Here is a 71511-nt window from a genome sequence, read left to right on the forward strand (position 1 = left end):
GTTTCAATGTTTTTTAGCATATACTCAAGTAAATCATAATTTAAATGTTTTCAAAAGTATTTAATTCATGCAATAGCTGCAAGGGTATATGAACTTCGGCTTGCCGAAGTTTGCTTTCTTTCTTGTTCATATATCTTTTCGAATATTCCGATTGTTTCATAGGAGCTGAGCTATATGAAATAGTCGGCCCATTTTTTTTTTATCAATTTTAAGCCCTTATTCTAAAAAACAAATACATATATATGTATATCGATAAACTACAAAATATATACTACAAAAATATAAAAAAAAACAGCAAAGTTATGATTTGAATTTTTTTCCGATTGTTCCTATGGGAACTATATGTTATAGTCTTCCGATCCGGCTCGTTCCGACTTATTTACTACCTGCAATGGGAAGACAACTTCTGGAAAAGTTGCATGCAGATGATTAAAAACTGAGACACAAGTTTGCGTAGAAACGGACGGACGGACAGACAGACATGGCTAGATCGACTCTCCTGGTGATGCTGATCAAGAATATATATACTGATGTGCACATTATATTATACTTAATTCACTAATATCAGAACATGAAACAAACAACTAAACAACTCTTTTTAATCTGGATATGGAAACTGTGGCGAAGAAGATGAATTAATTAATAAACCCCATTTATAATTTTCAAACAAATATTAAACAATTATTTATAATTAAAGCCCATCTTAGGCAAAATTAATAAACTAGATAAGAAACTGGACTTGATTACAAAATAGCTCGTTTGCAACACTGTGGAAATAGTTGCTCTTCGAACCGAGTTTTCATATATAAGGGCAAAAGTTTGTGGAGAGACTAGCAAGCGGAAAAAAGCGATGCCTCTTTGAGCCTTTTAACTCGAAGAACTGATGAGCTTCGAGGAAAGTTTGAAGGAGGAGAGTTTCTTTAAAAACGTGGCAAGTATTTTAAATGCAGCTCACGAGATAATAATGATGTCAGTTAAACCCAGGAACGCGCTTTTGCTCCGGAAAGATCAAAACTGCTGATGGAAATCTGTGTCATGTAGTGGGTCATGGGTTCACTTAACCCATCAAATTCTTTCTCATACCAGCATTAAAGCAGGGTGCATATTTAGGAATGGATTTTTGGACAAGTTTTGGTCAAGGCGATCAGATTTTGAGTTCAAATGTATCGGAATTAGACGTAGGGGACTCAGACAATGAATCGGACTCGCCTATAATGCCCAAACTTTCGTCGGGACAACAGCAACGGTCTTTCCGTCTTGTAAAGATGAAGGTTTGGGAAGGACTAGTGTTATTTCGCATTCAATAGATGAAGATTACGAAGAATTGGCCAGTGTCACCAGCTCGAGAGAAATTAATGTTTAAATAGATAGATAATATGTTAGCTTAGGGGTTATCAAACCTTACAACTGTCCTTGGAATAGCAATTGTGTTTTGGTAGAATAGGAAGGTAAAGTTCGATTATGTTTAGACTGGAGAGAGCTTAATAAACACACTTGCACGGACGCGTACCCTTTACCTCATATAGAAGGTATATTGAGTAGGTTGCCTCCGATTCGGTTTATAAGCAGATTGGAACTAAAACAAACATTCTGGCAAATTCCTCTAGAGGAAAAATTACGCCAGTATACTGCCTTTACTATCCCTAACAGGCCATTTTACCAGTATGTGGTGATGCCTTTCGGTTTAACTAATGCGCCCCAGACGATGTGCAGACTTATGGATCAGGTCAATCCACCAGAATTGCGTAACCGAGTTTTCATGTATCTAGAAGATTTACTCGTGATGTCAGATGATTTCGATTCCCATTTGCTCTCGTTACAAGAAATCGCTCTTTGCCTTGGAATGGCAAAAATATCGATTAATGTGAAGAAGTCTAGTTTTTGCATGAGGGAAATTAAGTATTTAGGTTTTATAATTCGCGACGGTCAGATCAAGACATCTTCTCAGATCATTTAAGCTATAAATAACTTTCCTGTCCCAGTCATTGTAAAGCTGTTAAGGCGCTTTCTCGGCTCAACTGGATGGTACCGCCGTTCTGTAGAAAATTAATCCTAATTAAGCATTCCCTTGACAGAGTTGTTAAAAAAGCAGAAATCCTCGTTTGTACGGACGGAGGATGCCCTTATCGCTTTCAAAAAATGGAAAAAGCGATTAACCTCCGCTCCAATCTTGTCCACTCCGAATTTCGACCAATGATTTATCTTACTGTGTGACGCAAGTTCGTACGGACTTGGTTGTGTCCTTTCACAAGAAAATGATTAAAGTATAGAAATGTCCATAGCATTTATGTCCTCAAAGTTAACCAAAGCACAATGAAACTATTCCGTTACGGAATTAGAATGTTTGGCAGTTTTGAAAGGCATAGAGAAATTTCGTCCTTACATCGGTCAGAAATTTTTAGTTTTCACAGATAATGCCTCGGTGCAGTGGCTTATGCGTCAGAAAGGTCTCTCTGAACGATTAGCTCGCTGGTCTATTCAATTGCAAGGGTTTGTTTTTCAAATTGAACATAGGATCACCGAATGTTGTACCTGATACCCTCTGCAGGCAGGACGAGCCATCAGTGGACGAATTTGTGGATCATAGATCTATCTTCCAATCATTGATCTATCTTCTGAAGGTTTTCGTAGTGCTGAGTATATGGACATAATCGACCGAATTCAAAAGAATAAGGCTATTTTACCGGATTTTAAAGTAATTGAATTTAAAAATTACACATTACAATCAGAAAGTTAAACAAAGAAGCTCTGAACCTATATGAAAGCCATGTTAAAGAACCAAAAGAAATTCAAACGTTTTCTAACGTCATTGAATTTTTGGAGCAGCGGTTATGTACAATTAGCTCAATTCAGCATGAAAAGCCTGGAAAAAATATATTTAGTTGCAATGTAAGAACATTTTTTACTAACAATTATCCTATTAGCAAAGACATGGAACAAAACATTTTCCCATGCACAATTGTTTTTTAAATGCTTAAAGCTTTTCGGTTTGAAAAAAAAATCATCGTTACATGCTATACATGATTTATAAAAAAATAATAAAAAAGAAAAAGTCAACGCTGGCATGACAACGATTCGCAAAACACAACTACTTCGAAAAAATTTGCAAAGATTTTAAAATTACCGAAAATTTGATCTTAATCGGAGATCAGTGGAGTGTCTTCCACAGGAAAGTGCATATTGAGGCACAAGGTAACGCTTTCAATAAAAAGCAATAATTGCCAGAAGGATTTAACAATGGAAGCACTAGTACTTTCAAAGTTAGCGGGAATCTTATCAAGTAAAATTTCCAATTTTGTCTGTCCAATTTGTCTGAGAATTTAGTTCTGCAAGGATAAAGAATAGGTACAGACTTTAAGTGTTGGCAATTGTAATTATAATCATTTTAACTGTATATTTTATAGGAATAATAAATGTACGAAGGCAATTACAAGCCATAGCCAAACCTAGCGGTATGCTCGATATTAGAACATATAAATACTATTGTAATACATAAACTAATATGAAATTGTAATTAAAGTCAAGCAAGATTTGTTACTCAAACAAGATATGGGTGGAGTTCTTAGTCATTTAGTACAGTACTTGAACTAACAAATGTTATCGCCTAAGATGTGTCTCACACACACACAGTAAATCTGCAGCTCAGGCAAATTGATGCGGCCTCTGCGTTGGTCATAGATAAGTGTTGAATACGAAGCTTGGAAACAATATTTGGAAAAAAAAAACAGTTTCAATTCAGAACTCAAAGTAAAAGGTTGTTTCATTTATTTGGCATCCCTAACAGCAGACATTTCGGTTAACATTTGATTTTATAATTTTCGTCTTGGAACTTTCAAAACATTTTCGCAATAGTAAGGGTGTACGACGTTGTCCTTGCTCAAAGAGGAGAAACAATATATTTCAAAATGCCATTTTAACGCAAGAGCAGGAAATATATATGCGAATCGAAGCATAATAACAAAAGTACATTCACTACTAAAAATCTTGAATAGACTGGAGCAGACTTTTGTGCTCCAGAGCAATGTTGTGATGATGTTCCTAATAGTTTCAATGATTTAGTGAGAGAGAGTGAGAATTCCAAATAAAAAAGTTTCAAATCTCGCCTAGCGCAGTGTATTTCTGAATATAATATTAGCAAAAGACTATATAATGATTTGCTTCTGTTGTTGTCCGAAAAATTCAGGATTGGCAAGAGATGTTCGAAATTTAAAATGCACAGGAAGCAAGGTTTACTACAATGTAACAGAGGCGCTGATTTTCTTAACAATATTGGTTATTAATCTGATAGCCTGAGCCTGAACAATGATGTGGACGGAGTTCCGTCCAAAAACATGTCATTGACACAAAGACATTTCTTGTAGCTGGGATTTAAGTTGGTAATTCCAAGCCTAGCGATCCCAATTTTTATTTAGCATAATTCGTAGGCGAGCTTTTAGAATTAAATAGGGATGGAATAATATTTCAAGGTGGAGATCTTGACTTTAGCATTAGGTCTATCGATGCAGCAGCACGTTTATATATTTTGGGTGTTAAGCATCACTCTGAATTTTATGCTTTCAACAATTGCAATTAAAAGGGAGAAAGTTTTCAAAGGCGAATGTTTTTTTAAATTTCAGAGAACGTCTTTCGAACAGATTACAGTTTTCGAAACCGCTTTTAGAAAACTGGGTAATTGACTTGAATAACAATGTTTCCCTTTGGCTACTACTAGTGGCTTTTGGGTAAAGGTCATCAATTATCTTTAAATCTGCGGACAATCAGTTCAATAAGTTACAAATTGATTTCGTTTCGAACATTTATTCCTAGAGAATACAATAAATGCCGAGATCTCATGATGATCTTGAAAGATTTAAGGCAACTGAATTGAACATTGAATTGTGTGTACTGGACCCTAAAGAAATCCAAGCACAACCAGATAAAACCCCTTTTTTTATCACTTATCCTTTGCATGCGACTGCTTCTTCACACAGAATAGTATTATATATATATATTATATTATCTCCTCAAAAGCACAATTCTTCCCGTTTTCTTAATGATTTCGTAGAACAACTTACCTCATTATATACTGTCTAACACATATTACCTTGCCTTCGGCTCTTTAGAGACGATAACCTCTTTTCCGTTTGAAAATTTTCTTGGACAATTGAAAATAACGGTACACAAGAAAGGAAGCAAAAATTTGTATTTTTTCATATATCTTTTCGACTATTCCGATTGTTTCATAGGAGCAGAGCTATATGAAATAGTTGGCCCATTTTTTTTTATCCATTTTAAGCCCTAATTCTAAAATAACAAATACCTATATATGTATATCGATAAACTACAAAATATGATTTGAATTTTTTTCCGATTGTTCCTATGGGAGCTATATGTTATAGTCTTCCGATCCGGCTCGTTCCGACTTATTTACTACCTGCAATGGGAAGACAACTTCTGGAAAAAAAACTGAGACACAAGTTTGCGTAGAAACCGACGGACGGACAGACGGACATGGCTAGATCAACTCTCCTGGTGATGCTGATCAAGAATATATATACTGATGTGCACATTATATTATACTTAATTCACTAATATCAGAACATGAAACAAACAACTAAACAACACTTTTTAATCTGGATATGGAAATTGTGGCGAAGAAGATGAATTATTCAATAAACCCCATTTATAATTTTCAAACAAATATTAAACAATTATTTATAATTAAAGCCCATCTTAAACAAAATGAATAAACTAGATAAGAAACTGGACTTGATTACAAAATAGCTCGTTTGCAACACTGTGGAAATAGTTGCTCTTTGAACCGAGTTTTCATATATAAGGGAAAAAGTTTGTGGAGAGATTAGCAAGCGAAAATAAGCGATGCCTCTTTGAGCCTTTTAACTCGAAGAACTGATGAGCTTCGAGGAAAGTTTGAAGGAGGAGAGTTTCTTTAAAAACGTGGCAAGTATTTTTAATGCAGCTCACGAGATAATAATGATGTCAAACGAGAAACCGTACGACAAATGGATAAGGAGCTCCTGGCCCTCAATAGTGTACGACGAGATCGCATGACAGGTTCCTCGCGTGGAATATACGACAAAACATGTGTTAGGGGCTTACGGGTTACCGTAGCAACCCGTAGCATGTTTTTTGTATATGAATACTTATATAAACAATAGTTAGTTATAAAATAAATATAGCGGGATTAAATTATCTTTAGGTAACGCCAATTTCGACAGGGTAACAGAAAAGCTCATCCAAATTTTTTAAAATTTTATTTTTAATTAATTTTGAACAAAATTTTATTAGTTTGTAATTTGTATCCTTATCCAGTGTTATTTATATCCATTAAATTCATGAAAAAAATCTCGTTACATTACAAAATAATCAAAAAATATAAAAACAAATACAAATTTAAACATATTTTTAGTACAGGGATAAAATAAAATGGAACTCCTGAAGGTATCGCAGAAGATATTTTTGCGAGCATTTGATGATATTATGGCAAGCGGGTTTCAATATCAATAACAAGACCAAATACATATTGTTTTTTAATTTTTTTGTAATATTAATCAATTATTTGTTGAGTTTTATATTCAGCTCTACAAATAATGATATTTCTGTGAGTTTTATTTTCATTATTTTATTTTATTTTTAATCGAAAAACGACACTCGTTACACATTTAAGTCTTGCTTATTATACCTTCTTTCACCGTCCGTTGAATGGATAGTCCAGAAGGTTTAGCCGTTTCAAAAATTTTTCAGTAAGTCCGCCGTTAAAACTCTACGGACTTTGACGTACTTATTTATTCGATAGCTAGCCTTTTTTTAGAAATCTCTTCCCAATCCCTCTTTCCACTCAGTTCATCCGTTGAACACGGCAGAAATTTTTCGAAAAAAAAAGTGAAACTCAGATTTCCACAGAGCACATCCACCACATCCACAATAACAGCTGATTTGAACAGCTGTGACTCATTCAAACATAAAAAATATGGTTAACATTGGATTGGATTTGGATTTGGATTTCTTTATGTCATGGGAGCAACAGCTGTTCAAATAGGAGGGTGAATGTGCTCTGTGGCAATCGGAGTTTCACATTTGTCAAAAATTCCAGCAGTTTCAACCGTATGGACTGTGTTGAATGAGGACATAACTATCATTTATAGTCCACCATCACACAGACTGGTGTTTCCACAGAGCCACCATCCACCAGTCATCAAAAGTCACAATGGCGTATGCAGAATTTTTGAGGGGGCCTTAAACTGTTTCAAACTCTGTAAGAAGTACCTTTTCCTGCTTTTATTTTATTTAAACGCTATAGATTAGTGGTTAAATAGATATAGCCCAGTCCCACAGAGCACATCCAAGTGTAACGGTAGATTTTTGATGGATGGTGGACAGGTGTTCCCACAGAGCATCCACACACCATCCGCCATTTATAAAAAGTCACAGCGGCGTCTTTAACTCTATAAACTCTTTTCGAAGTACTGCTTTCATTTTATTTTACTGCTTTGGATTAGTGGTGAAATGGTTATCTGAACTTAAGTAGTGACCTAATCTCTGAATTCAACTTGCTGCCTGGAGGAGCGTTGACCTCCCAGGCCCCTCTTCCCTATCAACTACGCCTCCGGTTAACAGAAACAAAGATGGTCGCCATGTCAATTCAAATTCAATTGTGCCAAGACTTAAGCGTTGCACCGAAAAAACAGAAACAAAGATGGCCAAGACTTAAGATTTGCACCGAAAAAACAGCGTCTAAATATTGGTCAGAAACGTTCGGTTAGGAACGTAAATTCCACCGACAAGGAAAGACCGGGAAATTAACGGACCATCTTTGAAAGAGATGATGGATGGAAGGACTAGGCCATTACGACTTTGTTTACCAATTGTTGGTCCACTGGGTTGCGCCAATGGAATCAGGCTATTACGTTTTGTAATTATAACAGATTTACGTTTTGTAATTATAACAGGCCAAACAACATAACAAATTCTATTGTTCCTCAATCACCTCAAATATTCTCTTCCCACACACTCCATTCGTGGGAAACAGTTGGGATTTTTGAGAAGTTGGTAGAAATCTGTCCAAAGGGCCAACTCAAATTCGAAAGTCCGATTTTCATGGACCTTTTTGGCTGGGTTCGCAAGAAAATGACATTTGAACGGTTTTAAGAAAAAGTTTTACGGAAGTACACAGGCCTTTAAAAAGCTCATTTAGTTCCCTTTTTTCAAAAAGTAACACTTTTTAAATGACTCCTGAGTGCTGAGAGGTATTTTTTTGACCTTTTCAGCTATTTATGCTTAAATATAATTCCTTTTTACAAAAAGATGTTAAATACAGATTTCTTGCCGATCTTAAAATTAACATTAGCTAATTTTAAATATAATGCAATATCATAAAGATATTTATATAAAAATACGCGGTAATTTTGTAAAATAAAAAGTGACCTTAATTTACCTGTTGAGTTCCTGTAACATGCGTAAAACTTGGAATATCTCAAAACCGTCCAAATTGTATTATTTTTTTTAACCTAGTTTTATGAAAATCTGACCATTGAATTTGAGTTGAACCAACTAGCAGATTATTACCAAGATGTGAAACTCCGAGTCCCACAGATCACAACCACCATCAGCCTTCCGATAACAGTTGATCAAAACAGACTAATATTAATAATTTATCAACCGACTTAGCTGTTATACAACAGCAAAAGCTCAGGTTGTAGCAGATTTTATTAGCAGTAAATTTAAAGGAGTTGAATGATGATTATAAATATATTAATTAATTAAGATGTTTACCGTGTTGCGTCGGCGCCTCCGTTTTGATCATATTTACGTAGTGTGTGCTCAAATTTGCATTGTCAAGATGAAAATTTTTTTGTTGCACCGAAAAAACATAGTTTATAGCCAATTTACATTACTGTATTTTTGATTGGAACGAAGAGGAGACGGTGACAAAGCGAAACTCCAATTCACACTGCCACAAGACGTGGCAGACGGTGGCAGTTTGAATTGAAAAAGTGAAACTTCAATTCACACTGCCACCAGACGTTGCGGTAGACGGTGGCAGTGTGAATTGAAGTTTCACTTTTTCACCATTCTCTCATTGTTACCCCAAAATATGCTGTAATTATTAAATTAAAATTTTCTCGTTATTTAGGCCCGTCATTTAAAAATTGTATATGCAACATATTGAGAAATTAAATATCTATTGAAATATGTTTGATCTAAGAATATTAGACGCCTGAAAGTTTTTAAAATATGCATTTGAAAAATGCATAATATCGACGCAGTCCTACTCGACGCGGTTTGGTCTTTTGCGTTCGCGTTTTTTTGAGCGCTCCACATAGCCCCTCGCGACCACTTCGTCAACAACCTCCTCCCTGCCTCGTGTTCCTTATTCATAAAAACAATTTATTTCTGAGACATCTGTCTACTTAATGGACTTTTAATAATGTATAAATAAGGCTCCTTTTAATAAGAAATAAGAAAGCCATATTAATTAAAATAAAAGTAAGCGTCGAAAATTGTGCGTTTTTATAAGGATATTGTGGTGAGCAGTTGGCAAAATTGGGGAGACCCGATTTTTCAAATGCATATTTTAAAAACTTTGAGACGTCTAATTTTTTTAGATCACATATATGTCGTTAGATATTTTATTTCTTAATACTTTCGCATTTACAATTTTTAAATTACTTGCTATATAACGATAAATTTAAAAACGAAAACAGCCCCCTTGTTCCAAGTTCCATTGTTTCCCGATCGCCGCTAACTCACCGACGCTAATTTGACGCACGTTATTACTATTGCATACATAATTCCGTCAAATGTGAATGGCGGACCAAATGGGAAATTTTCGGAACGGCAATATTTTATGAACCATCCGTTTAACGAATGAATCTCTGTGGGAAGTGGGTATAAGTCACCAAAGTCAATTTGACTAAAATCTTTTAATGGTATGCTCACGGCATCCTAAAATTAATTAAAATTATATAGATGGTGAATTTTTTATAAGCACACATCTTTTTTTATTTTCCACACGGTCACACTGCTTCAAAGAAATAATAATGAGGCGTTATAATAATTTAGTAACTCTTTTCACGGCCATAACTGCCTTTTTTTTTGGAAGTTTTATCACGAAAATACTTAGTTCGGTAGACAAAAGTCCATCACACTGGAGCGAAGTATCAGACTTAAAATCGCATCCGAATCTGTTTCTCATGGTACTGGTGTTAAGTACACCACGCAGTGCTGAGCAGAGGAATGCCATGCGGAAAACCTGGCTCCAAACTGCAAAGAAGTCCATTCAGCAGCCTTATTACCCCGAAGAGCTTATCTATCTTCCAACCTACGGCCCCAATGGCCTCCTGCAGTTGGAGTTAGTTGATCAGCAGGCGAATCGCCTGAAACAGTATATGGACTGGCAGAAAAGTCTCCTGACTAGAATCCCTCTATTGGCGCACAGGCAGATTAAAGTTAAGCACCTGTTTGCCATTGGCACTATCAAGATAAGCAGCTCCCTGGAGGCGGAGCTCCTAAGAGAGCAGAATCAACATAACGACCTTCTGCTGCTGCAACGCCACCATGACACATACGGCAGTCTTACAGAGAAGCTGCTGCAGGCCCTTAAAACTTTAATACACAACTATGAATTCTCATATATCATCAAAGTGGATGACGATACCTACGTTAAGCTGGACAGCTTACTCAATGAGCTTGTTTCTTATGATCGAAAGTTACTTCGTAAAATATCCGAATATGGCCGTAATCCCATACCCCAGCTTTATTGGGGCTACTTTAATGGTCGAGCAAAAATAAAAGGGAAAGGCCATTGGAAAGAGACTAATTATTACCTAAGCAAAAACTATCTGCCCTATGCTCTTGGCGGAGGATACGTATTATCTCGAAAAATATGCGAATATATTGTCAATAGTTCGCAACTGCTAACGCCTTATGTGTCCGAGGATGTCTCTATAGGCACTTGGCTAGCTCCACTTCGTCACGTATATCGCTGGCACGACCCTAGATTTGACACAGCCTACATGCCTCGAAAATGTAAGCCATATCATATTGTTTTGCACAAACGAAGTCTAGAAATGATGACTGACATCTACCATGGCAAACTCTGCAGTGGCACCGTTTCGAGCTCATTACCCGAATACTATTACGATTGGACGAGAACAGCAGACAAATGTTGCGATAGTTTAGTAGTGTAGCCATGTCATGGAATTGTTAATAACCATAGAATAGAAATTATTATATTGGCTTACCTGTGCTTAATTAACCATTCTATCCGGTCGTCAGTTTCAATAAGACTAGCTACTACAATGTCCTTAGGGGCCACAATATAAAAACGATTCTCCTCGATTATACAACCCAAGCTATAATCGTTTACGGTGTACTCCTCATATCCACGCAACGTCAAACTGTCTGTGCAGATCTCCTCACTGCTGTTCATTTTGTACTCAATAACGCAAAGCACGGGACGTAAAGCTTTAAAATATGCGCTTCTTTCTTTGCGATAGCCAAGCACTACTAATTGGCTGGCGGTCAGAGGGGCAAGTCCACAGATGTAAAAAGTAGTTTGTAATGTCGAGACTGCAATTAAATAATAAATATTGAAGTTTAATAAGCAATTGTCAAAATTCATATCTCTCACCTGGATCAACAATGTAACCCGGAAGATTGCTACAAGAAGCTTCAGCTAAATTTCTTTTCCGAATAACACAAATTCGTATAGTGTCTACCCAGCCGATTAACAGAGTATGCTTGTTTGACCATCGCATGTGGCAGCGAAAGTGTTCTAGCCGCTCTTGGGAAGGTACCTCCCATTTCATTAATCCAAGCGAACATTTTTGATTTAAATCATACACACGGACTCCTAGGTGACTAGCCCAGGCAACAAAGATTCCATGCCAGCAAATGGTTAAAACATTGCCTTCGACTGAGCTAAGCTCAATTGGTTTAAGCTTCTTTAGAAGATTTCGTTCGTACAATATGAGTTTATTTTCACCTAAGGAAAACCCTTTTAAATATTAACGAACAGGAAATGCTGCATGTGTTTACCTACCTACAATGAATCGTCTAGTGTGAGTTGTAAAATCGGGGTCCATGGCCACAGCTTTTATAAATTTTCCGAAACTTAGATTCTGATTGTTCTCACAGCTGAACAAACCCGTTATGTTTACCTGTGGTATAAGAAGTTAGCCCGACTCAGCAGCACTAAGGCCAGAGACTCACTTTTCCGTCGTCTGAGCATGTGGCCACAAACTCGCCCTTGGTATCCACATCAATCTGGTTAACTGCTACTTGATGGTTGTGATGTTCTGTGTTGCTCAGATTCGAGTTGACAGAGTTTCCTTGGTGATCCAACAAGTGGACGCGTCCTCGAAAAGTGCCAAGTATAAGAAACTAGTTACATATAAGTAAAGTTGCAAAATTAAAGCTATTTAACCCCACCTTATAATGCACAGCTGCGCAAGTGACAACATCAGTGTTAAGTATATTTTTTAAATCGTTAGCAAGGCGTTGGTACTTAAATTTTGGCTCCACTTCCTCATCTTTGTTCTCGGTTCCAGAGCCCTTCAGAGTAAAAATATTGAATTATCATGCCTTTTCTGGCGCAAATTAAACTTACACAGCTTGTTTGTACATTTTCAGCCATTTTAAAGGTGTTACAGAATATTTAATTTTTTAATTAAAGAAACTTTAGACTATTTCATATATTCACATATTTATATATTTAATAAAATCTTCGTGGGCTATAGCTTCCTTACACTGATTCATTATTAGGTAATACCCTCTTTCCACACAGTCGATCCGTTGGAAACGGTTGGAATTGTCAACAAATGTGAAACTCCGACTTCCACAGAGCGCATCCACCTTCCGATTTCAGCTGATCTGAACAGCTGTGACTCGTCAAAACGTATGCAATGTCAACAGGTCAACCATTTTAATTTATGTTTTGATGAGCTACAGTTGTTAAGATCAATTGAAATCGGAAGTTGGAAGGATGATGTGCTATGTGGAGTTTCACTTTTTTCAAAAATAAAAACGTTTTTTAAGGATGGACTGCGATTGCCACCATCTACCGTCATCCGAGTGTTCAAAACAAAGTGAAATTTAACCAAAAATGGACAAATTTATTGAATTAGGCAAATATTTTGTCCAAAATAAAAAAAATAAAACACCAAAGTAATTGTCTACATTATACTACTTTTTGGTTGAATTGCCTATGTTTTGAGCACTCGGAAGAAGAAGACGTTTATGGTAGACGGTGTCCGTGTGAATTGGAGTTTCACTGTTTTATTGTCTCTCATAGTTCCCCCACAAAAATACACGAGATAACATATAGTTCAATGTTGACAGTGTATTTGTTTTGTTTGTTTTTTAAAAGGTTTCTGCAAATCAAAGTCTTTCACCTTCTTCACACAGCCCCTTGAAAGAATTGTAGCTCACACGCAATAGCAGCTGATTGGCTTTCGAGATGTAAACACCCATAAAAAGAAGCAGAAAATAACACAAAATCAATAAAATGGTTATCAACAACAGCTAAATACAATTTAGATATTTGCAAATGGAAAGTTTTTCGTATCTAAGAGAAGTAAGCCAATAAAAACCATCTACATAATAACCCGTTTCCACAAAGATCCATCACTTTTCCAACATCCGTTCCAACATACAAAAATTTGCCAGTTAGTCCGCCGTAAAAATTTAACGGAGTTTGACCGAATAATTTATGCGGTAGTTAGCCGATGTTTGTTCGGTGTGTTCCACACAGCCTTTCTAGAGAAAATTGAAGCTCTGGTTTCCACAGAGTACATCAACCATCCACCACGGATGGACTGTGTGGAAAGAGGGCATAAGTACCTCAAAAAAACTGATTTACAACAGAATTGCATCAACGAGTTGTACCATATTTACCACGTATCTTTCCAGCACATTTGTTTCTTGTGGATGAATAAGACGGTCTTGCGAAATTTTAGCGCTTTTGACGCCTCTGTGTATAGGCTTCTAAATCCGCTTCTTTATAGGTGGAATTGTCGTGAAGTGGTTAGTGTACATGTCTATGAGGCAAAAAAAAACTCCAGACAAGTTGTATAAGAATTATTGTATTTTATATACCATAACTTTTTTACTTATTAACTTGTTTACTTTTTTTTGTCTTCTTTGTTTCAATTTTGTTTGCCCTTGGGATTTATTTGTCATAAGCTTCCGAAAAGCCCCAACACCCGACCATTTTTAATTTTCAGGACCCATGCATTTTGGGGTCCTGATTACCGAATAAGTAGGTAAATGTTTGCGAAATGACCGATTTTTTAGAATCTAACGGTAAAATTATTATTATTTTATTTTTTGTTTATAAATCTTAAAGCATTAACTTTATCGAACGCTTGGGATATATCTATAAATAGGGAGCAGCAATATTCCCTGTGCTTGAAGGCCGCGTGTATTTTAGATGTTATGCGGATTGAACTGCTCGATCGTTCCATGCTTCTCTCTAAAACCAAACTGGTGGAGGGTGAACGAATAAGTGTTTTTAAGATGTGTTCGTTTATGTGATAAGATAAGTGTTTCGAACAGATTTGGCAGGCAAGGGAGGATGATTGGTCTATCAGGAAGACAGTTGAGTTTTACCTTTGCCTGGTTTGGGGATCTTTGTTTCCTATAACTGCATATTTAGGTAACTCGATTAAGATTTTGGGCGAAATAAAATCATAGACAGGAGCTTTTTTTAGTATCAGCTGTTCTTTAATGGTATTTTAAATTGTGAATTTTTGAACAGTAATTGGGAACGAAGGACCTACGATTAGGAAATTCGGAAAAATTGGTTCGTTGGCGGATGGGACTTAAAGACATTTTGTAAAAGAGAGGCAAAGATTGTAGCCATTCACCTGCTTGGGAATTTAATGGCAAGTCGGGTTCCATTGGTGGCTGTATGTCTGAGTGTGCTCTTTAGAGTTCTGGTCGCAGGTGGCAAAAAGCTGTTCTACATAGGCACGTTAAGCTTTGTTTAATTTTTTATATGTGCAGTCTTATGCTCAGCAACTCTTGCAAGGCCATCAGTTCCGAAGATTAGCTTGGTCACTTTAGCTAAAGGCCATCTAAGTGGGATGAGGTCTATATCAGCGAAGCAAGTCCAGGTTGATTAGACCTCTATTTTGACTTCTCCTGTAAAAGGGTGGGGTACTCTTCCTTTCAGCGGGACCAAAACAACTGTTGAAGATAAGAAACCCTTTGCTAACGATCAAGTCTATTGAATTAAAATGCAGTGACGTCTGGAACGGCCAAAGAATTGGGTGGAGTTGGAGCGGGGGTCAGCACATCCAAGTCGTCTGGATGCTCTGTAATTGAAATTAATGGTCATGATTACGATTGCAGTAATATGGCAAACTAATGTACATAAATCCTCAAAACTGATCACAGAACTGGAACTGGTTTATACCGCAGTCTCCCAAAGCCCACCAAAGTGCGGAAAGCAACGGAAAAATTCCACAAAAGTCTTGTACTGCCTTCTGATACTTATCGTTCATAAATAACTCCTTTAAGCGCCTAAGCTCGTTGCTGGCGTCCACAAAGTTTTTCGCGTTGTTCGACCATATTTCTCTGGGTCGACATCTTGTAGAAATAAGCCGCTGAAGAGCACTGAGGAAGGCAGAAGTATATAAATACTGCACCAGCTTCAGTTGTATGGCCTTCGTTGCAAAGCAAATAATCACACAAATGTAGCATTGGTAGGTGGCCTGATAAGAACTTCGCTTTGTAATAAAAAAGGGCCAAAGAAGTCTTCTCCAGTGATCTTAAGAGTGTACAATGAGTCATCCAATCTTTCCTTGGGGAGGTCTGCCATTATGTGGTGCAGTTGCTGCAGCTGATGCACTTGCTTACCACGCTCGCGACATTTCCGGCCGCCGATAGGCCAATACTGCTGATGAATTATTGCAAGCAAAGGTACGCTGTAATTTGTGGAAAGAGCTTGCGAGTTTAGGCCCTTCCGATAGATCCGAAGATGAACATATTGCGAGAAAGACTCGTTTACGAAACTCTGATAGTGGTTTCTTTGAAATTACAGATTCTTGCCAAGACGTTTGATCTTTAGCTAAGAAAGCTGGCCCTTGGAACCATAATTCTGAGTATATGAGCTCTGAAAGTAGAGCTTCAATCGACAATATGTCTGCCGTATTTATATTAGTTGGTATGTAACGCTGACCAACAGTGAAAATTACCGGCAAATATTTGCATGCCTGTTTTTCGTTAATTAGCTGAATTGTGATACCCTTAAGAGGTGACATACGAGACCTTGAGCACAGTAGATGCGATTGAGTTTTTCGTTACGCCCGGATTAACCTATCCCAAATGGTCATAGAAGCGAACAATTGTGGACAGAATAGAACGTTTCGTTGGCCTAGAAGACGTCGTCTTGGGCGAGACAGAGAAAAGAAATTGATCTGAACCGGGGTCCTAGGATAGGCCAGGGGTCTTTGTGAAGTCTTCTTCATCGTGAAACTCTAGTGGCTTCTCCTTATCCTGTTTAGAAATTTCACTTAAGAGTTCCGATGCGTTGAAGCACAACTATGTGAATTGAAAATGTTCTTTTTTCAACATGGCCATGATTTCTGCCACTTCTTCTGTAGATTCGCCTCCTGTCATTAAATTATCGTCGTAAAAATCACTATTTAAAACGTAAGAGCCGATTGGAAATGCATCTTGCACGTCCTGAGCCAACTTTAGCATGCAACGTATTGCAAGAATGGCATCTGGTTCCGTAGGTGACTGTATCGAATCTGTAAATTTGTATTTTCTCTAGTGAAGAATCTCTCCGTACACTGCTATACTGATATCTTACAAATGTCCACAGTTAATGCCACTCGAATGTTCGAAGCCGCAACAGTGTATGCAATAATTTAGCTTGAAGGGTGGTAGAAGTTGCTGCAGAACCGTCGAATACGATTCTGAGCTTTATGGTCGAACTGTCTTCTTTAAGAACGCAATGATGCGACTTGTAGTATTGACATCGTACTTTTGATTCGGGACTCACCAACGCCATGTGAGCCAAATCTCTATATCCTTTGATGAATGCTGCGTACTTTTCCTTTAGCTGAGGATGCCGATCCAGTCTTCTTTCTAAACAAGAACATCCAAGTTAAGTTTTAGAGGCAACTTTACTGAGAACTCTCCAGTTGAGAGGCAAGCAAAATTTGATTTGAAATGAGTCTTACAATCTACATGTTCTTGTTTGACTTCCAAGTTTACGCCACAAGATTCAATATCCCAAAAGCGCTTTAGCAGTATATCAATTTTTTCAACTGCCTCTTGTTCACCCTCTCTAATTGTCTGCTACCTCCTGAAACCACCCAACCGAAACGAACCAACCCAAAGTACTGGTAGCTCTGGCGCCAACTTTATTTGGCCGTCTGAGAAAAGTTTGCTCCTATGTGAAGGTCTATGCGCTGAGGCCTGAAGAATTCTGGATCCGATAATCGTATATTTTTTGGAATATTCCAACCCGCAATATCTAAAGAGAAGCTTGGCTGGTGATCTGTCATTTTAGGTGCAACTAGAGCGACAATATTTGCCTGATGCTCTAAGGCTCGAGAATGCAGGCTTAGATTTATAGTGTAGCCATCGACAGCCAGAACGACATCCTGATTTAGATTTTGGGGTCTTCTATTTGGGAAAGCGGCTCGGCATGTTGCAGCACGCTTATCGAAGATAGTACTGTGGTGGCATCTGGTGTGTTGAAATGAAGTAATGTGTGATGCCATAGAAGCGGCACTGTTGGACTTGCATGCTGTAACCTGGTAGGGGGGCCAGTTTATACACAAATAAGTTTTCTTCACCTCTCTTAGTCGAGCAGACGGCAAAAGGTTGCCGAAGGATGCGCAAGAATATGTAGAGGATTTCAACAAAACCCATAACGCAGGCATTAGAATTAGTCGCTTCGAATACATTTCTACTGTTGTTAAATTTGTTGTTCTTTACAACTAGCTTGCTAGGCGCATATGTGGCCATGGCATGTTCCATAGTTTACAGACGCTGGCATCGTGACTCTAAAAACGAAGTGATACCTACGATCTTGGGTATTTCCCTCATCGTCGCATGCTCTTCCCATTAAGATAGCGTAGCTCTGTCCATTTTTGAAAAAAACGTACAAACAAAGTTCCTCCAAACTGCCCATTCCCAGCAAAGCCCTCAAGAGTGCGATTAGCTTGTCCGATAATTTACGTAAGTTTATTGCAAACGCCACCTCCACCTTATCAAGCCCAAATATCTCACTGATGAGTGCCTGTATTACAAGACGTTTTTTACTACAACGTTTATTTAATAGTTCCAGCGCTACGAAATAGTTTGCGCCAAAAATTTAAAACGCTCTGATTATAATTCAGGCGCTACCAAAATCTGCGAACTTCTTATAGCCCCAGAAAAGGTTTGCAATTTTACTTCCGGGACGCGCTATGGATTGGCCATAACCAATGTTGGCCGATCCGATGAGAGCAAGGCGGCTGCTCAGGCATACGAATCTGCAGCTGGCTGCGAGCACGAACTATAATTGTCATTACGCACTTGTCAAAAATTTCACGATATCGATTTCATTGTATTAAATCTTGTAGCTATTTGAGGTTGCTATAGATTCTTGCGAAAGTTCATTACTTATACTTTGCACTCGCTGAACAAGGGCATTAACCTTGCGCTTATTAAAGGACATCCCTGTTTTGTATCGGTCTATAACTTTCCACTTTTTCATCCGACAAAGTTCACCGTCATGTTCTGTTGGCACTCAAAAGTTGCCGCGTGCGAAAAGGTGGAATTGGAGGGCAGCTGATAAGAGCATCTGAAGGGAAACCAGTATGCGTGTATTTGAAATCGTTCACTGTATGTGGGTATGTATATGAACGAGAACCGTTCACTGTGCGTATGGGCGAAAATACGGAAATTAAGCCCACACTAAAGTTTGTTAGTTAATTGTTAATTGTACAAACTCTATTAAACTCTTTTAGAAGTAATTGTTCCTGCTTTTATTTTATTTAAATGCAATGGATTAGTGGTTAAATGGATATTTTTCTGAACTTGGTGCCTGGGGGAGCGCTAACCTCCCATGCCCTTCTTCTCTTTTGACTACGCCTGGAGAACGGTGGGCCTACCATGCTCTGCGTAGTCGACGCTTTTTCAGTAGGAGCGAGATCATATGTCTATTTGGGCGTGTGTTTCTTGTGATGATGTTTGAGTGTTTTTCAGCGGTAGACATAACTTCTATGAATTCTTCCAGTGAGTTTTTAATATCAGCCTCGCAGGATGTTTTGGGTTCGAGCTCAATATTGGAGCTTACTTACACCTGGGTGTTTTTTTTTTTTGGTTCTGTGGGCCAGTAAGTGGATCTACCCGGTAAAACAAACATTAGCTTATTGGCTGGAGTGGTGATAGCTTTGTATAATTGACGACCTTTAGGGTTAGCGAGACGAGAGCCCCAGTATTGATGCTTTTCATTATAGTCACCTGCTGCTATAAAGCTGTAACCTAGAGAGTTATAGAACTCAATGAACTTTGCTTATCTATTAAAGCATGGGGAATTTTGCGAGTGGCCCGCTAGTTATTCGCAAGGAGGTGGCCTGTAGGTAATTAGTAGCAAACCGTTCCATAGGATGATGACTGATACGCTGCTTTATTAGGATGCCAGTGCCGTCAGACTGGTTGATTTCGTAAAAAATGTAACCGGTGAGATCGAAGTAATTTTTGTTAATTAGGTTTCCGAGAGATGCATGATATCAATGTTATGAATATTAAGAAACTGAAGAAATTATTAGAACACTTGAAAATGGGATCTGCTTTAACTTATTTAGCGCTCCAGAGCGGAGCGGAGACTTATGTGAGAGTTGGAGTGGGAAAGCGTAGGAACACCGAATGGAGACCATTGGAGGAATACAAACGCCGACGACAAAGGAGTCTTTTCTCAGCACTAAGCAACGGAGGCATTTTTATAGAGGATGGATCTTTTAGGAAACTCGGTTTTGGTCCCCAATAATAAGAATAACCTAAATTGCGCGAAATAGTACGAAATTCAATTTTGGAATGAGAGGATTACGGACCTTAAAGGATTGGATAGAGTCGGAGTCCTGGATGAAGATATGCTTGGATGAAACAACAAGTGGTACCGACTACGGTAAGTGAAACAGTTACGGAGCTTTTGCAATTGCCAAGTTGGTTTCAAAACACTTTGTGCACCGCTCGATCCAAGTAGGAATTTACTTTTTCAGAATTGCTCCCATAATGAGAGCGCGAGCTTTAGAAGTTTTGTGGAACACATGTAATGCCGAACTTTAATGCCGGAAATTTCGAAGGATGTTAAACAAACTTGGATGCTGTTTTAAAGATTTTTCAAGGCTGGTGCAGGTTCCTGTGCAATGAATTACAAATATTTTCAGTTTGCTATTGACTTACATCAGTTTAATTTTGAAATGTTCAATTATGTTATCCCAAACTAAGCAGAGCCTCGCCTTTAGTTTTGGCATTTAAAAGAAACAGCTTAAACAGTATATCACGGTGAAAAGGTCTCGGAAAGTCAGCCAGCTAAGTTACTCGCCTGTGAAAACCAACATATCGATAGGAGGGAGCCGACAGCTTACTATTATGCTAAAAGACTGCGTGAGATGATTGGGAGGATCTTTGTTCGATTTCAGTACACAGAATATGTTTGATCGTATTTCGAATATGGGATGAATAACGTGCTTGCGGCATCTTCGACCGCAGCCACAATACATTCGGAACATGTATATACATATGTTTCCTCCGCCTTATCCCACAATGATATGATATGGTCGGGGCGTACCTTACAGGTACATAATGTTGCAGTAGCCCCAGCAGAATTGTTGCCGCTGTCCCTTAAATGGCTTAGACGGTTGGAAATAGAAATAAACTTTTTTAAATCGGCGCTTGCCATTGCGAATATAAATTTATTATGATTGGATTTAAAATATAAGAATTGGATTCCCGTCTCAATCTCTGAAAATTATTAATCTTTGAAGTTTAAGAACGACATGGAACTCACACGGATATACGGAATTTATGGATAAATTTGGAATTTTGGAACCAAAGGAAATTCGTAAGAATATACGACCACACTGAAATGTGTGGATGAAGCTTAATTTAATAATTCGGAATATTTCCTTACATAAATATTCTAGAATGGACGCAAAAAAAAAATTAAGTGAATAAATAGTGGGGAACTGAACAGTATATATGGTCGCACTGGCGCACGGACTGATATTTATGACCGTTATCAAACTATACTAGGAAAATATTAACGAATATTGTTACGTGGACGTATCAGTGCCCTAGTCCGAGTATTGCCCCGCATGAACTCACCGGATTTGGGTGTGATTCTTAGTAGCTTATTCCCTCCCTAACATAACAAGAATAAATAATAAAAGTGCCTGCTAAAAGTTGTTGCATTTTCAGTTGAAGCCGTCTGGAAAATACTGAAACGAACCGATACGTCAGCAGGTCCCGCTATCGATAAGATTTGGTGGTGACACCGACTATTAATAGCGGGAGAGGATCTAGCTATTTAAATTTAGCCCGGTTCGCTCGTTAACTGGGTTAGATGGCCTTGAATACGTTCGCTGACCCATCTTGAGAGAGCGGGAGGGAAAATGGCGAGCGACTTTGGTGTAGGTCAGGGTTTTGCTTTAGTTGCTGCAAGAAGTAGTAGGAGAACGGTCAGAAAAAAAAAACCCAAAATTTAAGTTCGTGATTAGTGTTTGAATAACTCAAGGTGAGTGTTTATTTATTAGTCCGGAACTTGTAAATTACAGTGTTTTTTTATATTGAAGCCGCCGGGGACCCTAACTAAAGGGCCCCGGAAGTTTTAAAGATTTGGGCAGTGAAAACTTACCAGGCGGACCTAACCTGGTCGTCGTCCACCAGCCGTCGCAGCATTAGCCTCAACAGCATTGGCCTCAGCAGCATTGGCCGCAGCAGCATCAGCAGCAGCAACATCAGCAGCATCAGCAGCAGCAACATCAGCCGCAGCAGCATAAGCCGCAGCAGCATCAGCAGCAGCAACATCAGCCGCAGCAGCAGCGATCAGTAGCAGCAGCAGCAGCCTCAAGCGCCAGCAGCTACAGCGACTGCCGCCAAGACGGCCAGATACGGAGATTCCCTCGGTGAGTCCGTTCCGGGAACGAATGCCCGCGCTGGCCACGTGGTCATCTCCAAGTCCACCGACGCACTGCCTCCGGCTACGCTGCGCTACCCTCCGGACCAATTGGCTCCGTGCGGACTCGCGCTGGTTTTCGCCGCTAGCGTTTTTCCATTCGGGCTGCAGTTTCAACACATCCGCCGTTGAACTCTGCAATAAATTAGTTATTAATTAATAAATCATGCAGTCAAGATTGTCAAGTACTTACTGTGAAATCTAATCTAAAATTAGAGGCTCAAGCCCGAACCCTAGCCGCGCGTCCAACAATATCTAAATTGGGTCGCGAAATTTAATAACTTGTGGGATTTGTTTAGCGTACTTACCTTATCAGCACGTCCCTTCTTTTCCCTTGGAGCTCCTCAGGATTAGGCGACCCGGTTGGCAAACGCCTCCAATTTGGTGCCGTGCGGCGACTTTGCCTGACACTTTGAACTTTAAGCGTCTAAAAATTTCCCTTTCGGTTGTTTCCGCTTTGACCGCTTCGCATCTGGGCGACGGTCTGAGATCGGCCTTAAAGTTTCTAACGAAAAGAATAGGTTATCAGTAGGAATCAATAATGAATGTATTTACTTATTAATCTCAACAAGAATTAAATTTAAACAAGCTACCGAGATGGTTGTGTGAGTTACCTTGGGCGGGGAGATGAGCCGATCCTAATCCACCAGGAATAGACTCCGGTCTGCCGGAGATGGGGTGTGCCTCCCACATCTTTCTTGGGGCACCCAAGGTTGGGTGGGTGCGTCGTGGCAAGGACATCGAAGCCACCAATTTCGTCGAATTATCTTAGTTGCTTGATGTAAATATAATTTTGTTTTGTTTTGATTTGTGCTAGAGATGGTAAATCGACGTGAGACGTCCGATGAGTTGGAATCGATTGTTCGGACTGCAGGGCATAGGGGGTACTCCGCCCTGGGACTCCGTGGCTAGCCGGCGCTGCCCTCCGGGAAAGATGCAGTTCCGTAACAATATGGCGCCCAAATTAACAAATAAAATATGTGATAGCCGAGTCGACGGCGTCTCGCATAGTTATTATCTCCAACCAGCCCACGAACGGTGGCTTGCATGACACACATGCAATTGCACCGGGATGCGGACTGGTGGAGAAAAGTTGTTTAAATTTTGTAGGAAGAAAGGGAGGCGTGTCCACTAGAAGTAGGACAATTGCTCCCGAGGCACAGTTCACAGGGATTAGCTGTGATTTGGCGGTGACATCCTCTTCGAAGAAAATCGAAGGATTCGCATCCCAGGTCGTCCGTGCAATAAGCACAAAAGGTTAAACCAAAAACGGTGATGAGACTGTGATATAGGTATTAGGGACATATTTATTTTGTTAACGTAATTTTAATGAATGTCTTGTTTTGGGGTTACAGTGTAGTTGTTTTTTTTGTGCAGATCCTTGGGTTTTCTGGGTATTTGCGTTTTCAGATCATATCGGTTAAAACTTAAATGTGTGGTCGTGACCCGTGACTTCGTCACGCGCTGCTCGGCCACCGCAACTTGAATGAAAAACGCAAAGTCCAAAAGGAAATCCTATGCGATCCTGCAAACAGCCGAAGTCCTTAACTGGCGACTTTCAGCACAGCTGAAAGTTAGTCCAGTTGACGAGCGGTTTGTTTAGTGAGAATTCGGACGAAATTGTAGACGCAAGACGACTGGCGCGGAGTCTACCGGCTGGCGATCGGCTCCATCTCCCCTTATTGAGGCTGGAAAAAAAAAAAATAAAATAAAAATAGAGAAAGAAATTTAGTCGAGGGACTTGTTTTTTTGATAAGAGCTAATATTTGGTGTGAATTTGTTTAGCCTTAGGTATTTGTGGGTCTTTAATATATTTTCTTATTTATTTCTTATGGTTTATGGTTTATTGTTTCTATTTATTTATTATTATTATTTATTGGCCTGGTAATATAAGTATTCGTATTATTTAGGTGCATATTATTTAGTGGTGTTTATTTATTGTTTATTATTATTTACTATCATTCAGTATAATTTATTTATTTATACATAATTTGGGCTTTTGGTGGCCACGTTGAATTCGGGGTTTCAGAAGTCGTGTTAGGGGTTATCAAAATTCAGGATGTCAAAGCGACAAGGCAGCAAGCATGATCACCTGCTTCGGTCGAAAGGTTTTCCAGGCGAGGACGACGAAAAGATGTGGTCCACGGATGTGGAGGGCGTTACCGAGGCTGGCTTGCCGCGCATATCGGAAGGGTTGCCCAGGACTCCGCTTGCCCGTTTGCGCCAGGGACTGCAACAAGAGCAAAAAGGACCAAAGGACACAGAGCTGCAGCAGGACCTAAGGCAGCAGCAGATCCTGGAGGGAATTGGTTCCGCAGCGGATGAGTTATTGCAGCTGGACGATAAGGACGCAAGACTCCACGATCCCTTTGTGGACTCCGCGGCAAGGTCGGCCGTTAATGTGGCTTTGGCACAGGCGGCGGAGACCCATCGGAAGGCCCAAGAAGGCGGGATCAATCAGGCACTGAGGGACAAGATCCGAAGTGGCTTCCTGGAGATGATGAAGCTGATGAACGAGGTGTTAAGGCCTGCTGCTCAGCGGCCTCAGCTTCCCCCTGGAGAGCATGCCGGATGAGCGAAGGCGTCCGGATTCAAGGATCAACGCGGGAATCCCTGGTCAAGCCCCGCAAGGTGCGGTGCCGAAGAACACACAGGTCACCGGCAGGGACGGTTCCAGGCTACCTCCGCCGAGGGTGCCACCCAAACCGACGAGGAGGCCGCTGGATTTCCAGGAGTTGGAAAGTAGCAGTCCCGGGTATCCTCCGGATCATTTCAGGTCGCGCCGAGACGATGGCCCGGCCCGCAGCTGGTGCATTGAGGACCGCAGGGCCTCAGAGTTCCGGGAGGAGCCGCGTCTGTATGCCAATATGGGGCCGGCAGCCGCCAACCAGCAATGGCGAATTGAGCGGTAGGGCGTATCCTTCGACGGGGAGGATGAGCGAAATTCGGTGGAAGATTTTCTCTTCCGGTTCGAGTTCCTGCAGCGGCAGTGCCAATGTCCGTGGCAAGAGGTGCTCCGAAACTTCCACCTGCTGCTCACTGGGCGGGCTCGGGAGTGGTACTGGGTGCACGTGCGTCAATGCAGGGTGGACAGGTGGTCCCAGCTTCGAGCCTCGCTGATGGATAGGTTCCGATGCCATCAGACGGAGCATGATCGGATGCACCAACTTCTGCAGAGGGAGCAGCAGCCCGGAGAAGGAGTTGCCGATTATATCCATGCGATGCAGCAGTTGGCGGCTCGACTGAAAAGGCCACTGTCAGAGCGGCAGCTGGTGAAGATTATTAAAAAGGGATTGAGGGAGAGCATCGCAAGGTTTGTCTACGCGATGGACGTGCTCACGGTGGATGAACTGCGGGAAGAGTGCTGCGAGGTGGAGCGCAGTTTTGGACGACGTGGACGGACCACGTACACGCAGCCGATGCGGTATCCTCTGGCGGAAAAGGCCAAGGTTAGCGAGGCGATTGGCCCAGATCCTGGTGAGGATCCTCCGTGGCAAGAGGTGGACGAAGTGCGGGCGAAGCCTAAAAATCCGTTCCGAGCCGGTTGCTGGAATTGCGGAGCCGTGGATCACGGGTTCCGTGACTGCGCAGCAACAGAACGCAGACTGTTCTGCTACCGATGTGGGAAGCCCGACACCGTGTCTCCCAAATGTCCGGATTGTGCGGAAAACGGTCGGCTGGGCGATCCGAGGGCGGAGAGGATGCGTCCAGACAGGAGTTCCGCAGAGAAGAAGAGCTGGTAGGGTTAGATAAATGTTTACCTTCTAAAAATAGTAATAAGTTTGCATTACGATACTTACCTTATGCGGAGAGGATGCGGCGGTATCTAGAGACCAGGAACAGGATCTTCTCAGAGCACCAGTTAGGCGGGATGCGTGTGGTGTCTCGCAAGGTGCAAAAGGCCAGGGAGCGATTTCGCAACGTCGGAACTGCCGACGCGAAGCAGTGGCCGCCGTGAGGCGCAGTTTATCGCGAGATCCCAGACCGTTCGCCGCAGTCCGAGTTCTGACCAAGCAACTGACGGGATTGTTGGACACTGGAGCGAGTGTGAGTCTGCTTGGAAAAGGTGGCAGAGAGCTGGTCGAGGCCTTGGATGTGCCCGTCCAGAAGTACTTATCCGCAGTCCGTACGGCCTCTGGAGAGGATCGGTCAATTATAGGACGGGTCAAGTACGGTGGAATACCGAGGACGGACAGAGCACATTCTCTTCTACTTGTGTCCTTACCTGGAGCAGCCAGCTTATTTTGGAGTTGATTTTTGGCAAGCATTCGGACTGGCCCCAGCGATTATAGGCCACATCAATTCGGAAGGCGTGAAGAAGGCCGAAGAATTACACGCCAGGGAGATGGAACACTACGCGGAAGTCGAGGATGACGATGAGGAGAAACCCGATCCCGAGTCCTGGACGCTTTCCAAGGCCGAGGAACAAGAGCTGGAGGAGATCAAGCAGCAGTTCTTGACTTTCGAGAGGGATGGCTTAGGTACCACCAGTCTGGGGAAACACACTATTGAGCTGATGGACGGAGCCAAAGTGTTCAAGGATCGACCCTATCCGATGTCTCCCGCGAAGCAGAAGGTGGTCGAGGACGAGGTCGACAAGATGCTAGCGCTCGGAGTCATCGAGGAGAGCAAAAGCCCCTGGAGTAACCGCACCACCGTAGTGTCAAGATCTGGAAAACACCGGTTCTGCTTAGACGCACGTAAGCTTAATGATGTGACCATCAAAGATGCTTACCCGTTGCCCAGCATAGACGGCATCCTGTCCAGAATTGAGCAAACATACTACATTTCCAGCGTGGATTTGAAGTTCGCTTTTTGGCAGATTGAGTTGGACACGAGCAGCAAGGAATACACAGCCTTCGCGGTTCCTGGTCGGCCTCTTTACCAGTTCCGTGTGATGCCTTTTGGACTCTGCAACGCATCACAGAGGCTGGTGAGACTCATGGACCGAGTAATTCCCGCTGAAATCCGCTCGAACGTGTTCGTCTACTTGGATGATCTGCTAATACTAGCGCCTGACATAAGAACGCACTTGAAGTATCTTCGCCGAGTCGCTGAATGCCTGAAGGAAGCAGGGTTAACCATTGGGCTGAGCAAGTCGAAGTTTTGCTTCAAGTCTTTGACCTACCTCGGCTTCATAGTGGGTGGAGGACGTCTGCGGATGGATCCAGGGCGTGTAGCAGCTATTAGGCGGATGCCTGAGCCAAGGACCATGAAGGAAGTGAGAGCCTTTCTTGGGACCGCTGGTTGGTACCGTCGGTTCATAAAGAACTTCGCAACTTTGGCTGCCCCGCTCACGGAATCCTTGAAGAAGACGGGAAATAAGAAGTTTTCCTTGAGTCCAGAAGCACTGCTGGCAGTAGAGTCCTTGAAGATGGCCCTAACTACTGCGCCAGTGCTGGTACATGCGGACTTCAAGCGGCACTTTTTCATCCAGTGCGATGCATCCCAGATCGGAGTCGGTGCAGTGTTGTTCCAGCGGGATGAAGACGGCCAGGAACAACCAATAGCGTTCTTCTCGGCCAAGATGAATCGTCACCAAGTCCATTACACCGTCACTGAAAAGGAATGCCTCGCAGCCCTGCCGTTCACGTGCATCACCGATCATGCCAGCTTGAAGTGGCTCATGTCCATGAAAGATCTTTCGGGTCGGCTGGCTCGGTGGTCATTGCAACTCCAGGGATATGACTTCAACATCGAACACAGGAAAGGAAGCGAGAACGTTGTGGCAGATACCCTTTCGCGTTGTGTTGAAGAGCTAACGGTGGACCCGTCAGAGTTGCTCGGCTTCGAGACCACTGAGTTTGCTGGAGAAGAGTACGCGGAGTTGTTACAAGCGGTGGAAAAAAACTTGGACAACCTACCTGACTTGAGGATAGTGGATGGTCTCATCTTCAAGAGAGTCTTTTCGGCAAATCTGGATGACGAGGTGGAAGGCTTCGAATGGAAGTTGTGGATTCCCCAGAGTCTGACCCACAGCATAATTGAGCGTGCACATTCGGATCCAATGGCAGCTCATGGCGGAATGGGAAAAACTCTGGAAAACCTACGGCGGCAGTTTTACTGGCCTGGCATGGCACTGCAAGTCCGGGAGTTCATACGCAGGTGTGAAGTGTGCAAGGAGACGAAATCCCCGAATTTCCGGATGCAAGTTGGTATCGGTGAGAGAGTCCAGACTGAGCAGCCATTCCAGAAGCTGTACATCGATTTCCTGGGGAAGTATCCGAGGTCGAAGAAGGGACAGGCCTACATCTTCATTGTGGTGGATCACTTCTCCAAATACACATTTCTGAAAGCCATGCAAGAGGCATCGGCCTCCAATGTAGTGGAGTTCCTCATTCACGAGGTGTTCTACAAGTTTGGGGTTCCAGAAATTGTGCATTCGGACAACGGCCGCCAGTTTACGTCCAAGGTCTTCGAGGAGGCGATGGAGAGCTTTGGCATCACGCACATCAAAACGCCAGTCCACTCTCCGCAAAGCAACGCAGCGGAAAGGGTGAACCAAAGCGTGTTGGCGGCGATCCGAAGTTACTTAGAAGAAGACCATCGAGAATGGGACGCGTATCTTCCGGAGATTGAGGTGGCCCTCCGCAACGCGGTCCATTCAGCAACTGGAGAAGCTCCGTTCTTCACCGTATTCGGACGACACATGTTCCTGAACGGAGCCAGCTACAAGTTGGCAAGGAAGTTGAAGTCGCTGTGTGATCACGAAATGTCTGGGATGAGAACAGCTGATAAACTCCAAGTGATCCATGACAAGGTGCAGAAGAACCTCGAAGATGCATACGATCGGAGTCGCCTGCGGTACGACAAAAGGGCTCGTACTTTCCTTGCGAAGCCGGGTCAGGAAGTGTATCGCCGCAACTTTGTCCCCAGCGATTTCAAAAAGGCCTTCAATGCAAAGTTTGCTCGGAAGTTCCTAAAAGCTCGGGTGGTCAGGACAGTCGGCAATAATGCGTACGAGCTTGAAGATCTTCAAGGACGACCGATCGGAGTGTACCATGCCAAGGACATTAGGTTGTGATCTGGAAAGAGGAATAACAAAGTACACGAGCTCAGAATCGGCATGTGTCTACTTCCCGTAAAGCGTGGGCCCCGCGTTGGTCACCGTTGGAACTGCATCTTGGTATCGAGGCCGGCTGAATCCGAATAGTCCCAAATCCAAATGCTCCCAAGTATTCCTGCGCTTGTTTAAAACTCTGTGTTAGCGTCTCTCGGAATCCAGGGTGGTGTTGCATTTTCAGTTGAAGCCGTCTGGAAAATACTGAAACGAACCGATACGTCAGCAGGTCCCGCTATCGATAAGATTTGGTGGTGACACCGACTATTAATAGCGGGAGAGGATCTAGCTATTTAAATTTAGCCCGGTTCGCTTGTTTACTGGGTTAGATGGCCTTGAATACGTTCGCTGACCCATCTTGAGAGAGCGGGAGGGAAAATGGCGAGCGACTTTGGTGTAGGTCAGGGTTTTGCTTTAGTTGCTGCAAGAAGTAGTAGGAGAACGGTCAGAAAAAAAAAACCCAAAATTTAAGTTCGTGATTAGTGTTTGAATAACTCAAGGTGAGTGTTTATTTATTAGTCCGGAACTTGTAAATTACAGTGTTTTTTTATATTGAAGCCGCCGGGGACCCTAACTAAAGGGCCCCGGAAGTTTTAAAGATTTGGGCAGTGAAAACTTACCAGGCGGACCTAACCTGGTCGTCGCCCACCAGCCGTCGCAGCATTAGCCTCAACAGCATTGGCCTCAGCAGCATTGGCCGCAGCAGCATCAGCAGCAGCAACATCAGCAGCATCAGCAGCAGCAACATCAGCCGAAGCAGCATAAGCCGCAGCAGCATCAGCAGCAGCAACATCAGCCGCAGCAGCAGCGATCAGTAGCAGCAGCAGCAGCCTCAAGCGCCAGCAGCTACAGCGACTGCCGCCAAGACGGCCAGATACGGAGATTCCCTCGGTGAGTCCGTTCCGGGAACGAATGCCCGCGCTGGCCACGTGGTCATCTCCAAGTCCACCGACGCACTGCCTCCGGCTACGCTGCGCTACCCTCCGGACCAATTGGCTCCGTGCGGACTCGCGCTGGTTTTCGCCGCTAGCGTTTTTCCATTCGGGCTGCAGTTTCAACACATCCGACGTTGAACTCTGCAATAAATTAGTTTTAGTAATGGTTTTGTGAAATCATGCAGTCAAGATTGTCAAGTACTTACTGTGAAATCTAATCTAAAATTAGAGGCTCAAGCCCGAACCCTAGCCGCGCATCCAACAACATCTAAATTGGGTCGCGAAATTTAATAACTTGTGGGATTTGTTTAGCGTACTTACCTTATCAGCACGTCCCTTCTTTTCCCTTGGAGCTCCTCAGGATTAGGCGACCCGGTTGGCAAACGCCTCCAATTTGGTGCCGTGCGGCGACTTTGCCTAACACTTTGAACTTTAAGCGTCTAAAAATTTCCCTTTCGGTTGTTTCCGCTTTGACCGCTTCTCATCTGGGCGACGGTCTGAGATCGGCCTTAAAGTTTCTAACGAAAAGAATAGGTTATCAGTAGGAATCAATAATGAATGTATTTACTTATTAATCTCACCAAGAATTAAATGTAAACAAGCTACCGAGATGGTTGTGTGAGTTACCTTGGGCGGGGAGATGAGCCGATCCTAATCCACCAGGAATAGACTCCGGTCTGCCGGAGATGGGGTGTGCCTCCCACATCTTTCTTGGGGCACCCAAGGTTGGGTGGGTGCGTCGTGGCAAGGACATCGAAGCCACCAATTTCGTCGAATTATCTTAGTTGCTTGATGTAAATATAATTTTGTTTTGTTTTGATTTGTGCTAGAGATGGTAAATCGACGTGAGACGTCCGATGAGTTGGAATCGATTGTTCGGACTGCAGGGCATAGGGGGTACTCCGCCCTGGGACTCCGTGGCTAGCCGGCGCTGCCCTCCGGGAAAGATGCAGTTCCGTAACAAAGTCAATGAATGTAAAATTCAGTCAGCCATCAGTCCACACTACCCAGCAAGCTTAGCTGTCGCTTGATCGCAATACGATCGGCTTGTGCTTCGGCTACATACCCTCCCATCACATGTGTTCGGATAATCTTACCCCTCTTATCCGTCCATGGAATCTACACCTGCTGATGTTTTTATTCTGACCGATAAACAAAGTGGACCATAATGTATGTTTCCTCTATCAGAAACGGAGCCTCTCAAACGCCCCTGGTTTTGTGCGTGGTCTGGAGTCGGCAGCGTCAGTCTGGAAAAGTAAAATCCTCATCCCGCTCAAGTAGTTGCGGATTCTATACCATCCGATTCTCAAAAGAAGATCGAGCATAGTCTAACTCATCCGGCATCATAAGCTGTATGGTTTCTTGTCAAAATCGTCCACCCGCTCAAGTAGTTACGGATTCTATACCAGCCGAGCCTCAAAAGAAGATCGAGCATAGCCTAACTCATCCGGCAGCATAAGCTGTACGGTTTCTTGTCAATTCCCCAAGCCCCCTTCCTTCCTGGATTGACAAATGCATAATATAAACGCAACTCATTAGATCGAAGTAAATCCTTCCTGGACGCGTATTCAAAGCGTCTGCATTCCTGCTTTTTCTGAACCCGAGTCTCACAAACGAGCCGGGTATTTGTGCCCGGAAACGTCGGCAGCATCAGGCAGAAAGTACAGCTAAATTCGATTTACGTTATTTTAAATGTTGTCTGCGCGTGATTTTGTAGTTTCATAAAATTACCTTAACATTTTTTGATTAAAGCGTATTCATTTTATCCATTAATACAGATTTTCTAGATACTTTAAAAAGAGTATTAAAGTCGCGCAGCAATTCTGAGGCAAGGTTTTGATTAAGTGGCCTCTCAATTCTGACTGTCGCAGAAGTTGGGGACATTAACTTTTTTAGGAAGTATGAATAATTTAGTTAAAAATGCGTACTATCATTGCTCTTTGCCCTTATAACTAAAATCTATGCCATTTATTGTTTACGGATATGACCTACTTCCGGTACCTCGATTTTGAAACCGTGACATTGAATACGTGAAACAAAACTACAAACTGCTAAACTTCTAAAGATTCAAAGATTCCTTCGTATTGCGCCAATTCTGTTTCGTGGGCATATCAGTGCACTTGTCCTGAAAGGATTATTCATTTTACTTAATTTAAAATTGCAAATTTATGAAAAAAGTTTGAATAGAAAAGATATTAAAGAAAACAAATATAATCGTAAAAAATGTAGGAAATTATATTGATTTATTCCTTCTTTTTTTAGTATCATAAAAACTATCAAAAAATATTACTGATCTGATTTTAATTGGTTTTAAGTAGAGTATTATTATTTTGATTAGCTCTGCTGCACGCATATATATAAATATAAATGGAACTTGTGTTCTGATAGACTTACCCCTTTTATCCGGCGATAAGATCTTGACGCTCTGGATCCTGGGCTTTAGAGAATTTAAGATTACATATATTTACTAATTCACAATCAAACTTAAATCAACAAAAATATAAAAACTGCCACATATTTTTATATTATATGTAGGGCGGCTTGAAGTTCACCTTGTGCTTATTAAAGGACCCCCTGTTTTGTATCGGTCTTTAACTTTCCGACAAAGTTATGTTCTTTTGGCACTCAAAAGAAACCAAATTGAATTTTGAACCACGCTTACATAAGAATCGCTGCAGTGAAATCGGTATTCGTGTATGCGTGTATTCGAAACAGTTCACGGTATGTGCGTATGTATGTGGGCGAGAACGGCGAGAACCGTTTACTGTGCGCATGTATGTGGGCGAAAATTCGGAAATCAATTGTTAATTGTTTATAGCCGAATTGCGAATCTGGTCGAGATCACCAAAATGTTGCGGCTAGAGTGAGCTTTTTTACTAGTACTTTTGGCAAAAAGCGGCGCTCGCAAAGTACAGCTTTAAACAACCAAAAATACAAACAAATTGTCCAAAATAACAAAATACAAGTACTTCGCAGTTTATTGGCAATTAGTTAATGTTTTGAGTTGATTTTAAATATTAAACTCTTTTAGGAGTACTTTTTCCTGCTTTTTTTTATTTAAATGCTATGGGTTATTGGTTAAATGGTTATCTAAACTTTTAAATAATGCCTTATATCTCTGAACTTGCTGCCTGGGGAAGCGCTAGCCTCCCAAGCCCCCTTTTATTTCGACTACGACTTGGGGCAGAGTTGGAGTGGTAAAGCGTAGGATGGAGACCATTGGAGGAATACAAACGCCTACGACAAAGGAGCCGTTTCTCGATCTTATGAAAACGGAGCATTTCCATAGAGGATGGATTTCTTAGGAAACGGCTTTGGAACCAAATAATAAGAATAACCAGAATTGAGCGGAGAAGGACGAAATTCTATTTTGAAATGAGAGGACTACGGACCTTGGTGGATTGGATAGAACCGGAGTCCCGGAATGAAGTGATGCTTGGATGAAACAAAGAGTGGTGCCGACTACGGCATGTGAAACAGTTACGGGGGTTTGTGCAATTGCCAAGTTGGTGGCCGGTTGCAAAACAATTTGTTCGACGCCTCTATGAACAAAGCTCGAACTAAGAAGGAATTTCCGTTTTCGTGTGTAGGGATTGCTCCCATAATGAGAGCGCAAGCTTAGAACGTTTTGTGGAACACATGTAAACTAGGATAGGGTCCCAATTTTAATGCCGGAAATTTCGAAGGATGTTAAACAATCTTGGATGCTGTTTTAAAGATTTTTTCAAGGCAGCTACTGGTTCTTGTGCAATAGATTACAAATATTTTCAGTTTGCTATTGACTTGCATCAGTTTAATTTTGAAATGTTCAATTATGTCATCCCAATCTAAGCAGAGCCTCACCTTTAGTTTTGGCATTAAAAAAAGAAACAGCTTAAACAGTATATCACGGTGAAAAGGTCTCGGAAAGTCATCCAGCTAAGTTACTCGCCCGTGAAAACCAACGTATCGATAGGAGGGAGCTGACAGCTAGACGCATTACTATTATGCTAAAAGACTGCGTGAGATGATTGGGAGAATCTTTGTTCGATTAGTTCTCTGAGCTGAGCGGCAAGCTTTCAGTAAAAAGAATATGTTTGATCGTATTTTGAATATAGGATAGATAACGTGTTTGCGGCATCTTCGCCCGCAGTCACAATACATTCGGATCATGTATATACATATGTTTCCTCCGCCTTATCCCACAATGATATGATATGGTCGGAGCGTACCTTGCAGGTACATAAAGTTGGAGTAGCCCCAGCAGAATTGTTGACGCTGTCCCTAAAATGGTTTAGACGGTTGGAAAAAGAAATAAACTTTTTTAAATCGGCGCTTGTCATTGCGGATATATGCAAATTTATTTATGATTGGATTTAAAATATAAGAATTGGATTCCCGTCTCAATCTCAGAAAATTAATAATCTTTGAAGTTTAAGAACCACATGGAACTCGCACGGATATACGGAATTTATGGATAAATTTTGAATTTAGGAACCAAAGGAAATTCGTAAGAATATACGGCCACACTGAAATGTGTGGATGAAGCATATTTTAATAATTCGGAATATTTCCTTACATAAATATTGTAGAACGGACGCAAATAGAAATAAAGTAATTAAATAGTGGGGAACTGAACAGTATAAATGGTCACACTAACGCACGGATGGATATTTATGACCGTTATCAAAATATACCAGTAGGAATTTTTCGGGAAATATTAACGAATGTTGTTACGTGGGCATATCAGTGCCATAGTCCTGAAAGCACTCGGGCCGAGGCAAAAGCGTCCGATTTGGGTGTGATTCTTACTAGCTCCCTCCTTAACATAACAAAAACTAATGCAAAGCGTGCCTGCTAAAAGTCAATGAATGTAAAATTCAGTTAGCCATCAGTCCACACTACCCACCAAGCAATTGTCGCTTGATCGTAATACGATCGGACTGTGCTTCGGCCACATACCCTCCCCAACACACTTGCTCGTGTGCCAATAGATTGTAGCGGGCCTCTATCCTCTATTGTCAGGGTTGTCCTTCAAAAATTATGTAATTTTCTTGACCTACTGTGTATACGTTTGCTTTTATAAACTTACCCCTCTTATCCGTCCATGAGATCTACACCTGCTGATGTTTTTATCCTGACCGATAAACAAAGTGGACTATAATGTATTAGACAAATATTTCCGGCCTGGGAGCTACAGCAGTATTCCTCCATCAGCGTCAGTATGGAAAAGGAAAATCGTCCACCCGCTCAAGTACAGTGGCTCACAGCTTATTTCAACCAGCAGCCAAAAAAAAACTTCAACAGCCTATAAAAGCTAAACCAAACAAGATATGAACAAAGTTTAAATGCACTTCATATAATTTTCATAATTTTGTAAATTTTTATACCCTTGCAGAGGGTATTATAATTTCAGACAGAAGTTTGCAACGCAGTGAAGGAGACATCTCCGACCCTATAAAGTATATATATTCTTGATCAGCATCACTAGGCGAGTCGATCTAGCTATGCCCGTCTGTCCGTCTGTCCGTCAGTTCGTCCGTTTCTACGCAAACTAGTCTCTCAGTTTTAAAGCTATCTGCATGAAACTTTCCCAGAAGTTGTCTTTCTATTGCAGTCGGAACGAGCCGGATCGGAAGACTATAGCATATAGCTCCCATAGGAACAATCGAAAAAATAAATAAGAAACAAGAAAGGTAGCAAACTTCGGCAAGCCGAAGTTCATATACCCTTGCAGCTATTGCAAAAAATTAAATATTTTTTAAAACATTAAAATTATGATTTACTTGCGTATATGTCTGAAAACATTGAAGCTATGATGATTTGCAGCTCAATTATTAGATAGTTATTTTATATATTTTTATTATTTCAATGGGAGCTATATGATATAGTCGTCCGATTTTGATGAAATTTAAAACGTAATTCTGAAATATTTAACCATTACTATATGTCGAAGAACTAATAGAAAAATTTAAAAACATCAAAGTTATACTTTTTTGTATTTCTTTCCGATTGTTCCTATGGAGCTATATGATATAGTCGTCCGATTTTGATGAAATTTAAAACGTAATTCTGAAATATTTAACCATTACTATATGTCGAAGAACTAAAAGAAAAAGTTAAAAACAGCAAAGTTATAATTTTTTTTGTATTTCTTTCCGATTGTTCCTATGGAAGCTATATGATATAGTCGTCCGATTTTTATGAAATTTAAACAGTAATTCTGAAATATTTAACTTTTACTATATGTCGAAGAACTAAAAGAAAAAGTTAAAAACAGCAAAGTTATAATTTTTTTTGTATTTTTTTTGCGATTGTTCCTATGGGAGCTAAATGATATAGTCGTCCGATTTTGAGGAAATTTAAACCGTAATTCTGAAATATTTAATCATTACTATATGGCGAAGAACTACAAAAAAATTAAAAAACAGCAAAGTTATAATTTTTTTTTGTATTTTTTTTGGGATTGTTCCTATGGGAGCTATATGATATAGTCGACCGATTTTGAGGAAATTTAAACCGTAATTCTGAAATATTTAACCATTACTATATGTCGAAGGACTAAAAAAAAATTAAAAAACAGCAAAGTTATAATTTTTATACCCTTGCAGAGGGTATTATAATTTCAGTCAGAAGTTTGCAACGCAGTGAAGGAGACCTCTCCGACCCTATAAAGTATATATATTCTTAATCAGCAACACTAGGCGAGTCGATCTAGCCATGTCCGTCTGTGCATCTGTCCGTCCGTCTTTCCGTCCGTTTCTACGCAAACTAGTCTCGCAGTTTTAAAGATATCTGCATGAAACTTTCCCAAAAATTGTCTTTCTATTGCAGGTAGTATATAAGTCGGAACGAGCCAGATCGGAAGACTATAGCGTATAGCTCCCATAGGAACAATCCCAAAAAAAATACAAAAAAAATTATAACTTTGCTGTTTTTTAATTTTTTTTTTAGTTCTTCGACATATAGTAATGGTTAAATATTTCAGAATTACGGTTTAAATTTCCTCAAAATCGGACGACTATATCATATAGCTCCCATAGGAACAATCCCAGCCATGTCCGTCTGTCCGTCCGTCTGTCCGTCCGTCTGTCCGTCTGTCCGTCTGTCAGTCTGTCCGTCTGTCCGTCCGTTTATATGCAAACTAGTCTCTCAGTTTTAAAGCTATCTGCATGAAACTTTCCCAAAAGTTGTCTTTCTATTGCAGGTAGTATATAAGTCGGAACGAGCCGGATCGGACGACTATAGCATATAGCTCCCATAGGAACAATCGGAAAAATAAATGAAAAAAAATTATAACTTTGCTGTTTTAAATTTTTTGGTTTAGTTCTTCGACGTGTACCGTACACACTTAGGTGTACGATACAATTTTTGAATAGTAATATGTAAGGTTATAGGTATAAGTGACTGATCGTGAATAATAAATATTAAGTTAATAGTATGTAAGGTTATAGGTGTAAGCGACGCATAATGAATAATACATATTAAGTTGAAACTGAATATTAAGCAGTAGTTAAGTTAAGTTCCAAACCCGAGTGGCAACGCCAGCCAATATTTAGTGAGTAAAGAAAATACTAGAAATTAAGAAATATACTAGAAATCCCGAAAGCGGGAAAAAGGGAGCGTGGGGAAGGTGGTCACACACCGATCGAGCAGGCGGTCTCTTGTGTCGGAATGGTAAGACGGGGCGGACGTGTCTCCCGCAGTAATTTTCCGTGTAATTCGAGTAACGCCTCGACCGCGCGACGACAAAAGAATAAGGGGCTCTCGTGCCGGAAAAGTAGAACGGAGCGGACGCGCCTCCCTTAACTTGCTTGCCGGATAATCCGAGTTACGCCTCGACCGCGCGAAGGCACGCGGTTAGTGAAGAAGTGGACTAGTGAGTGTTTTTGAGGTTAGTGTATGCAAAATTCCTATCCGTCAAGCGAAGACGGTGTAGCGGACTCCTAGGAAGATAGTAGATAAATGAAAAAAATAATAATAATAATAATAAAATAAAATAATAAAACAAAGTAAATGATTGAATTCCATGATCGTGATTCTTTTTATTTATAGTATCCTAGCTTCCTTCCTCGTAGTGCATGTGGCCTGTACGTGGACATCCGTCCCGTCTGGTCTAGTATCCTAACCTCCCTCCTCGTAGTGCATGTGGCCTGTACGTGGACATCCGTCCCGTCCGGTCTAGTATCCTAACCTCCCTCCCCGTAGTATTTGGGACCTGTACGTGGACACCCGGCCCGTCTGGTCCAGTATCTTGGTTCCCCACATCGTAGCATTTGAGACCCGACGTGGACACCCATCCTGTTCGGTCTAGTACCTTAGATTCCCTTCCTCGTAGTGCATGTGACCTGCGCGCGGACATCATTCCCGACTGGTCAATCGTACCGCCATCCTTTCTCCTCCAATCCCCCCTCGTGTCCGACAAATCCTATCCGGCTTGGCCTCGCCCGAAGGTCCAGCCCGGTGGATTTTTGGCATCCGATACGTCGAGAACGACTTGCGCGCGACGCAACCTCCCCGGCCCTACTCTCGCGAAATAGTATCCTAGCTTGGCCTCGTCTGAAGGCCCGGTGAATTTTTGGCCTGCGACACGCGGAAAGCGACTTACGTGTCCCAATCGCGGAACTGATCAGCGGAACTACCCGGCATCCTCATACTCGCGAAACCGTTCGTCTGGCTTGGCCTCGCCCCAAGGTCCAGCCCGGTGAAATTTTCGCCTACGACACGTGGAAAGTGACTTACGTGTCCCAATCGCGGAAGTGATCAGCGGGACTATCCGGCGTCCCCATACTCGCGAAAACTGTTTGCCTGGCTTGGCCTCGCCCCAAGGTCCAGCCCGTGGAATTTTTAACCCAGGCGCAAGGTACGGCGCGACCAACTCCGACACCAACTCTCTCTCTCCCGGCGTCTGTGAGAACCTTCGGTGTGACTCCCCAAACGACTCATTCACTCGTTGAATGATACTCTCTAGTCCGGTGTTTCGGTGATTTACAAATTTCTTGTAAAGGACTCCTGGATCTGACTGAGATCTGTACCCCGGCCAGAGAGCATCCTTACAAGTGGCGCCCGAGCAGGGACACCGAGACTAGCTAGAGAATCACCCAAGTGGCTTAAAGACCCACTGAAGAAAAAGAAGGGTAGAGTCACCCAAACCGATCTCCGGAAGGATCTAGAAGACTTGAGAAGGAAGTTCACACCAAACTAAATCGAAGAGGATAACCAATGATGAGTAACCCTAAGGAATCTGACGGTGAGTACGAAGAAGCCGATTTTGTTAAGAATCCAGGTATAGGAGTCCGCTGGATATACGCTCGCCGAAAAGACGAACTCAGCGCTCTCGCCCTGGAGTTTGGTTTTAAAGCCGACGGAACCGTCGAGGAGACCAGGAAGGCATTCGCCAACCTCGTCAACACAGGGTCGTTCCCACAAAGTGTTTGGGACCGACTGGCTCAGTTGCAGGAGCAATATAGTAGCCGGGCCCCAAGTCCGAACCCTCCAGGCAGGAACGGTGAGACGGGACAGTTCGCAGAATCCCTCACCATTCCCATGACGTCCGGAGCTACATCGATCGGGACTCCAGCCCGCCATTGGGGGATCCACCCAGGATCGACGCACGGTACCTGGATGCCACCGGTAGACGCCCGCTTACCCGCCGACCTACAAGCACAAGACACACGGAGCAGCACGGCTCCAACTCAACATCTGCTCCCCGAGAAGATGCACAAATGGAATTTACGGTTCGATGGGAGTTCAGATCCGTTGACTCTCATCGCCGCGCTCGAGGAAAAGATGACGACTTACAGGATAAATCCAGAGGAGGTACCCCGCGTTATGTCCGAGATCTTGGAGGGCCCAGCGGCACGATGGTTCCGCACGAGCCACTTACAGTCGGCCTCATGGGGAACTTTCAGGAGGGAATTCCTCGATTTCTTCCTACCACCTCGATATTTCGAGCGGTTGGAAGATGAGATACGGACCCACGTGCAGCGGAGAGGAGAGCCTTTCAAGACCTACTTGATCGAGCTCAGAACCAAGATGCAGCAAGCCGGTTATCGAGAAGAGGAAGAATTATACCGGGCATATGAAAACATGGCTCCAGAATACCGACTGTATATTAAACGCAGTGAATTCGCGACTTTGACACAATTGACCCATATGGCCACAGAATATGAGAGTGTCAAACAACTCGAGACGACTCGACGCGAGCCAAAAGTAACCACGGACCGGAACCAAGAAGAACCTTAACTTCGCCGATCGCCGAACCCATTCCGGAATCCGGTGAATATAACGCAGACAGGACAAGTGACCCATCAGATGATCGGTCAAGGAACCTCTCGAGTAGACATAAGGCGGGCTTGTAATCGCTGTGGAGAGAACGGACATCTCCAAAGGAACTGCCCCAACCCACGTCGGGATTTCTGTTGGGACTGTGGGCGACCAGGAGTTTTAACGATAGAATGTTGCCGTCGAAATGCGTCGGGAAACGGAGAACGTCTCCGCCGGAACCCGGGTGCGGCGGAGACGAACGGAGCAGCAACCCGACCCCAGTAAAACCCCCCGTTGAGATTACACGGCGGGCTCATCACAGCAGCGATAGAAGTCGGAGGACAACGTGTGGACGCCACCATTGATACAGGGGCATCGAGGAGTTTCGTCAGTGAAAGTTTTACTCGACTGGCCGCGAGTACAGACGAGTTACAGGATGTTGTCACTAGAATAGCGTTGGCCGATCGGTCATGTCTGGATGTGACAAAGCTCTGGCGAACCTCGGTTACGTTGGCCGGCACTACGGTGCTCTTACCCATGTTAGTAATGCCCACCATGTTAGATCGTATAATACTTGGAATGGACTTCCTCAAAGTAGCGGGAACTCAGGTGCGATGTGGTCGAGCTACCCTCGACTTGCAAAATGAAGCCCAAGCGGCTGGAGACCATTTCTTACAGCCAGTACTTATAAAGGCGCGGGGCAACCAGGAGAAAACGGTGCACCCTGTTGCGGTTGGTGCCCATTTGGGAACCGCCAGGCCAGAAGAAGCAGAGACACCCAGTCCTATTCCTACGCGAGCTATGACCCCGAACATCAACGCCGGCGCACCCATTAGGATGGGGACGGTAGAAAACGAAGAACAGCGACAGAGCACATTATTGAGTCCGGCGCAACAAAGCTTCATCGATCGGGAACTGGCCTTATTCGAGAAACTGCACGGGGTGTCTCACGTCGCCGAGCACACCATCTTCATGCGCGACGACAAGCCCGTAAAACAAAGATATTATCCCCGGAACCCCGCGATGCAACATGTCATCGATGCCCAAGTAGACGAACTGCTCCGTGACGGGGCCATCGAACCCTCCAGAAGCCCACACAGCGCTCCCATCGTATTGGTCAAGAAGAAAACTGGCGATTGGCGCATGTGTATAGATTACCGTCAGTTAAACGCACACTCAGTGCCCGACGCCTACCCAGTCCCGAGAATCAATCACATTCTGGAGAAATTACGCCACGCCCGATATATCTCCACGTTGGACTTGAAGCATGGCTATTGGCAAATTCCCATGGCTAGGGATAGTCGCCAATATACAGCGTTCACGGTCCCTGGGAGAGGATTGTATCAATGGAAGGTCATGCCCTTCGGGTTGCATTCTGCCAGCGCCACGTTTCAACGCGCTCTGGATAGTGTAATCGGCGTGGAAATGGAACCGGTCGCCTTCGCTTACCTAGACGATATTATTATCATAAGCGCGACAGAAGAACAGCACTTTACTCATCTCTCGGAAGTTTTCCGCAGATTGCGGGCCTTAAGGATAAATCCAAAGAATAAAGGATAAATCCAAAGAAGTGTTGCTTCTTCAAGCAGAAACTCGTTTACCTCGGCCACGTCATCAGCAGTGACGGAATTCAGACTGACCCCGAGAAGGTGTCTGCGATCAACGGGTTGAAGGCCCCCTCTAACTTAAAGGAACTCCGCCAATGGATCGGGATGGCCTCGTGGTATCGGCGATTTGTCCCTAGCTTCGCGACTATCGTGCAACCGATGACCGCGCTACTAAAGAAAGGACGGAAGTGGACCTGGGGACCAGAACAGCAAACCGCCTTGGAAGAAATTAAAAGATGCCTGACTACTGCTCCCGTATTGGGCTGTCCGGATTTTGACCAGAAGTTCATTTTGCAAACAGACGCGAGTGACGTCGGCTTGGGCGTAGTTTTATCACAGGGCTCCGAAAGTCAAGAGAAGGTCATCGCATACGCTAGCCGCCGATTAACCCCCGCGGAACAAAATTACACTACCACGGAGAAAGAGTGTCTGGCCATAATCTGGGCAATCAGGAAGATGCGGTGCTATCTGGAAGGGTACCGATTCGAGGTCGTTATTGACCATCTAGCCCTCAAGTGGCTAAATTCTATTGAGAGTCCTTCTGGCCGAATAGCGCGTTGGGCGCTAGAATTGCAGCAATTCCAATTCGACGTACGCTATCGACGAGGTAAATTAAACGTCGTGGCCGACGCACTTTCTCGGCGGCCTTGTGAGATACTGCAGGGTGCTGTCGAACTCGAGGACCACTGCTACTGGATCAAAAGGATGAAGGAGCAAATACAGGAGGAACCCGAGAAATTCGCTGACTACATGATCGAAAACGACCAGCTCTACAGGAACATGGGCTACCGAGCTGATGATGAGGACTACTTCCCGTGGAAGCTCTGTGTGCCAACTTCCCGTAGAAGCCGCGTCTTACGTGAATGTCACGATTCCCCGACCGCAGGACACTTGGGAGTCCGAAAAACGATCACGCGTCTGACCCAGAGGTATTTCTGGCCCGGTATGTATCGCGACGCGAAACGCCATGATCGCCATTGTGAATCCTGCCAAAAGTTTAAGACTGAACAAACCAAAGCGGCAGGTAAGATGCTAACCCGGGTCGTCAGCGAACCTTTCGACATTCTCTGCGCGGACTTTGTAGGCCCGCTACCCCGGTCAAAACAAGGAAATATATGCTTCTGGTGTTTCACGACGTATTTTCGAAATGGATAGAACTGATACCACTCCGGAAAGCCACCGCAGCTCAAGTGCAGAAAGCGTTTCGGGAACGCATACTTGCACGAGTGGGCATTCCCCGGAAGTTCGTGTGCGACAATGGAACCCAATTCACAAGCCGGGTCCTGAAAGACTATTTCACCAAGCTCGGCGTAGAAGTCCAGTACACGGCTCCATATTGTCCACAAGAGAATCCCACAGAAAGGACCAACCGCACTGTGAAGACACTGATATCCCAGCTGTCGGAAGGCGACCAGAGTTCGTGGGATAATATGCTGCCAGAGATATCCCTCGCGATCAATAGCAGTGTATCGGATTCGACGGGGTATAGTCCCGCGTTCCTAACTCAAGGACGGGAACCACGCTTGCCTGCGATGCTGTATGATGAACTAACCCCCGGATCGGCGGTCGTGCATACAGGTCCTGAAGACAAGGCGTCTCACCTCAAAGGCATCTTCGACATCGTACGAGCGAATCTTCAGCGAGCGTCTCAAGACCAGGCGAGACACTATAACCTACGAAGGCGAGAATGGAGACCCACGCTCGGCGGTCAGGTTTGGCTGCGTCAGCATCCCTTATCGAAAGCAGCCGAGGGATTCGCCGCCAAACTTGCTCCCAAGTATGACGGCCCTTACACCGTTACGAAGTTCACATCTCCGAACTTGGTACGCCTGCAACGTCCCGGAGATCGACGGCGACGGATCGCCAACATATCCCAGCTCAAACCATACTACGCAGAAGCCACTCCAGACAGGATCGATGACAGCGTCGCCGGACTGAGTAACCCGACACAGTAAGCAGCATGCAGCCGCAAATAAATTTAATATTCATTGTTTAACCATTGTATAACCACTGTATAACCACTGTATAAGCCTCGTATACCCATTGTAATAGATTAAGACCGAGTCCTTTGTTAGCTACGCCGTCATGTAGGGAACTCGAAGGTTAGTTTACCGGCGACGGGCGCCTTTGTATCGCGCCGCGTGAAGAAAGGGGGGGGTGTAACGTACACACTTAGGTGTACGATACAATTTTTGAATAGTAATATGTAAGGTTATAGGTATAAGCGACTGATCGTGAATAATAAATATTAAGTTAATAGTATGTAAGGTTATAGGTGTAAGCGACGCATAATGAATAATACATATTAAGTTGAAACTGAATATTAAGCAGTAGTTAAGTTAAGTTCCAAACCCGAGTGGCAACGCCAGCCAATATTTAGTGAGTAAAGAAAATACTAGAAATTAAGAAATATACTAGAAATCCCGAAAGCGGGAAAAAGGGAGCGTGGGGAAGGTGGTCACACACCGATCGAGCAGGCGGTCTCTTGTGTCGGAATGGTAAGACGGGGCGGACGTGTCTCCCGCAGTAATTTTCCGTGTAATTCGAGTAACGCCTCGACCGCGCGACGACAAAAGAATAAGGGGCTCTCGTGCCGGAAAAGTAGAACGGAGCGGACGCGCCTCCCTTAACTTGCTTGCCGGATAATCCGAGTTACGCCTCGACCGCGCGAAGGCACGCGGTTAGTGAAGAAGTGGACTAGTGAGTGTTTTTGAGGTTAGTGTATGCAAAATTCCTATCCGTCAAGCGAAGACGGTGTAGCGGACTCCTAGGAAGATAGTAGATAAATGAAAAAAATAATAATAATAATAATAAAATAAAATAATAAAACAAAGTAAATGATTGAATTCCATGATCGTGATTCTTTTTATTTATAGTATCCTAGCTTCCTTCCTCGTAGTGCATGTGGCCTGTACGTGGACATCCGTCCCGTCTGGTCTAGTATCCTAACCTCCCTCCTCGTAGTGCATGTGGCCTGTACGTGGACATCCGTCCCGTCCGGTCTAGTATCCTAACCTCCCTCCCCGTAGTATTTGGGACCTGTACGTGGACACCCGGCCCGTCTGGTCCAGTATCTTGGTTCCCCACATCGTAGCATTTGAGACCCGACGTGGACACCCATCCCGTTAAGTCTAGTACCTTAGATTCCCTTCCTCGTAGTGCATGTGACCTGCGCGCGGACATCATTCCCGACTGGTCAATCGTACCGCCATCCTTTCTCCTCCAATCTCCCCTCGTGTCCGACAAATCATATCCGGCTTGGCCTCGCCCGAAGGTCCAGCCCGGTGGATTTTTGGCATCCGATACGTCGAGAACGACTTGCGCGCGACGCAACCTCCCCGGCCCTACTCTCGCGAAATAGTATCCTAGCTTGGCCTCGTCTGAAGGCCCGGTGAATTTTTGGCCTGCGACACGCGGAAAGCGCTTTACGTGTCCCAATCGCGGAAGTGATCAGCGGAACTACCCGGCATCCTCATACTCGCGAAACCGTTCGTCTGGCTTGGCCTCGCCCCAAGGTCCAGCCCGGTGAAATTTTCGCCTACGACACGTGGAAAGTGACTTACGTGTCCCAATCGCGGAAGTGATCAGCGGGACTATCCGGCGTCCCCATACTCGCGAAAACTGTTTGCCTGGCTTGGCCTCGCCCCAAGGTCCAGCCCGTGGAATTTTTAACCCAGGCGCAAGGTACGGCGCGACCAACTCCGACACCAACTCTCTCTCTCCCGGCGTCTGTGAGAACCTTCGGTGTGACTCCCCAAACGACTCATTCACTCGTTGAATGATACTCTCTAGTCCGGTGTTTCGGTGATTTACAAATTTCTTGTAAAGGACTCCTGGATCTGACTGAGATCTGTACCCCGGCCAGAGAGCATCCTTACAAGTGGCGCCCGAGCAGGGACACCGAGACTAGCTAGAGAATCACCCAAGTGGCTTAAAGACCCACTGAAGAAAAAGAAGGGTAGAGTCACCCGAACCGATCTCCGGAAGGATCTAGAAGACTTGAGAAGGAAGTTCACACCAAACTAAATCGAAGAGGATAACCAATGATGAGTAACCCTAAGAAATCTGACGGTGAGTACGAAGAAGCCGATTTTGTTAAGAATCCAGGTATAGGAGTCCGCTGGATATACGCTCGCCGAAAAGACGAACTCAGCGCTCTCGCCCTGGAGTTTGGTTTTAAAGCCGACGGAACCGTCGAGGAGACCAGGAAGGCATTCGCCAACCTCGTCAACACAGGGTCGTTCCCACAAAGTGTGTGGGACCGACTGGCACAGTTGCAGGAGCAATATAGTAGCCGGGCCCCAAGTCCGAACCCTCCAGGCAGGAACGGTGAGACGGGACAGTTCGCAGAATCCCTCACCATTCCCATGACGTCCGGAGCTACATCGATCGGGACTCCAGCCCGCCATTGGGGGATCCACCCAGGATCGACGCACGGTACCTGGATGCCACCGGTAGACGCCCGCTTACCCGCCGACCTACAAGCACAAGACACACGGAGCAGCACGGCTCCAACTCAACATCTGCTCCCCGAGAAGATGCACAAATGGAATTTACGGTTCGATGGGAGTTCAGATCCGTTGACTCTCATCGCCGCGCTCGAGGAAAAGATGACGACTTACAGGATAAATCCAGAGGAGGTACCCCGCGTTATGTCCGAGATCTTGGAGGGCCCAGCGGCACGATGGTTCCGCACGAGCCACTTACAGTCGGCCTCATGGGGAACTTTCAGGAGGGAATTCCTCGATTTCTTCCTACCACCTCGATATTTCGAGCGGTTGGAAGATGAGATACGGACCCACGTGCAGCGGAGAGGAGAGCCTTTCAAGACCTACTTGATCGAGCTCAGAACCAAGATGCAGCAAGCCGGTTATCGAGAAGAGGAAGAATTATACCGGGCATATGAAAACATGGCTCCAGAATACCGACTGTATATTAAACGCAGTGAATTCGCGACTTTGACACAATTGACCCATATGGCCACAGAATATGAGAGTGTCAAACAACTCGAGACGACTCGACGCGAGCCAAAAGTAACCACGGACCGGAACCAAGAAGAACCTCAACTTCGCCGATCGCCGAACCCATTTCGGAATCTGGTGAATACAACGCAGACAGGACAAGTGACCCATCAGATGATCGGTCAAGGAACCTCTCGAGTAGACATAAGGCGGGCTTGTAATCGCTGTGGAGAGAACGGACATCTCCAAAGGAACTGCCCCAACCCACGTCGGGATTTCTGTTGGGACTGTAGGCGACCAGGAGTTTTAACGATAGAATGTTGCCGTCGAAATGCGTCGGGAAACGGAGAACGTCTCCGCCGGAACCCGGGTGCGGCGGAGACGAACGGAGCAGCAACCCGACCCCAGTAAAACCCCCGTTGAGATTACACGGCGGGCTCATCACAGCAGCGATAGAAGTCGGAGGACAACGTGTGGACGCCACCATTGATACAGGGGCATCGAGGAGTTTCGTCAGTGAAAGTTTTACTCGACTGGCCGCGAGTACAGACGAGTTACAGGATGTTGTCACTAGAATAGCGTTGGCCGATCGGTCATGTCTGGATGTGACAAAGCTCTGGCGAACCTCGGTTACGTTGGCCGGCACTACGGTGCTCTTACCCATGTTAGTAATGCCCACCATGTTAGATCGTATAATACTTGGAATGGACTTCCTCAAAGTAGCGGGAACTCAGGTGCGATGTGGTCGAGCTACCCTCGACTTGCAAAATGAAGCCCAAGCGGCTGGAGACCATTTCTTACAGCCAGTACTTATAAAGGCGCGGGGCAACCAGGAGAAAACGGTGCACCCTGTTGCGGTTGGTGCCCATTTGGGAACCGCCAGGCCAGAAGAAGCAGAGACACCCAGTCCTATTCCTACGCGAGCTATGACCCCGAACATCAACGCCGGCGCACCCATTAGGATGGGGACGGTAGAAAACGAAGAACAGCGACAGAGCACATTATTGAGTCCGGCGCAACAAAGCTTCATCGATCGGGAACTGGCCTTATTCGAGAAACTGCACGGGGTGTCTCACGTCGCCAAGCACACCATCGTCATGCGCGACGACAAGCCCGTAAAACAAAGATATTATCCCCGGAACCCCGCGATGCAACATGTCATCGATGCCCAAGTAGACGAACTGCTCCGTGACGGGGCCATCGAACCCTCCAGAAGCCCACACAGCGCTCCCATCGTATTGGTCAAGAAGAAAACTGGCGATTGGCGCATGTGTATAGATTACCGTCAGTTAAACGCACACTCAGTGCCCGACGCCTACCCAGTCCCGAGAATCAATCACATTCTGGAGAAATTACGCCACGCCCGATATATCTCCACGTTGGACTTGAAGCATGGCTATTGGCAAATTCCCATGGCTAGGGATAGTCGCCAATATACAGCGTTCACGGTCCCTGGGAGAGGATTGTATCAATGGAAGGTCATGCCCTTCGGGTTGCATTCTGCCAGCGCCACGTTTCAACGCGCTCTGGATAGTGTAATCGGCGTGGAAATGGAACCGGTCGCCTTCGCTTACCTAGACGATATTATTATCATAAGCGCGACAGAAGAACAGCACTTTACTCATCTCTCGGAAGTTTTCCGCAGATTGCGGGCCTTAAGGATAAATCCAAAGAATAAAGGATAAATCCAAAGAAGTGTTGCTTCTTCAAGCAGAAACTCGTTTACCTCGGCCACGTCATCAGCAGTGACGGAATTCAGACTGACCCCGAGAAGGTGTCTGCGATCAACGGGTTGAAGGCCCCCTCTAACTTAAAGGAACTCCGCCAATGGATCGGGATGGCCTCGTGGTATCGGCGATTTGTCCCTAGCTTCGCGACTATCGTGCAACCGATGACCGCGCTACTAAAGAAAGGACGGAAGTGGACCTGGGGACCAGAACAGCAAACCGCCTTGGAAGAAATTAAAAGATGCCTGACTACTGCTCCCGTATTGGGCTGTCCGGATTTTGACCAGAAGTTCATTTTGCAAACAGACGCGAGTGACGTCGGCTTGGGCGTAGTTTTATCACAGGGCTCCGAAAGTCAAGAGAAGGTCATCGCATACGCTAGCCGCCGATTAACACCCGCGGAACAAAATTACACTACCACGGAGAAAGAGTGTCTGGCCATAATCTGGGCAATCAGGAAGATGCGGTGCTATCTGGAAGGGTACCGATTCGAGGTCGTTATTGACCATCTAGCCCTCAAGTGGCTAAATTCTATTGAGAGTCCTTCTGGCCGAATAGCGCGTTGGGCGCTAGAATTGCAGCAATTCCAATTCGACGTACGCTATCGACGAGGTAAATTAAACGTCGTGGCCGACGCACTTTCTCGGCGGCCTTGTGAGATACTGCAGGGTGCTGTCGAACTCGAGGACCACTGCTACTGGATCAAAAGGATGAAGGAGCAAATACAGGAGGAACCCGAGAAATTCGCTGACTACATGATCGAAAACGACCAGCTCTACAGGAACATGGGCTACCGAGCTGATGATGAGGACTACTTCCCGTGGAAGCTCTGTGTGCCAACTTCCCGTAGAAGCCGCGTCTTACGTGAATGTCACGATTCCCCGACCGCAGGACACTTGGGAGTCCGAAAAACGATCACGCGTCTGACCCAGAGGTATTTCTGGCCCGGTATGTATCGCGACGCGAAACGCCATGTTCGCCATTGTGAATCCTGCCAAAAGTTTAAGACTGAACAAACCAAAGCGGCAGGTAAGATGCTAACCCGGGTTGTCAGCGAACCTTTCGACATTCTCTGCGCGGATTTTGTAGGCCCGCTACCCCGGTCAAAACAAGGAAATACCATGCTTCTGGTGTTTCACGACGTATTTTCGAAATGGATAGAACTGATACCACTCCGGAAAGCCACCGCAGCTCAAGTGCAGAAAGCGTTTCGGGAACGTATACTTGCACGAGTGGGCATTCCCCGGAAGTTCGTGTGCGACAATGGAACCCAATTCACAAGCCGGGTCCTGAAAGACTATTTCACCAAGCTCGGCGTAGAAGTCCAGTACACGGCTCCATATTGTCCACAAGAGAATCCCACAGAAAGGACCAACCGCACTGTGAAGACGCTGATATCCCAGCTGTCGGAAGGCGACCAGAGTTCGTGGGATAATATGCTGCCAGAGATATCCCTCGCGATCAATAGCAGATTCGGATTCGACGGGGTATAGTCCCGCGTTCCTAACTCAAGGACGAGAACCACGCTTGCCTGCGATGCTGTATGATGAACTCACCCCCGGATCGGCGGTCGTGCATACAGGTCCTGAAGACAAGGCGTCTCACCTCAAAGGCATCTTGGACATCGTACGAGCGAATCTTCAGCGAGCGTCTCAAGACCAGGCGAGACATTATAACCTACGAAGGCGAGAATGGAGACCCACGCTCGGCGGTCAAGTTTGACTGCGTCAGCATCCCTTATCGAAAGCAGCCGAGGGATTCGCCGCCAAACTTGCTCCCAAGTATGACGGCCCTTATACCGTTACGAAGTTCACATCTCCGAACTTGGTACGCCTGCAACGTCCCGGAGATCGACGGCGACGCATCGCCAACATATCCCAGCTCAAACCGTACTACGCAGAAGCCCCTCCGGATAGGATCGACGATAGTATTGTCGGATCGAACGACCCGATGCAGTGAGCGGCATACAGCCGCAGAATAGTATAACAACTAGTCTAGTAAACATTGTATAACCACTGTATAACCACTGTATAACCACCGAATAACCATTGTGTAACCAGTCGAGTAACTATTGTATAACCATTATAATAGATTAAGGCCGAGTCCTTTGTTAGCTACACCGTCAGGTAGGGAGTTCGAAGAGGTGGGGCAATATCAATAAGTTAAGTTTACCGTTTCAGATGGATGAAGTAATTGTGTTGTCGGACGACTCCAACGACACGGAGGTCTTCCACATGGAGACGGGTCATCATGACGGAGGCGACGAAGCGATGGAAGGGGAGTTCATCACGTCGGACGGCGAAACAGACGGTAGCTCGGTGGAGACAGACGACTGTTCCCAGGCTCCGGAAGGATCCCGGTTCGCAGGACTCCGCGGAGGCTTGTGGAGCCCCCGACCCGACGGGTCGCGACAATATCATCATCCGACGTCGCCCCAGTCCGCTCCCTACCGCCTGGAAGACGACGAAGACGACGCCAGTGACCAGGATTCGGAGATGTTCAGCAGGCCCCCACGTTCCAGGGAAAGCTCACCAGGTGGGTCCAGCGGTTACCCCAACGGACGACGGCCAGGGGAGCCGTACTATGCGGAGTCCCGACGGCCCACCTCGGAGGAGGAGTACCCGTGGACCCGACGCGACCCTCGGTCAGGCCATCCGGGTTACCCAAAGCCCAGTCCTCCGCGATTCCCGGACGTGGAACATTCATACCATCATACGTCCGAAGACCAGGTCTGCCGGTACGCGGGACACGTCTCGTTCATGCGCATCGACGTCCGCTCGGTGGTAGTCAAAGTTCCGGGGTTACCTGCAGAGGGACCCTACGTCGACGAACCGCCATCCCCGCCTCTGCCCCCGGCGTTGGAAAACAGCAGAGTGATAGATCCCGACGTTGATGTCGAGAAGGCAGTCGGCGAGAGGATAGGACAACCGAGGACCCCGCCCCGACGTACTGTAGTGCCCCCCGTGTCGGTTTCTCTAGGGGTTCAGACATCCCCAGTCGTGGAGCGGGTCAAGGAGACGAAAATGTCTAGCCAGAGTACCCAGACCTCTCCGGCTAACCAAGTTCGGGTACAGGAGGTAGAACCCGTACAGGAAGCGGGACTCCCCGAACCCAGGATCATAACATCAGACTCCCCAGATCCCGTATACCTGGCGGGATTCGAACTGATCTCCGACAGCGAGGACGACGAAGGGGAAAGGCCATTATTCCGCCGGTGTTTCCAGACGTCGCCGCAGCAGGATCTGCGGGACGTGGACACCTCGGCCAGATCTCGGCCAGATTATCCCTATCGAGGCGACGCTGGACAGCGGTGGGACGGGGCCGTAGATCCCCAGCACTTCCCCAGCTGTGCTCATCCAATCGACCAGCTGACCGAGTGGGAAGATCGCTTGCTGGACCAGGTCCTAATGGATATTTCGGAGATCGATTCGACCGAATCCGCCGCTAGGAATACCCCACCGAATGCCACGACGACGGACGGCGTAGAAGCCGTATCGAAGTTGACGGAACCCACAGGAGGGGAGGACGACCTCTGCCCGTTGCCGGAGGGCTGGATTGGTGGTAACGGTTTACGTTACCTACCCAGGCGTATCGTCCAGGAGATCGAGAGGAAGGTAGCGACCCGGGCCGGCCGCGGACGCCGAGTCCGCATAGCCATAGGAGGTGACGGACTCCGCTTCATCGTCACCATCAAGAGCGACGGGCGCCTCTTTATCGCGCCGCGGGAAGAAAGGGGGGGGTGTAACGTACACACTTAGGTGTACAATACAATTTTTGAAGAATAATATGTAAGGTTATAGGTATAAACGACTGACCGTGAATATTAAATATTAAGTTAGTAGTATGTAAGTTATAGTTATATATAGTGACACATAATGAATAATAAATTTTAAGTTGAAATTGAATATTAAGCTAAGTTCCGAACCCGAGTAGCAACGCCAGCAGATTTTTAGTGGGTAAGGAAAAATACTAGAAATTAAGAAATATACTAGAAATCCCGAAAGCGGGAAAAGGAGAGCGTGGGGAAGGTGGTCTCACACCGATCGAGCAGGCGGTCTCTCGTGCCGGAAAAGTAGAACGGAGCGGACGCGCCTCCCTTAACTCGCTTGCCGGATAATTCGAGTTACGCCTCGACTGCGCGAAGGCACGCGGTTAGTGAAGAAGTGGACTAGTGAGTGTTTTTGAGGTTAGTGTATGCAAAATTCCTATCCGTCAAGCAAAGACGGTTTAGCGGACTCGTAGGAAGACAGTAGATAAATAAAAAGATGATAATAATAAAAATAAAATAGAATAATAAAACAAAGTAAATGATTGAATTCCATGATCGTGATTCTTTTTATTTATAGTAGCCTAGCTCTCTTCCTCGTAGTGCATGTGGCCTGTACGTGGACATCCGTCCCGTCCGGTCTAGTACCCTGACCTCCCCCCTCGTAGTGCATGGGGCCTGTACGTGGACATCCGTCCCGTCCGGTCTAGTATCCTAACCTCACTCCCCGTAGTATTTGGGACCTGTACGTGGACACCCGGCCCGTCTGGTCCAGTATCTTGGTTCCCCACATCGTAGCATTTGAGACCCGACGTGGACACCCATCCCGTTCGGTCTAGTACCTTAGATTCCCCTCCTCGTAGTGCATGTGACCTGTACGTGGACACCCGGCCCGTCTGGTCTAGTACCCTAGCTTTCCTCCTCGTAGCGCATGCGACCGACACGCGGACACCCGGCCCGTCTGGTCTAGTACCCTAGTTTTCCTCCTCGTAGCGCATGCGACCGGCACGTGGACACCCGGCCCGTCTGGTCTAGTACAATAGCTTTTCTCTTCGTAGTGCATGTGACCTGCGCGCGGACATCATTCCCGACTGGTCAATCGTACCGCCATCCTTTCTCCTCCAATCCCCCCTCGTGTCTGACAAATCCTATCCGGCTTGGCCTCGCCCCAAGGTCCAGCCCGGTGAAATTTTGGCCTACGGCACGTGGAAAGTGACTTACGTGTCCCAATCGCGGAAGTGATCAGCGGGACTATCCGGCGTCCCCATACTCGCGAAAACTGTTTGCCTGGCTTGGCCTCGCCCCAAGGTCCAGCCCGTGGAATTTTTAACCCAGGAGCAAGGTACGGCGCGACCAACTCCGACACCAACTCTCTCTCTCTCCCGGCGTCTATGAGAACCTTCGGTGTGACTTCCCAAACGACTCATTCACTCGTGGAATGATAATTTCTAGTCCGGTGTTTCGGTGATTTACAAATTTCTTGTAAAGGACTCCTGGATCTGACTGAGATCTGTACCCCGGCCAGAGAGCATCCTTACAATTTTAATCCAATTATAATAAACAATTCAATGTTGTGAATAATGTGTTTAAAAAATACAATACAATTAAAACCGTCGTGCATCATTGTGTACGGTGTACCAGATTTCGACAGCAATGTGCACTGCAATTAATGGGGCAGATTCCGGATCAAAGAGCTACTACATCACAACCATTTACGCATTCACGAGTAGACTACGCCGGACCTATTAATATGATAGTTTCAAATGGAAGAGGACAAAAATCGTAAAAACGATACATCGCCGTTTTTGTATGTATGAGCACAAAAGCCGTTCACTTAGAAGCAGTAAGTGATCTTACTAATGAAGCTTTTATGGCAGCCCTAAAACGATACGTAGCAAGAAAAGGACGATGCAGACTATATATTCTGACAATGGTACTAACTTTGTTAAAAAAAATTAAATATTGTCCTTATAGAAGCAATTAAATGAAAGTGTATAAATCCGACCCTAGCATACAATGGCAATTTATTCCCCCGGCAAGTCCTCACTTTGGAGGAATTTCGGTAAAACATCATTTAAAACGAGTCATAGGAGACAGCACAATTACTTAGGAAGAAATGAGCACATTATTAGCAGAAATTGAAGACATTGAATTCCAGGCCGTTGTATTCGATGGATGACGAAAATAATCTTGAAGAGATTTTGACAACAGCGCATTTTCTAATTGTAAGACTAACACTTGATATACCAGAAGAGATGCCGGGCATCTTAATTTTGTCCTGCCGTTTATTACGTATCGTTTCCGGGTGGAAGCCGGAAACGTGACTTCTGGGAGGAACTCACTGATATGGGCCGGAATTACGCAAACCGTGACGGGCTCAGTGATCACGACCTGTCTTGGGTGCGTATTCCAAAACCGCACCGGGCGTCGGTGATCCTCTCCAGGTCGTAGAGCCGACATAATGTCGAACTCTTACGGATCCACCACCGCTACCAAGACATTCTACCAGAACACTTACCCGGATATTCCTCCTGGGTGATGTTTCCTCGAAGCTCGTCGGAACGCAAGTGCCTGGTCTGGGGCTATGGCTCCGCCTATATAGGCGACGGTTAGTGTGATCAGATCGGACGATGACGATAATCACGCTTTGGGTAATCGAGTTATTGGGCGATGATTATCGGCGATCAATAACTTCATCGAATAAGTGTGACCGGGTGCTGTTGGCTTTAATCGCGCGTTTGAATAATGTCGTTGTACTTAGTTTTATTAGTTGTTGTGACGGTGGGCCAGTCACTTTGAATGGGCCCTCGTATTTCGGTGCTAACTTGGCTGCAAACCCAATAGCTGCCTTTGATAATGGATGTTGTTGTCCCATACGAGATCTCCTACTTTGGGTCTCCAGCCTCTTTTCCGTAGGTTGTACTTTCTGGCTTGATCTTGTGCTGCTTTTTTCATGTTCCGATGTACCAACTTGCTTGTTTCTTTTATGCGATGCAACCGTGCTTCGATCCTTTACTATTCCAAATCCGTAAATCCGTTGTAACGTACACACTTAGACGGTGTACGATACAATGGTTGATAGTATGAAAGGTTATAGGTGTAAGCGACTTATCATGAATAATAAATATTAAGTTAGTAGTATGTAAGATTATAGTTGTAAGCGATGTGTTATGGATAATAAATTTTAAGTTGTAACCGAATAGTAAGTCATAGTTAAGTTCAAAACCCGAGTGGCAATGCTAGCCTATATTTAGCGAGTTAATAGAAAATACTAGAAAGTAAGGAATATACCAGGATTCCCGAACGCAAGAAAAAGGAAGCGTGGGGAAGGTGGTCGTACAACGATCGAGTTGGCGGTCTCTTGTGTCGGAATAGTAAGACGGGACAGACGTGTCTCCGGCAGTAATTTTTCGTGTAATCCGAAGTAACACAACACGGTCGCGCGACGGCACGCGGAAAGTGAATAAGTGGGCTGATCAGCGTTCCGAGGTTAGTGTACATAATATTCCGCTCCGTCAAGGAAAGACGGTATTAGATAAATAAAACAATCTAGCAAAAAATAAAGAAAAGAAGTGAAAGTGAAAACCCTCGTTTGTGATTTTTATTCGTAGTCTATCAGTAGCTTCTTTCCTCGTAGTGCATGCGATCTGTACGCGGACACCCGACACGTCTGGTCAAGTACCCTATCTTCCCCACTCGTAGTATATGTGACCTGTACGCGGACACCCAACCCGTCTGGCCAAGTACCCAAGCTTCCCCCCTCGTAGTATTTGTGACCTGTACGCGGACACCCGGCCCGTCTGGTTTAGAATCCTAGCTTCCCCCCTCGTAGTATTTGTGACCTGTACGCGGACACCCGTCCCGTCTGGTCTAGTACCCCAGTTTCCCTCGTCGTAGTGCATGCGACCGGTACGCGGACACCCGGTCCGTCTGGTCTCCGACACACGGAAAACGACTTGTGCGCCCCAATCACGGAAGGGACCAGTGACATCACCCAACGTTTCCACTCTCGTGAAATCGTTTGCCTGGCTTGGCCTCGCCCCAACGTCCAGCCCGTTGGATTTTTAACTCCGGAGCAAGATACGACGCGATCAACTCCGACATCACTCTCTCTCCCGGCGTCCATGAGAACCTTTGGCGTAACCCCCCAAACGACTCTTTCACTTTCACTTTCAAACTTTATCTATCGCGGGATCTAATTATTCCGTTTGCCGACTCAAAGTATCGACGTGGGGTCTAAAGTTCAAAACTAAACGGGATTTAACGGCAGTTGCTTGGGTACAAATTTCCATCATTTTGGCGTTGCATCATTATGGCTCTAAGCACGTGAGAGCTCGCATCTTAAGGACAGGCGGGCTTGACAAGGCTTTCTTTAAACTAGTAAAATCTTATTTTTCCAGTTGTTTCTTCGGAAACGGTCCTCTATTTTTAAGCAAATCAGATTACGGCTTAGCAAAACTTACGAAAGTATGAAAACAGACCTAAACTAGAATGGAGGTACTTGTATGTGTGCTTCGTTTGTAGGTACAAGTGATAGTACAGACATTGTATCCTAAATAGTCAACGCAGTTCTTTAGAAATTTAATTTTCTTGTAGTTGATTTCAAGATTTGAAAAGTAAAACAAGGTGCCGCTAGAATAATGTCATCTACATATATAATCATAAGCCTCACGTTTACGTATAGTTTCATGGAGTTCGTTGGAAATAAATCGCTGAAACACAGCAGGCCCATTTTTCAGACCCATTGGCATACGCAGGTACTCGAAGAGCCCGTCAGGCGTAATAAATGTGGTGTATTTTACTGACTCAGCTTCCATACCGATTTGATGAAATACACTTTTCAGTCGACAACTGAAAATACTTTTTACCTTCAAGATAGACGGTCTTCGATTAGTGGGGACGGAAAGTTATCACTAACTGTCATTCTTTTAACCCTCCATAATCGATGCAGATTCTGATTTCCCAATTCTTTTTCTTGACAAGAACTATGTTACAGGCTAACAACTCAGCAACGGTTGTATCACCAATGCCTCTCTCTAAGTATGACAACCCAGGTTGCCTCCCATTTGAACTTCACCATTGTTCAAGCAGGAAAAGTTAAGAAAAAAGCTCCCATCTGAGAAAAAAAAATGTTTTTAAGATGCTTACTAAATCTTCTTCTAGTATCTTTTGTTGCACCTTGAAATACAATACTATAAGGGTAAGATGATAATGGCAAGGGAAATAAATATGGATATGGAGGAGTTAATAGACGGCATAATCGAAATCTATGCCATTTATTGTTTACGGATATGACCTACTTCCGGTACCTCGATTTTGAAACCGTGACATTGAATTATTGAAACAAAACTACATATGTAAAAACTGCTAAACTCCTAAAGATTCAAAGATTCCTTCGTATTGCGCCAATTCTGTTTCGTGGGCATATCAGTGCACTTGTCCTAAAAAATTTTTCATTTTACTTAATTTAAAATTGCAAATTTATGAAAAAGTTTGAATAGAAAAGATATTAAAGGAAACAAATATAATCGTAAAAAATGTATGAAATTTTATTGATTTATTCCTTATTTTTTTAGTATCATAAAAACTATCAAAAATATTACTGATCTGATTTTAATTGATTTTAAGTAGAATATTATTATTTTGATTAGCTCTGCTGCACGTATATATATAAATATTAATGAAACTTGTGTTCTGATACTTAACCCTTTTATCCGGCGATAAGATCTTGACGCTCTGGATCCTGGGCTTTAGAGAATTTAAGATTACATATATTCACTAATTCACAATCAAACTTAAATCAACAAAAATATAAAAACAAACTGCAACATATTTTTATATTATATGTAGGCCGGCTTGAAGTTCACCTTGCGCTTATTTAAGGACTCCCTGTTTTGTATCGGTCCTTAACTTTCCGACAAAGTTATGTTCTTTTTGGTTCAACCCAAATTCAATTTTGAACCGCGCTTACATAAGAATCACTGCAGTGAAACCGGTATTTGTGTATGCGTATATTCGAAACAGTTCGGAAATCAATTGTTAATGCAATAGCCGAATTGCGAATCTGGTCGAGATCACCAAAATGTTGCGGCAAGAGTGAGCTTTTTTACTAGTACTTTTGGCAAAAAGCGGCGCTCGCAAAGTACAGTTTTAAACATCCAAAAATACAAACAAATTGTCCAAAAATAACAAAATACAAGTACTTCGCAGTTTATTGGCAATTAGTTAATGTTTTGAGTTGATTTTAAATATTAAACTCTTTTAGGAGTACTTTTTTCTGCTTTTATTTTATTTAAATGCTATGGGTTATTGGTGAAATGGTTATCTAAACTTTTAAATAATGCCTTATATCTCTTAACTTGCTGCCCGGGGAAGCGCTAGCCTCCCAAGCCCCCTTTTCTTTCGACTACGACTTGGAAGGAATACAAACGCCTACGACAAAGGAGCCGTTTCTCGGTCTTATGAAAACGGAGGCATTTCCATAGAGGATGAATTTCTTAGGAAACGGCTTTGGAACCCAATAATAAGAATAACCAGAATTGAGCGGAGAAGGACGAAATGGACGAAGGACAATTTTAATGCCGGAAATTTCGAAGGATGTTAAACAAACTTGGATGCTCTTTTAAAGATTTTTTCAAGGCAGCTGCTGGTTCTTGTGCAATAGATTACAAATATTTTCAGTTTGCTATTGACTTGCATCAGTTTAATTTTGAAATGTTCAATTATGTTATCCTAAGCTAAGCAGAGCCTCGCCTTTAGTTTTGGCATTTAAAAGGAACTGCTTAAACAGTATATCACGGTGAAAAGGTCTCGGAAAGTCAGCCAGCTAAGTTACTCGCCTGTGAAAACCAACGTATCGATAAGAGGGAGCTGACAGCTAGACGCATTACTATTATGCTAAAAGACAGCGTGACATGATTTGTGAGGATCTTTGTTCGACTTGTTCTCTGAATGTTGTTACGTGGGCATATCAGTGCCCTAGTCCTGAAAGCACTCGGGCCGAGGGAAAAGCGTCCGGTTTGGGTGTGATTCTTACTAGCTTTTTCCCTCCTTAACATAACAAAAACTAATGCTAAGCGTGCCTGCTAAAAGTCAATGAATGTAAAATTCAGTCAGCCATCAGTCCACACTACCCACCAAGCAATTGTCGCTTGATCGTAATACGATCGGACTGTGCTTCGGCCACATACCCTCCCGTACACACTTGCTCGTGTGCCAATAGATTGTAGCGGGCCTCTATCATCTATTGTCAGGGTTGTCCTTCAAAAATTATGTAATTTTCTTGACTTACTGTGAATACGTGTGTTTTTATAAACTTACGCCTTTTATCCGTCCATGAGATCTACACCTGCTGATGTTTTTATCCAGACCGATAAACAATGTGGACTGTAATGTATGAGACAAATATTTTCGGTCTGGGAGCTACAGCAGTTTTCCTTCATCAGCGTCAGTATGGAAAAGTATAATCGTCCACCCGCTCAAGTACAGTGGCTCACAGGTTATTTCAACCAGCAGCCAAAAAAAACTTCAACAGCCTATAAAAGCTAAACCAAACAAGATATGAACAAAATTTAAATGCACTCATATAATTTTCATAATTTTGTAAATTTTTATTTTAATTCAGAAAAAAAAATCAACGAAAAATAAATTCGATTTACGTTAATTTGAAAGTTGTCTACGCGTGATTTTGTAGTATTATAAAAGCCCCTTTACATTTTTTGATTAAAGCGTAATTTAGTTCAAAATGTGTACTACCTCTGCTCTTTGCCCTTGTAACTGAAATCTATGCCATTTATTGATTACGGATATGAAAATGATTTTGAACCCGTGACCTTAAATACGTGAAACAAAACTATAGCTGTAAAAACTGTCCTTGTTTTTAAGAAAGCAAAGAATCCTTCGTATTTCGCCAATTCAGTTACGTAGGCATATCAGTGCCTTCGTCCTGAAAGAATTATACATTTTACTTAATTTGAAATTGCAAATTTATGAAAAAAGGTTTGGTAGAAAAGGTATTAAAGAAAACAAATATAATCGTAAAATAATTTTAGGAACTTATATAGAATTATTCCTTATATTTTTAGTATCATTTAGTGTCAAAATATATTGCTGATGTAAAGTAAAATGTTTTATAATTGATTTTAAGTAGAATATTATTAATTTGATTGGCTCTGCTGAACGTGTATATATACATATGAATGGAACTTGTGTCCTAATAAACGGACCCCTTTTGTCCGGGGATGAGATCTCGAAGCTCTGGATTATGGGCTTTAGAGAATTTAAGATAACATACAGTAATTCACAATCAAACTTAAAACAACACAAATAAGAAGTTCTGACTTTTGCGACTTTGCCTCTCAAATAACGTTGCTCACTGCACTCCGTTTCTATATATAATTTTAGTTATTATTTTTATCGTTTATTAATTTGTATATCTAATGCATTAACATCTCTGCTCATTTATTATTATTGATCTATTGTTTAAGCATGGAATGTCTTCGCATAAACAAATCTGCGCCCGACCACCCATTATCGCTATGAACATTTTATTTGGTCCGCATATAAGTCGCCAACAAACGTTTAGCTTCGACCTTTGCCCTGTAATTAATAGTCTCATGTTCTTTCGACCTAGATTCCCGGGCTGTCACCAATAAAGAGCTACTCCTAGTTGATGCTAATATTGTTTCTGTCTCTTTTCCGAGCATTGCTCGATTTCGTTTACTTGCTGGGCTTTGGTGCGTTTTCAATTAAATCATCGGTCAACCCAGGTTGCCTCCCATTTGAACATCACCATTGTTCAAGCAGGAAAAGTTAAGAAATAGGCTCCCATCTGAGAAAAAAAAAATTGTTTTTAAGATGCTTACTAAATCTTCTTCTGGTATCTTTTGTTGCACCTTGAAATGCAAATTGTGCATTCTGGTGATATAATCGTCGAAAGGCTCTTTGAAACCTTGGCGACTTGTCCATGCTGCTCTGAAGTGTTCGTCATTGGTTGGTTTGTCGTCTGGGAATTATTTATCCGATACCAGTTCATGTATTTGGGATTTAACCTTCTGCATGGTCAGTCATTACTCAGCGTGATCAAAGCACTCATCGACATTTTAAGTCTATCCTCGGATTCAGGCTGACCCGCTGGTCTACGCATATGTTGCGGAATCATACTCAACCTGCTTTGTGGTGGTCCCTCCCACAGCTTCTTCCGTATCTTCCTAGTTGTCAGTCCGACTTTCGGAAATTTTCCTTTCTCGATGATCCTAATTTTTCTTCTACCACGGTTTTTATATATAAGATTTTGAATTAAGGGGTAATTCTCTTGGGTCAAGGATCCGACGAAAATGTAAGCCCCCATATACAAAAAAAAGACAAGAAAGGAAGCAAACTTCGGAAAGCCGAAGTTCATATACCCTTGCAGCTATTTAATATTCTTGAAGACATAAAATTATGATTTACTTCCGTGTATGTTTAAAAGCATTAAAGCTATGATAATTTGAAGCTCAATTATTTGAGTTCCTATGGCAGCTCTATAATACCGTTTACCGATTTTAATACAATTAAAAGCGTAATTCTGAACTGTCAAATAATTAAATAATCAAAAAGAATTTCTTGAAAAAATAAAAATACAAATATCAGGTGAATACGGGGACTGGTTGATGGTTAAAATGTGATTTTTGGTCAAATAGTCAGACACAAGCGTCGATCGATGAGACGGCGCATTATCGTGCAATAAACGCCAACTTCCATCTTCGCGATATTCGGGTCGAACACGTCGAATACGACGCACCAAACGCTTCAAAACTGCAAGGTAGAATACCGCATTAACGTTTTGGCCGGGTGGAACAAATTCTTTGTGGACAATACCCTTGGAATCATAAAAACAAATCAGCATTGTCTTTACCTTTGACTTCTCCCGGCTCGATTTTTTTGGGTTTCGGCTCGTCCGGCGCCTTCCATTCAGCATTCTGGCGTTTCGTTTCGGGAACATGTTGAAAACACAAAGTTTCGTAACCAGTTACAATATTGTTAAGGAAGTTCGGGTCTTTTTTTGCCTCTTTAATGATGTCCTTCGTATGTTGAATTCTGAACAATTTTTGGACGTCAGTCAATTTGTGCGGAACAAACCGTGCACACTCCTTTTGTAAGCCCAAATGTTCGGTCAAAATGAGATAAATCGATGTTTTGGAGATGTTAAATTCTATTTCCATTAATTTCAAAAATGATTTCGGCTTATTTTTTATGAATTCACGCACAGTTTTGATGGAATTTTCGGTGATCTCGGATTTTAGTTGGCCCACATGTTCATCGTCAGATATGTCCTCACGACCACATTGAAAAGGTTGAAACCACTCGTGCACTCTGCTACGCGGGGTAGGCAATCATCGCCATAAACTTGTTTCATCAATTGAAACGTTTCGGTAAAAGTTTTACCAATTTTAAAATCAAATTTAATGTGGGCTCTTTGTTCGAAGCTCATTTTCGCGCCGATGACAATAACATACTGACATTTAATACGCAATAACCTCACTTCTAATAGATGAAATGTCATGATATTTTTACTGGAAGTCGATAAACGATAGCAGATTCTAACGCACCAGTTGAAATATAGATGGCGCCACAAGAGGGCGCTAGATTCACAAAGTCCTGTTTACTTTGGTCGTCCGATTTTGAGGAAATTTAATCCGTAATTCTGAAGTATTTAACCATTACTATGTGTCAAAGAACTAAAAAAAAATTAAAAAACCTCAAAGTTATAATTTTTGTCCTTTATTTTTCCGATTGTTCCTATGGCAGCTATATGCTATAGTCGTCCGATTTTGATGAAATTTAAACCCTAATTCTGAAATAATTAACCCTTACTATATGTCGAAGAACTAAAAAAAAATAAAAAAAACAGCAAAGTTATAATTTGTTTTTAATTTAATTTTCCGATTGTTCCTATGGGAGCTATATGCTATAGTCGTCCGATCCGGCTTGTTTCTACCTGCAATAGAAAGACAACTTTTGGGAAAGTTTCATGCAGATAGCTTTAAAACTGAGGGACTAGTTTGCGTAGAAGCGAACGGACAGACGGAAATGGCTAGATCGACTCTCCTAGTGATGCTGATCAAGAATATATATACTTTATAGGGTCGGAAACGTCTCCTTCACTGCGTTTCAAACTTCTGACTGAAATTATAATACCCTCTGCAAGGGTATAAAAAATACCCATTTGAGGTGTTAGTGGACTTTTGCAAAGGTTCAACTTACCTAACCTCTAGTAAAACAGATCTCGATGTCTGAATGAAACTGGGCTCATCATGAGTTATTAGCTCTTGGCATCTCCTCCTGCTCCCCTTTCTAGGGTAAACCGCTCGTTGTGGCTGCAGTATTCCCTAAAAAGTATCTGTCCAAACCCCCTCCCGCCTGACGACGGACACCAGGCTAAGCTCCTCCAAACCATTGGACATTGATATTACAGCGAAGAATATATTTATTATTTAATACTGACCGATAAACGAAATGGACCATAATGTATGAGACAAATATGTCCGGCCTGGCAGCTAAAACAGTGTTCCTCCATCCTAAACGGAGCCTCACAAACGCCCCTGGCTCTTTGTCAGTCTGGGAAAGTTTAATCGTCGATCCACCCAAGTAGTTGCGGATTCTTTACTAGTCGAGCCTCACAAGGAGATTGAGCATAGCCTAACTTATCCGGCAGCATCAGCTGTATGGTTTCCTGTCAGTTCCCTAACCCCTCTTCAGTCCTGGAATGACAATCGCTTAATATATCCGCAAATCATTAGATCGAGGTAAATCCTTCTCGATCCTGCTTTTTCTGAAATGGTCTGGCACCTGGTTGCCCCGTATGAACTTGCCGGATTTGGGTGTTCTTGGTAGCTTCTTCCCTCTCCAACATAACAAGAATAAATATTAAACGTGCCTGCTTAAAGTCAATAAATGTAAAAGTCAGTCAGCCATCAGTACACACTGCCCAGCAAGCTTATCTGTCGCTTGATCGTAATACAATCGGGTTGTGTTTTTGCCACATACCCTCCCCGTCAAACTTTTTCTTAACATACATTACTTTTGCGTCAGCACATCCTTTGAATTGGTTTCTACAAAAAAATTGTTATTTATAACATTTGGAGTAAATACATTTTACTTCATTTAAAATTGTAAACTTATAAGTAAATAAATAAAACATATACAATGGTATAATAAATGTGGGAACTTATATTGATTTATTCATTCCTTTTTTGTAAAAAAAAATTTTCAGGAAATATTACTGATGGTAAGTAAAATGTGTTATATTTTATTTTAAGTAGAATATTATTATTTAGATTAACTTGCTGCACGATTATGTAGTTAAATTATTATTGTAGCAGGCTATCCTAGAATAAAGTGATTTGAAAGTTATTTTGCAGGTCCATAATTGTTGTTGTTGCTTTAGATCCGTTAGAATAATACAGTTATCTCTCTTTGTCATATTATACGAGTTGGTTATCATATAAGCTTTCCGTTTCTTAGTCAATGTGCGCTATCTCAACGAGAGATCTAAGAGAGAAAAATAAAAACGAGTATTGTTATTGAGATGCAGCATATTCAGTGTGAAACAGAACTGTGAGCGGAGAACTGTGCGTGGACAACATAAAGAATAAAAATAAAGACACATAATATTAAATATAGACTATTATTCGTGGTCAAAAAATCTACGTGCGAAATGGACAAAAACGTTGATTTTTGTGACGCCAGAGTGGTGACATTAGAGACGTGGTTGGCGTCACTAAATTTGATCAGCACGGATACCAAAGTGGAATTGTGGGCTCGTTGGTTGACAGTTCCAAGATGTGCGTATAAAAATTGAAGCTGAAGAATCGAGGGAAGGAAATGTGAGCAAGAACAACAAAAGGAATCGCAAGTGGTGCAATTTCAGAGAGACATAGTTGAACCATCGGCTTGTTAAAAATCAAACATTTGGCATTTCTGAGAATGTGGCAAAGACGACGTTGGCACAGATGAAGGCAGCGGACGCTGCAATGACAGGATTAAGGCTGGTGAAATGAATAAAAGGGGCACTCTATGCATTTCTAACTTGAAGGGAGATGCTTTACAATGGTTACATGCTGGTCCAAGTCGTATAAGTGAACCGATTAATTTCTTATTCAAACGTTTGGAAGTGGCGTTCGGCGAGAAAATGTCTATATCAGAACACGTCGTGTTTTTGAAAACCGTTCGTGAAAGGTAAATGAGCGATTTGTAGTATACTATGAGGGTAAGATGATAATGGCAAGGGAAATAAATATGGATATGGAGGAGTTAATAGACGGCATAATCGAGGAAATACCAGTTGAAAACATGCGCATTCAAGCACGGTTGCAATGCTTCTAAGAACCAATACAAATGTTGTGAGCGCTTGCGAAAATTTCATAGCCTGAACGGTTTTGCAGTTGACAAGAAAAAGCAGACGTTTGTGGTACCCAAGGACTCACGATGTAACAACTGCAACTTAAGAGGACATTGGACTAACGACTGCTGGAAGCCGAAGAGCGTTCCTGGTTCATGCTACGTGTGTGGAGAAGTAGGCAATATAGTAGTCGAATGTAAAACAAAGAAGACTGGAGAAACCAACAAATACATTTTTATAATCATTATTTATGGAAAGCCTCATTGACTCGGGAAGCTCTATATGTTTACAAAAAAAGTATCTCAAGAAGCCTCTTTAAAAGCAGTGAATCCAACGAGTTACGGATATAATTAAAGCAAATTGAAATGTTTTAAAAAATGTTGGTTTATATTAAAAACAAGTTAATAAATGTTTAGTTTTACTTAAATGTAGTTGATAATGAGTCAATATTTTAGAGATTTTATGCATGCATATAATTTTAATAAGGATTTAAACGCTCTGAAAATGGTAACGGTAGAGAAATTACACAATTTGGATTTTTCAAAATAAATTAACATATTAAGCAAACAGTTGAAGAAAAATTAGATCAATATGAAAGTGAGACCTAAGGTGAAACAGTTAAAGATGAAACAATTAGAAATGAAGAAATTAGTGAAAGTGTTAGAGATTAAGAAATTATTGAGAAACTTTTAGAGGTGAAAGTTGTGAAGAGACAGTAAAGAATGCACAATTTGAAGAAAGTTTTGAAAATAAAATGATTGTTTAGTAAATGACAAAATTAAATATAAAATTTGTGATAAAGTTCAGTACAATATAAAAAGAATGTTTTTTATGTTGTTAGAAGACAATTAAATTCATGCAAACAAGCCTGATAAGCCCGCTGTCAATTAGGAAATGAATATTAAATTAGAAGAAAGTCACAAAGAAGATTATCGTACACAGGAAAGGAAAATTGCAAAAAAAGGTAGATGATTAGATTAGGAAAAGGAATTATTAGACGTAGTAGTTCTGAATTTGCGATCCCAAAAGTGTAAGCAAAGAAGAAGTCAGGAGATTTACGATTATGTATTGAATATATGAAATTGAATAAATTAGGAAATGAATATTAAATTAGAAGAAAGTCACAAAGAAGATTATCGTACACAGGGAAAGAAAAGTTGCAAAAAAAGGTAGATGATTAGATTAGGAAAAAGAATAGGATAGTACTTCTGAATTTGCGTTCCCAAAAGTGTAAGCAAAGAAGAAGTCAGGAGATTTACGAGTATGTATTGAATATATGAAATTGAATAAAATGACTGTTAACGACAATTATTCTTTACCATTAATTGACGATTTGTGAGACAAATTAGGTGGAAAACTGTGTTTACGAAATTGGATTTAAAAAATTTATATTTTTATGTATTTGTTGAAAAGGAGTCAGTTATATAGCAGTCCAAATTTCCCAGAGCCAGGAAAAACTCAAGCTGTTCAAAGCTATTTGGGACTTTGGTCATTTTTAACAAAATTATTCTACAATAGCAAACCTGTTATATGATTTATTAAGGAAAGAAAAAAATGTTTTTTTCAAGAAAAAAACCAGAATGTTTTGAATTGGATTTAAAAAATTTATATTTTTATGTCTTTGTTGAAAAGGAGTCAGTTATATAGCAGTCCAAATTTCCCAGAGCCAGGAAAAAATTCAAGCTGTTCAAAGCTATTTGGGACTTTGGTCATTTTTAACAAAATTATTCTACAATAGCAAACCTGTTATATGATATATTAAGGAAAGAAAAAAATTTTTTTTTCAAGAAAAAGAACCAGAATGTTTTGAAATGCTGAAAGAATAATTACTGGAATCACCAGTGTTGTCAATTTATAACTACAAAAATGATATTGAGCTTCATTTTGATGCCAGTGCCCTAGGGTTTGGAGTAATATTCATTTTTCGGAACGTACTACAGAAACAGATGTTGCAATTGAAAGCTATCGACAAAGGAATATCGCCCTAGGAGATGGCAGTGTGACCAGTTTTTCAAAGGTTGGCAGGGCCAAGAAAGGGAGGGGAAGTGTGGAGAGTAAGAGGCGCTCTGGTGGACGGTCAGGAAAGAGAACCTTAATCCGCTCTTAGATTCCACCACCTCCCCTGGCCCAGAAGTATCTCCACCCACACCAAACCATGCACCCACACCGATAGCTGAATGAGAGCCGAGCGGCTACGTGATGCAAATGGAAGAGGTTTCTGCCGTTGGCGAAAAACCGAGAAAGGGATCAGGGCAAAAAATCGGGTGATGCTGGTGCTGGGCAGAAGGTATAAATAGGACTGAAAGGGGTCAGGCCACCACGAGTTCCCAAAAATTTTTACAGCAGCAAGTGGTTCGGGAAATTTGTAGTGAAAATTAATATATATAATATTAAAAGTGAGTTAGATGATGGGGTAGTGGCCATCAATCTAAAGTGTAGTATCAAGATAATATAATGTAATGTAATGTAAAATTATACGATATCTGGACCACGTGCCACCGGCTCCGGGCCAGACCACGACAGGAAGAATTATTCCTTTAATCATATACATACCTAAAACCTTTTGAATTAGCCGCACCACACTGGCACGGGATTTGTTTTCGTTGAAATTTTTCTGGTCGACTATAAAACATTATTGCTCTACAAAAAGTTAAAATATGAACGCAGCATTGATGAAAGACTTAAAATAGTTTTTAAGTAAATTAAATAAAACATTCCCTCTTAATATTATTTAAAATTTCGTCCCAATAATTTAAATAAAAGTCGTTCGTCCACCTTAATCTAAGTTTATATGTTAATTCATTGAATTATTTATGCACCACTAAACTTATATATCCCACACACATACATCATATATTGTTTATTAACATATGTCTATATAGACCATTTCTAAATAATATAAGTAGTATTTGTAAGTAAAAAGAATTTGATATAATCAGAATTTCGTGAAACAAGGAAAAAAATATACATTTGCATAAAATTACATATGTAAATTTGCGGAGGTCTCGCAGCAGTTGGGATGTAAATTAGCAAGTAAAGTAAATAACCTACACAACTATATGCGAATGTAGAAAAAGGAAAAGTCTCATGTTAATAAGTTTAGAAACCCCGAGACAAAAATGATCTCAATATTAAACCCCTGGTTGGAGCTCCAAATAGGTAGGGTGATTTAAATGTATAATTATGAATTGATCAATATTTCAAAGGAAGTGTTGCCGTATGAATTTGACATCGCAGCTGTAGCAAGGGGATGCAAATTATGAGATAAGTTAACTGAAGATATAAAGCAAAAATTGAAGATGAATGGTTAATAATAAAATAGGATGTTGTGCTAAGTGTTCGTCTATGGGGAGGGGGAAATGAGACTGACCCTGGAGTAGGCTGATGATAGCCATCGGAAGGGAGATTTGGCGAAGGATGCATGCCGGATCTCAGGTAGGGTGGGGGTGTCAGAGTACATCACCTAAACTCCAAATTGTCCAGTGCAAGTAAAGTTTCCAGTAACGTCCAATGTTTATCATTATTTATCCTATTTTTGTTTACATTTTGTTTTTGTTTACATTTGATCTTATTGATGTCGTCGGACTGAGATGGCCGATCAGCTGGGCTATTGTGCGGACTGAGGGCTGGGAAGAACTTCACCACGAGATGGACTGGCTAGCCGGCCTTGCCCCATCGAAGAACCAGGTCCGTAACAATAGATGGCGCCCAAATTAAAGGCATGGATTCGCTGATCCTATCATCCAAAGGGTTAAAAAGGATGCGAATTGCACACCGGTGGGAATTATAAATAACCAGCCGAGAGGTAGGATCTCGGAAGGGACTTGGTGATTCGGGTACCTCGGTGACTGATGGCCTATGAAGGACCTGATGGTCGGTTCATAGTAGCGCGGTGCCGGGGGGGATCTGGAAGCAAAGATACCCCAAAGTAAATGTAAAATTTTTTTTGTTGAAAGATATTGGTACGTATCTGACGAACGGAAGAGGTTGCTCGGTAAGGGTGGTTCGGCACTAGCAGGAAATATTTCTTCGGCCAGTTAGCGACTATCCCGATGCCTGGTGTGCTACTCGAGCGCCTGGAAAATAAAGCAGAATAATAACCGGAATCAGATATCGTCCAAATAGGGAAAACTTCCCTTACTTACCCGTGATGAGGTCAGGATGTGGAATATCGACTGTGAGGGGCCCGTGGGGACCAGAGAAGTCGGCCACGCGTTGCACTCATGGCGGCTCTTCACTCCTAGAACAATCATTTAGTGATGTAAGTAAGGGGAAGTATAGATTATAGAATCTGTGGAAGATGGGATGGTCAACAGCGCTCACCGAGAAACTTGTGCTGGAAATTGAAGACACTGAAATCCGGGGTGAAGTTGGCTCCGGTGAATGTTGAGTTTTTCCCTCCTTGTTGAGTTGTGAATTTTTGTTTGAGTTGTCATTGTGTGTTGTGGATGCGCAGCCGGTTCAAAACTATAAAAAAAAAATGTAAAGATAAATATTAGTAAAACATCGAAGTAGAGATAGATTAGGAAAAGTTGATGAGCAAGGCGAAAATGGTAGACAGGACTCCTCCGCCAGGGAATCCTCGGAAGGAGCATCAAGAAGGAGACGATGACAGCTGGAATTTGCCAGTAGCATCGAAGGTCCTGCCATCAGAAATCACATCGGCTGTCAATGTGGCCTTAGCCCAGGCTCAGGAGACGCAGCGAGGAGGAATGATGGAGTCCATAAGCCGATCAAGAGGAGATCCGGCGCGGGTTTATGGAAATGATGATTGCCGTTACCGAGGCAATGGGACCATTGAAGCAGCAAGTAGAGTTGCTACAGATGCAGGAAGTAGCGAAGGACGGAAGTGATAGCAGGCATAGCAGCAGGCAGGACGAGAAGGACAGGAAGAGCACTGGAACTAAGCCAAAATATTTCACAGGCGTACCTCCAGCTTCGCCGCATGTACAACGTCCGCAATCCCTAGATGCAAAACAGTATTCCGCGCAGAACGAACCCATCCAGAGATCTCCTAGGTTCGAGGATGGGCGAGCCTTGCGTCAGCAAGCGGAAAGGGAGTCCGAGGGTAGATTTACGAGGTGGGGACGAGTTGAAAAGTGGCAGATATACTTCGATGGAGACCCAAACAAAATGATGGTGGAAGATTTTGTTTTCCGGGTTGAGTTTCTTCGAAGGCAAAGTCGGTGTTCCTGGGATGAGGTCCTCGACAGTTTTCATCACCTGGTCAGGGGCAAAGCGGCCGACTGGTATTTTCAATTTGTTCGTGAGCGACCGCCCGAGGTTTGGGAAGATCTAAAGGACGAAATTGTGGCCAGATTTCGAGGCGTCGGTGGTGAGTTTGAGCGGCTACGCGCTCTCCATGAACGGCGACAAAGACCTGGGGAATTAGTCGAGGATTATTTCGGAGCCATGCGGCGATTATCTACCAGACTTACCCAACCCATGTCGGAGTTCGAAATGATCCGAGTGATTAAGAAAGGACTCGCTGAGGATATCGCTCGCTATGTTTACGCAGTCAGGGTACGCAGCGTGGAGCAGCTTCGCGAGGAATGCTTGGAAGTGGAAGACACTTTTGTCAGGCCCAGGCCAGCATACCGCCCGTCGCAGAAGTTTTCGTCCTCTGGAAGAGGAAGAAATCATACC

The 71511-nt window shown here is 43.2% G+C and overlaps 4 protein-coding genes and 1 long non-coding RNA gene across 9 annotated transcripts; 1 reads left to right on the plus strand and 4 right to left on the minus strand.

The window, feature by feature from the left end:
• Positions 1–3116: 3116 nt before the first annotated feature.
• On the minus strand, positions 3117–12753 carry LOC108134652 (vacuolar protein sorting-associated protein 41 homolog). Of its 4 annotated transcripts, XM_041708577.1 has the most exons (7): positions 12611–12747; positions 12433–12555; positions 12214–12384; positions 12044–12161; positions 11633–11986; positions 11244–11571; positions 3117–3326 (listed from the first exon to the last, which is right to left on the minus strand). In XM_041708577.1, the coding sequence occupies exons 1-7, from the start codon at positions 12635–12637 to the stop codon at positions 3149–3151; spliced, it is 1299 nt and encodes a 432-aa protein (XP_041564511.1). In that variant the 5' UTR covers positions 12638–12747; the 3' UTR covers positions 3117–3148. The 4 variants fall into 4 exon arrangements, with proteins under 4 accessions (XP_041564511.1, XP_041564513.1, XP_041564514.1 ...); XM_041708579.1 differs by lacking the exon at positions 11633–11986 and having other exon boundaries at positions 3125–3326; positions 12611–12753; XM_041708580.1 differs by lacking the exon at positions 12611–12747 and having other exon boundaries at positions 3130–3326; positions 12214–12359; positions 12433–12519.
• LOC108134653 (beta-1,3-galactosyltransferase 6) lies at positions 9862–11317 on the plus strand. Its single transcript, XM_017255046.2, has one exon. The coding sequence runs from the start codon at positions 10041–10043 to the stop codon at positions 11187–11189; it is 1149 nt and encodes a 382-aa protein (XP_017110535.1). The 5' UTR covers positions 9862–10040; the 3' UTR covers positions 11190–11317.
• Positions 12754–22029: 9276 nt separating the features above from the next.
• LOC121467270 lies at positions 22030–22963 on the minus strand. The gene is made up of 4 exons (XR_005977386.1): positions 22798–22963; positions 22492–22688; positions 22377–22438; positions 22030–22318 (listed from the first exon to the last, which is right to left on the minus strand). It is a non-coding gene; the product is annotated as an uncharacterized LOC121467270 (long non-coding RNA).
• Positions 22964–25730: 2767 nt separating this feature from the next.
• On the minus strand, positions 25731–26672 carry LOC121467267. The gene is made up of 3 exons (XM_041708581.1): positions 26409–26672; positions 25984–26318; positions 25731–25919 (listed from the first exon to the last, which is right to left on the minus strand). Exons 1-3 carry the CDS (start codon positions 26449–26451, stop codon positions 25797–25799), a joined length of 501 nt encoding a protein of 166 aa, XP_041564515.1. The 5' UTR covers positions 26452–26672; the 3' UTR covers positions 25731–25796.
• Positions 26673–27163: 491 nt separating this feature from the next.
• Positions 27164–27759, minus strand: LOC121467269. 2 transcript variants are annotated; one of them, XM_041708584.1, is made up of 2 exons: positions 27312–27759; positions 27164–27198 (listed from the first exon to the last, which is right to left on the minus strand). In XM_041708584.1, exons 1-2 carry the CDS (start codon positions 27614–27616, stop codon positions 27192–27194), a joined length of 312 nt encoding a protein of 103 aa, XP_041564518.1. In that variant the 5' UTR covers positions 27617–27759; the 3' UTR covers positions 27164–27191. The 2 variants fall into 2 exon arrangements, with proteins under 2 accessions (XP_041564518.1, XP_041564517.1); XM_041708583.1 differs by having other exon boundaries at positions 27169–27245.
• Positions 27760–71511: the final 43752 nt, after the last annotated feature.

The sequence above is a fragment of the Drosophila elegans genome, unplaced genomic scaffold (assembly GCF_018152505.1).
Source record: "Drosophila elegans isolate 14027-0461.03 unplaced genomic scaffold, ASM1815250v1 contig_292, whole genome shotgun sequence".
NCBI lineage: Eukaryota > Metazoa > Arthropoda > Insecta > Diptera > Drosophilidae > Drosophila > Drosophila elegans.

Coding starts and splice junctions, on each gene's coding strand:
- LOC108134653 (XM_017255046.2), top strand. CDS start 10,041: ATGAGGCGTTATAATAATTTAGTAACTCTTTTCACGGCCATAACTGCC.
- LOC108134652 (XM_041708577.1), bottom strand. CDS start 12,637: ATGGCTGAAAATGTACAAACAAGCTGT. Junction 12,385..12,432: donor GCGCAGCTGTGCATTATAAG/GTGGGGTTAAAT, acceptor ATATGTAACTAG/TTTCTTATACTTGGCACTTT. Junction 11,987..12,043: donor CACTAGACGATTCATTGTAG/GTAGGTAAACAC, acceptor GGTTTTCCTTAG/GTGAAAATAAACTCATATTG.
- LOC121467267 (XM_041708581.1), bottom strand. CDS start 26,451: ATGCTTGCCAAAAATCAACTCCAAAATAAGCTGGCTGCTCCAG. Junction 26,319..26,408: donor AAATAAGCTGGCTGCTCCAG/GTAAGGACACAA, acceptor GATCCTCTCCAG/AGGCCGTACGGACTGCGGAT. Junction 25,920..25,983: donor CCGCATCCTCTCCGCATAAG/GTAAGTATCGTA, acceptor TAACCCTACCAG/CTCTTCTTCTCTGCGGAACT.
- LOC121467269 (XM_041708583.1), bottom strand. CDS start 27,616: ATGAAAAAGTGCCGCTTGAAGTCCGCATGTACCAGCACTGGCGCAGTA. Junction 27,246..27,311: donor CCACCCACTATGAAGCCGAG/GTAGGTCAAAGA, acceptor TGCTTCCTTCAG/GCATTCAGCGACTCGGCGAA.